The following is a 72,089-nucleotide window of genomic DNA, read 5'->3' on the forward strand; positions in this document are numbered from 1 at the left end:
GGAAAGAGCACCTGAGAGGCCAGTGAGAAGCAGACTGGGACAGGAGAGGAACAAGATCAAATCCTGAGATGTTGCCTGTGCCCCCAAAGGCCTGCCTAGATATACACTTGGAATTTTCCAGTCTTTGTGCTCTTGCTTAGGTCGGTGTGGATTAAGTTTTCTGTTCCTTGTATTTGAGAGAGTTCTGGTCTCTCTCAGGTCCCCAGTCAGAGAAAAGAGGGGCTGTTGGCCAGCAAAGGGCCTGTCACAAGGCCAGATTGGAGATGACTGGTGAGCTCACAGAATCCAGAAGTCCCTTTCCGTTGAGCAGATCACCTGGTCTTCCGGCAGGCTTCCCTCACTTAAGTCCTTAGTCTTCTCTCTGGAAAGTGGACTCCCAGACTGTTTGTACCTGTCCCTCAGAGCCTTCCACCAGCAGAAGCTCTCACCCTACTCCACAGACTTCTGTTCATTAATCCAAGCCCTGCAGGCTTGTGAGTATAGCCCTGACTCGGGGGGACGGCCTAGGTCACACATCTGCCCTGGTTCACCATGCATTTGTGAATAGTGGACAAATGAATGTGCCATTTGTATGCCAATATAGCCAACTTCGCCCAATTCTCAGGTGACCTTCAGTGGGGAGAGGACATTCTGGCAACAGAGCAGTGGCTGGTTCTGTATCCTAGGTGAGGGCCTTAGACCTAAGATTAATTCTAAAACATGGGCATGAATAAAAAAAAACTCAGAATCTTTTTTCCCCCTTTTCTTTTTTTCAGTTAGTGTGATATTACAAAGTTATTCATGATTGAGTTTCAGGCATACAATGTTTCAATACCAGAGCCATCATAGGTGTCCACTTCTCTCCGCCAATGTCCTTCCACCACCATTTGCCTCCTACCCACCCGTCTGCTTCTAAAGAGATGCATTTTTTTAATAAAGTTTGTTGCACTGTGGTTTACAGTACTGTTGTTGATAAGATTTCTTACATAACACTATACCACCTTTCAGCACCACCTCCTCCTTCTGGCCGAACATTTCCCTCCAGCATAGATTTTGCCCCCTCACTGTCCTATCTCCCATACCCCTCATATATATATATATATATATATATATATATGAGCGATAAATACATATGAGAGAGAGAGGGAGAGAGAGAGAAAGAGAGAAATCATTCTGTATGCATGATATGTTCCAGGTCCCTCTAAGTAGCAGCAAGTTGCATGATTTTATCTTTTCTTTACAGTCAAATAATATTCCACTGTGTAATATATGTGACACAGTTTCTTTATCCAGTAATCTATTCTTGCACACTTTGGATTGTTTCTAGATTTTGGCTATTGTGTATAGTGCTGCATGGAACATAGGGATACAACTGTCTTTTTTCTGTTTTGTTTTTGGGCTCTTGGGGTGTATTTCAAGAAGTGAGTTTGCTGGGTCAAATGGAAGCTCAATTCCAGTTTGTTTGTTTGTTTGTTTATTTTTATAGGAATGTCCATATTGTTTTCCAGAAAGCACTGAAATTCCCACCAGCACTGAAATAGAGTCCCCTTTTCCCTGTGTTCACAACAGTACTGGTTGCTTTTGTTCGTTTTGATGTGTGTCAGTCTCTGTGGTGAGAGATATGTTCAGGATCTTTTTTCTGCAATCCTAAGTCGATATACCCAGCCATGCCAGCTCTGGGGCTGGAGAGATAATATAGCAGGTCAGACTAGATCCCCGACAACCCATATGGTCCCCTGAGCCCTGCCAGGAGTGGTTCCTGAGCGTAGAGCCAAAAATAAGCCCTGAGCACTGCCAGGTGTTACCCCCCCCCAAAACAAACAAACAAGGATGGGATGGAGGAGGTTTTGAGAAGCACCAAGCGCCATGTCAGAGCAGGGGTGTGCCGCTTCCTGAGACTGGCTCTAAGACAAAAACGGTGGAGGGAGGCAGCTCAGGCCCATCCGGGCGAGGGGCTCCTCTTGGAGCGAGGCCCACGGCAGAGGAAATGAGCACAGACCACACGAGACATCTGCAGGGATTTCCTGAAGGGGTAATGGCCTGTCCAGGAAATGGCTTCTGGAGCTCAAACAATAGGCCCTCCTCACCCCCACCTCTGCTCTCCCCCTCCGCCACCCGCATGGACTAGAGGCATGGGCGGTCACCCTGTTTGTTGTCCGGGGGTCCCTCCACCCCCAGACTCTGTCCACCCTGATTGTGTTTGGAGACCCTTGGAGCTGCCCCTAAAATTCTGAAGAAGGACCCAGAACATCTTTCTCTCCCTGGCATCAAGCCTGTGATTTCAGACTGCTCCTGAGCACCCCTGCCCCCAAAGCCTTTCTCAGGTGAGCATTCAGCTGCCTTTAAAAGTGGGGTGTGGATGCGGGGGGAGAGATGGGGGAGCTTCCCTACGATCAAAGCAAGCACTGCATTCTCCTGTTCCCCTCCACCTCCCTGGGCCCACAGAGGACAGGTAATCTGGGGGTTCATGTCATACTAGGCACTCAGCAAAAATTTCATGGATCCCCAGGCCTGACTGCAGGACAGGATGGGACATGGAGGGTTCTCCCTCTCTCCTTAGGGGAAGCCACCCCCCCCCCCACTCTGGTCAGCAGCCAGCAGAGATCTGCAAGAATGCTTGCCCTGCATGCATGTAATTCTTCTCCCAAGATTATCAAAGAGGCACGTTTTTATTTGCAACCAGAAAAACAATGAAGACAGAAAATGCACACCCTTCCCCCCATCTTCCCTGTCCCTTCACATCCCCCCAACTCCCACGCTCACACACACATACACACACACACACACATACACACATGCATGCACATATGCACACGCACACTGTCCAGGCCCTCAGAACACACACACTCCTAGATAATTAACAGTACCATCCGTTGCCACCGTCCCCTTTCTGTGAACATAAATAAACTCATTTATACACACACAGATCCTGTCATTTGGTTTTCCCAAACTGGAGTCAATCACTAGCACATTCTACAACTAGCTTGATTCTCACTTATATCACTAGTTTCCTTCCAACCCCCCTCCCCGGATTTAAGACTCACCCATTCTTTTTTCTACCCCCCATCCCATGGTTTTAGATTTGGGACACACCTAACAACACTCAGGATTTACTGCTGGCCCTGTGCTTAGAGATCACTCCTGGCGGTGCTTGGAGGACCATATGTGGGGCCAGGGAGTGAACCAGGGTCAGCCTTAAGCCTTAATCATTGCTCTATCTTTTTGATTCCCCCTCTTCTTTTAATAGTGACACAAGTTATTGGGCCATCCATGTGAATGTCTGTTCAGGTTCACTTGGGTTTTTAAGAGCATCAAATAGACCCCTGCTGTATGTGACCTCAGAGGGGTGAGCAGCTGTACACTGAGCAAATCAACACATGGGCTGAAAACAAACAGGATCCAGCAGAGTTTGCGTGAATTCCTGGCACTGGTATGTCTCAGCCCAGTAGAATCCGCAGCCCAATCCCCTGGTTTATGGGTGAGAAAGAAGGTTTGTTTGAGGTCACGGAGTTTGCTACTGGAAAATTTGGGGCCATAATTAATGTCTTCTGATTCACAGACCAACGTTCTCCCCACCACACAAAAACTGTCATAAATGAAATGAAAAATAGAAAAGGTTCAAGAAAGGTTAAACTCACAGAGGCCCAAATTTAAGGGTTAAATTAGAATATGGTTTATACTCAAATCCTAAAAGCAGTTTATGGCACAGAGAAGGGGCTGCTTACTCTCTCTCTCCCGCCTCTCCCATCATGGTCCCCATGTCTCCAGGCTCATGTCTGCCTGAGGGCCTTTGCACTTGCCCTTTCTCGTGCCCTCAAATTTTTCCATATAGATCTTAATTCTATCAGCCTTTTTTTTAATGTAGGAGTACTGCTATTTATTCAGCCATTGATTAAGCTGATTGAATTGGGCGTGAATTCCACATTACTCTTTTTTTAACATTTTTAATTGAATATCCATGAGATGGACCATTAGAAAGCTGTTCATAATTGGGTTCAGTGATACAATGATCCAGACCCATCCCTCCACCAGTGTACATTTCCCACCACACCAGTGTCCCCCATTTCCCCACCACCATCCCCCAGCCTCCCTCTGTGAGAAGCACTTCTCTCTCTCTCTCTCTCTCTCTCTCTCTCTCTCTCTCTCTCTCTCTCTCTCTCTCTCTCTCTCTCCTCTTCCTTTTATGCATGTGGTTTGTAATACAGGTGCTAAGAGGTCATGGTGTTTGTTTATTATTGTTATTGGGATGGTAAGGCTGGAGTAGCTTTTCAACCAGGTGGCAGCTTTGGGGTGTGGATGTGACTGTTGAGGCTTCCAAAGAACAAGGAAGTGGGTGGAGATAGCCCATCCCGACCCCAAGAAAGCCTGGAGTATGGCGGCGATTTTGGATTGTGGAAGCATCAATTGCCAGGGGCTCTGCTTGGGCAGACCACCAGGCCAACCCACCCCCATTCCGATCTACCCCTGTCCAGCCATGTGTGGGTCTGAGCTTAACTGTGGCTTTTGATCTCTTTCAAAATTTATTTATGGGTCTCTGAAGCAAGGCCGGTAGTGGAGCATTACAGGTTGGCACTGGAGTTGGTTCATGGGGGTGACTGTCAGTGCTTCTTTGAGTGTTGGGAAGTGGGGGGAGATATCCCACCCCACCTCCGAGAAAGCCTGAAGATTTCAGTAACAAAATCTGCATACCAGAATTGTCAACAGATTATATCTTGGTGAGGTCCATCCTGAGAGGGTGGAGCCAGGCCAGAAATATGGCGGCAATTTTGGATTGTGGAAGCAAGTGGCTGTCAGGGGCTCTGCTTGGGCAGGCCACCAGGCCAACCCACCCGCTCTGATTTACCCCATTCTGTTCAGCTATGTGCGGGTCCGAGATTAACTGTGGCTTTTGATCTCTTTCGAGATTTATCTACGGGTCTTTAAAACAAAGTCAATAAATGAGATTGTATAGCTGAGCCGGAGGTGGTTTGTGAATGTGGCTCCCAAATACCTTACTTTTGGCCATTTAATTTCTGGTAAATTTGGTCCCAAGTTGTTGAGGTTCGGCCAAAGGCACAGCAGCCATTTTGGGGTATCAGGAAGTGTGAAGGCACCATCAGGCTGCTGATGCACTCGCCCTGCAGGTACAGGTTGACCTGTTGGCAGCACCATGCCCCCGTCTCAGCCCTTTAGAGAGGCCCTCCTGGTGTCTGCTGGCCTCCCCACAGCTCAAACAAGGCCCACTCTTCCTTTCTTCCATCCATCCTGCTGCTATCTTCCCAGCGCCTGTCCTCATCTGAAAAGTCTTGACCATGGATGTGTTTGCCTGTTTGCAGTTTCTTCTCTTAGGTAAGTGTGTTCCTGAGTCAAGTTCTTGGTGTGCTGAATAGTGGCAAGCTCAGAGTAAGGGTTTCAGACGGACTTGAACTCACGGATCCCGTGTCTGCTGACCATCAGGGTAGGGCTGGATCTCTCACACTGAGTGTGGTCTTGGTTGGGTGGAGACAGCTTGACTGGGTAAGGGCTGCAGAGGTTGCCCCCTGCCCCACCCCGACTCCTGCAGAGAGAGCAGTTCCTGACTTCCTTAAAGGCTGGGGACTGGAGAGGCTCCAATCAAGACTCAGAGGCTTCTGGTGTGACAGGTCTGACTGATGCTTCCTCTAGAACAGCTTCAAATGAATAAATAAATAAAAATAAATAAATAAATAAATAAAGCAAGCTTTCTCAGCCATGGCTTTATTCTTTCTTCATTATCCCCCTAACTCTCATAGTCTCAACGCCCACCCCCACCCCCATCTATCTATATATTCACATACTTGGTCAACAAATGCTTCCCAAACATCTACAACACTCCAGAACCTGGGGACAGACAAAACTAGACCAAAAAAGGAGCTAGAGAGATGGCACAGCAGGTAGGTAGTTTGCCTTGCCTAAGGCTGACCTGGGTTCAATCCCCATCACCCCATATGGTTCCCTGAGCACCACCCGGAGTGATCTCTAAGTGCAGAGCCAGGAGTAAACCCTGAGCATCACTGGATATAAACCAAAAACAAAAAAAAAAATAAATAAACAGTGGATAAAAGTCCTGGACCTCAAAGGGGCTTCCATTCTAGTAGCACAAAAAATAGACAACAAACCAAATAAGAGCAGAGGCCTACTGCATTACTGTTATTAGTATACCCATTTTATAGATGGGCAGACGGAGGAACAGACTGAGGATGCAGAAGCTAGATGACTGGGCTGGTTTTAATTTTTTTCTTTCTTTGGCTGGGGGAGGGATGCCAAGCAGTATTAGGGAAGCCCAGGGACCATGCCAGTGATTCTCAGCCATCCAGGTCACAGTTCAACACAAGGACAGAGGATGTGATGCTGCTTTAGGCTTACAGTGCTGAGGATACTCAGGCCACTGTGCTGGTGCTGGGGGCCTCCAGGGCCACACTAGGCAGTGCCCAGGGAACACTTGGTGCATGTTTCCTGGTCCCCATAAAACACATACATGCCACACACACACACACACACACACACACAAATACACACTCACACAGACACACAAAAACACACACATTAACACACACACACCACATGCACACTCACACAGACAAATATTTTTAAGGATGACCAGGAGCCTGGCAAAGACAAAGCAAGGCATCTTACCGTTTCTCAGCATAGAGACTTATCTTTCTCTGCGAGGCTGTGGAGGGTGGAAGCTGTGGCCGTCCACCTTGTCTTCAGTAGCTGGTTAGCCTGGAGCATGTCCCTTAACCTTCAGAGCCCTCAGTGTCCTCACCAGCAGAGTGTGTCCTTAAGTGTGCCACCCTAGGAGTGATCACTCAGGAATGGTTGTGATGAGTTCTACCTCCCATGCCCATGTCCACCCCCCAAGTGGCCCCCCTCTGACTTTGAGCTTGGGCATGTGACTTGGTAACAGGACCTCAGCAAGACCAGAAAAATGCTGCCCTGTGGGGTTTGCCATCTGGGAACTCTGCCGTCACGTGAAGCTGTAGGTGGGCCAGCTAGTCAGGGCGCCCTGGTCCAGCCTGGGGTAGGGTCACCTCAGACCGCCGGTTGGGGCTTCTGTTCCCCTCCTCCCCTCAGCACTTCAGAAAAGAAGAGATTCCCCTCCGGGCTCACCCCCTGTGTCCCAGGCAGAGCTGGAGGGAGGGCTGGCCTTGCATGGGTGGAGTGTGATGAAAATGGCAGGGCAGCTCAGAGAGCAGGGGGAGAGAGCAGAAGAAAAGGAAAAGGCAGAGGCATTTTTCCTACTGCATAGGGACCTTGGTTTTTAATTTTTTTTTATCTGTAGTTTATCCCTGAATATATTTTTATTGAATCACCATTAGCTACAGCTACAAAATTTTCATGTTTGAGTTTCAGTCACACAAGGATCAAACACCCATCCCTCCACCAGTGCACATTTCCCACCACCAATGTCCCCAGTATCTCTCCCCCTGCCCCGCCCCGTCCCATCCCACCCCTGCCCCTGCCTCTATGGCAGACAGTTTCTCTCTCTCTCTCTCTCCTTTTGGGCATTATGGTTTGCAATGCAGATAGTGAGAGGCCATTATGTTTGGTCCTTTATCTACTTTCAGCACACATCTCCCATCCCGATCAATTCCTCCAACCATCATTGACTTAGTGATCCCTTCTTTATCCCTGCTGCCTTCTCCCCCAGCTCATGCATTTATTTTCCTTTCGATGCCAGAGACCAAACCTGGCGTCTCACACATACGGGGCAAGCTCTCCCCTACTGCGCACACTCCCACCCAAATTCCTTAATCAGCACCTGCTAAACCCCCATCTCCCTCTTCACTCTGCTCCCCCACTTTGGAGGGATTTTCATCTGCAGGTAGCTTCATTTGGGGTAGAGCTTGGACCCTGGAATTCCTGTGTTTGAGTCTTTGTGGACAGGATGGGGCCATCACAACTCTCTCTCCTGTGCCCTGAGCCCCCAGGGATCCCCTCATCATCCCTTTGGGGTCTCCCTGAGCATGGGGGGCAGTTGGGTATAAGGTGATATTCAGGGCATTTCCTGCATGACTGGTTTACAGCCAGTGTAGCCCAGGGGTTCTTGGTACCTTCCTTGCTCGGGGAGGAGGAGCTCTTCTCTCTAAAGATCCAGCATCTGCCACAGGGACACCCCAGGACTTTGGCCAAACTGCCCAGGCCCTGAGGGAAGTGCTGCTGCCTGTGTTCTGTTGACTATACTGTCCTCTCCTTTCTTTTTCTCTTTTTGGGTCACACCCAGTGATGCTCAAGGGTTACTTCTGGCTCTGTACTCAGGAATTACTCCTGGCAGTGCTCAGGGAACCATGTGGGATACCAGGAATCAAACCTGGGTCGGCTGTATGCGAGACAAATACTCGACCTGCTGTACTATCACCGGGGCCCCATGTCCTCTCCTTAATGGCCTTTAGAGTCATCCAAATCTTGGGGTGGGACCAGGCAGGTAGTTCAAGTGCTGGAGCACATGCCTTACATATTCTAGTCTACATATAGACACATATTCTTATATACACATAGACACACTCTCACATACACTCATATACACATAGACACACACACTCATATACATTCATATACACAGAGACGCATACTCATATACTCATGCATACACAGATTCATACGCTCACATATATTCACACACACAAATATACACATACACATTCACACACTTATACACATAGACACACACTCGCACACTCATTCACACACTCACATTCACAAACACACGCACACACACACATACACACACACACACACACACACACACACACCTCTTGGGTGAAATCTTGGTTCCGCCTCTCTCTTGCTTGCCAAGGGTCCCTGGGTTTCACCTATCAGAGCCTCAGTGCCCTGGTTTGGACAACAGGTAGCACAGCTTCCCTGTGGGGCCTATATGAGTAGTGGACACTTCAGGGGCCCATCGCAGGGCCACCTCTGTCACACCCAGGTCATCCCTCATTCACAGATAGGCCTAATCTAGTTCAATCTAGTCTATCACTTGGGGTGTCTTTTCCCTTGGATTGGCCACAGCATGAAACACTCTCCCCAACATCCCCCAGAGCAAGCCAGATACCCTGGGACACTAAAGATGCCCCGTGAATCTCTGCAGGAAAATGGGAAGGCAACATAACGTGGGCGGTAACTCCGAGCCACTGTGCAAACTGGTCCCTCTCCTTAGAACACACTTTCCTGCTCATCCCTCAAGATCCAGCTGCAAGGGAACCTCTCCTCAGGGGAGCTTTCTGTACCCCCTCCCCAGATATAGAATACTAGATCCCCTCTCTGACCCCATGCAGCAAAGGGGGGGGGGGGGGGAATAGCTTGCATCCTTCCTGCCTCAGTCGGTCCCGTGCCCCTGCTGCCTCCCCTACAGGAGCCCAGGAAGGAAAGGGATCTGCAGATCCCCAAAGTGGGACTTCACTGGGCCAGGTTATAAATGAAACTGTGGGAGCGAGCGAGTGAATGAGAAAGAGAAAGAGAGAGAGAAAGAGAGAGAGAGGGAGAGAGAGAGAGAGAGAGAGAGAGAGAGAGAGAGAGAGAGAGAGAGAAGAGGAGACCAGACCGAAGAGATGTTTTCTATGCAGGGGGCCTGGATTTGATCCTGGGTACCTCATGGTCCTCCAGCTCTGCTAGGAGTAATCCCTGAGCACCAAGCTGGGAGGAGTTCGTAAGCATCTCTGGGTGTGCCCCCCGCCAAGCCTAAATAAATGAATATGAAGCCACTGGTGTCTGGTACCACAGGAGAACACTCTGGCAGAGTTCAAGGCGTTACTCCTCCCACTCCCCCAATCCTCCTCTGGCCCTGGACTCTAAGAAGGGGAGAGCAGCCTAAGAGTGTCCAGGAGACATCTGGAGCTCGTGGGCTATTGCCCCTAGGCCCTGAGCAAGGAAAGAGAGTGACTCGGGGTCGAAGAGGCTGGGAGGGAAGAGTGAAGTTCCTCACACAGGTCCTCAGAGTCCCAGACCTATAATTCCAGTCCCTCTGTCCACTGCAATAATGCAATGGCAGCTACGCTTCTGCGTGGTCACCCTGCCTTAGGCCTGCTGCTGAGTATTCATTCTTATAGTCCTCACAATAATCCTGTAGGGGCCTTGCTATTGTCACCATTTTGCAGTTTGTTGCTCATAATAGAGTCCTCCAGCAGGTTTAAGAAAAATAGGTTGCCAGAAGAATCTTGGAACAACATGAATGCCCAAGAACAGAAGACTGGATGAAGAAACTACGCCACATCCACACAGTAGAATAATACTACACAGCTGTTAGGAAAAAAAGAAATCAGGAAATTTGCTTATAAATGGATGGACGTGAAGAGTATCCATCATACTGTGAAATGAGTCAGGAGAGGGACAGACATAGGGACAGAGTGATTGCACTCATTTGTGGGATTGAAACAAAAAACACAGCATGAGACTATTTTTTTCATCATTTTTTCATTTCATCATCCTGTTAATCGTCGATTGCCTCGAGCAGGCCCCAGTAACGTCTCTTTCATCCTAGCCCTGAGATTATATTCAGGACTCTTTAGGAGAATGAGACCCAATGAGACTATTACCTATGTACAATAGAATTGAGGGCCAGGAGGATTGGCCCATGGAAACTTGTCACAAGTGGGAGAAGGGGGAGGGAGCAGATAGGATAGAGAAGGGACCACGATGACAGTGACAGTTGGAAATGATCACTCTGGACAAGAATTGAGTGCTAAAAATAGGCGAAGGAATGTATAGTACCTATACCACAAACCACAATGACCAAAAGGAGAGAGAGAGAAAGAGAGAATGAGAGAGAGAGAGACAAATGTCTGCCACGGAAGCAGACTGGGGGTGGGGAGGGTGGAAGGAGGGAAATTGGGGACATTGGTGGGGGGAAATGTACACTGGTGATGAGAAGGGTGTTGGATTACTGTACAACTGAAACCCAATATCATGGACAACTTTTCTTTTTTCTTTTTTTGGGTTACACCCAGTGATGCACAGGGGTTACTTCTGGCTCTTCACTCAGGAATTACTCCTGGTGGTGCTCGGGGAACCATATGGGATGCTGGGAATTGAACCGGGGTCGGCCGCATGCAAGGCAAATGCCCTATCCGCTGTGCTATTGCTCCAACCCGTCATGGACAACTTTGTAACAGTTTATCTTATGGTGATTTGATTAGAAAATGTTAAAAAGGAAAAGTGGGTTGCCAAAGAGAATACTCATAGGACTGCAGCACAAGGTTCACATGTGGGATTTCCAGATTAGAGCACTGGGACTGTATGGTCACCTGAGCACTGAGCCAGGAGTACCCCTAAGCATGGCAGGAGGTGACCTAGAAACAAAACCAAAATAAAACAGATGACCAAGAAATAGGCTCTAATTTAAGGACAAGCCAAAATATCAGCAAAGCTGGCAGGACAGAGGATCTTCTGCCTCTGCTGCCACCAATGCCGACAGAAGAAACTTGCTCACAAGCTGCAGCCTGGACAGGCTGCCAAGGAAGCAGCTAACATACCCAGTTGGTGCACAGGAGCCAGAAGACATCCTGGCACTGGTCTCCCACCACAGCTGCCTGCAGAGAAGTGGTACCAGGGCCGGGTGTGGGGCATAAATCAGGGGGCTCATATGTAGCATGTGCAGGTCCTGGGCTCCATCCCTCAGCTCAGCATGGCCCCTGAGGACTGCTCAGGTAGTCTGGCTGGTCCCCAGCACCGGGAGTATTGTCCTGGTGGTGGCCCCCAAGCACCACTAGCACCCACAGCCAGTGGTCCAGGGGCTCTAGCCCTCTCATGCAGTCCATATCAAAGGAAAGCCTTGAGGACAATGCCACCCACGGTGCCCAGAAGAGCCACCAGCCTAAGTAAAAGCAAATTTCATAGCTCCCCAGTGAAAAGAAGCTAATGTGACTGGGTGCCACCAGGTGGCGCTCTCTGGTCCGGGTACCATGTTGAAGGTCAGGGCTTTGCCAATTGGGGTTTAGCTAAGATGGAAAGACAAGCAGACTGTGTTTAGTTACTTCAGAATCCCTGTCCTCCTCTGCCTTGGTGAAATAACCCTCGTATTGTTCAGGTTATGCATGTGCCCGGTCAGGGAAAGTTTTCCCCAGCTCCTTTGTTACCAGGTGAGATCGTGCTCCTAATTCTGGTTAGTGCCAAAGTAAGGGCCGTAAGTGGAGATGCTTATCTCTCTCCACCATCCCTCTTTCCAATGACTTGGGAAGCATTTGTAAAGGGAGAGCTTGGGAGCACTGCCAGAGAAGACTAAAAATATTTATTTTTCGAAAAGAGAGATACTTTGAGAAGAAATGTAAGTCAATAATATATCACTTATACTCACAACCAAGGACCAAAAATTAAAAAAAAAAAAAAAGCAAGGACCTCACTATCCAAAGTCATGAGACAGAATTTAGAAGATCAAGAAGTTGGAAGAATATGTCTTTCTTTTTTTTTCTTTTTATTCCCGCATATATATATATATATATATATATTACTGAACTACTTTAAAAGAAGTGATAGACATGAAGCCACTTTATAACCTTCTAAGTATATTCCCACCAAGAGAGCATTCTCTCACCAACAAAACCATTATCCCACATAACCACACACTGATACCATTATTTAATGATGGGACCATGTTCAAATAAAAGCATTCGTTTTCATCAACCCTTGACTAACCTCTACCGCTCCTGTCACAAATGTCGACAACAAATCACAGTGCCTGTAGTCTTGTCAGCAATGTTACTCATAAATATTTGATATGTATTTCATTGCAGTAGCCCCAGATATCTTTTACTCCTAGAATTGCTTCAAAATTACAGTAACTAGAGGGCATACTGTTAGGTACTATTATTCCACACATTAATTTTTAAAACATAATTTTCCATAAATGTTTTAACTATTCTGATAGTTAAACCACACATTGTATTTTAACAATTGGCACCACCAGGGCTGGAGAGATAGTACAGTGGATAGACACTTGTGGCACCATCATTTGTGGCCTCCACACAAACAAACTTCATTAGAAACAAAAAGAAGGCATTATATATTAATTAAATAATAATAACTCAAAAGATTACAAACTTATGTGCACCTAATAATATAGCTTCAATATATATAAATAATAACTTAGGGGAAATGTAAAATAATAGTATGGAAAGTATATAATAAATCATAATGAATAGTTACAGTTGAAGACATCAGCAAACCTCTCTAGAAATTGATAATCAATTGACACAAATGAAAGATTTCTTTATTCAGCAACACAATAAGTTCCAAACATCCTATAGAAATTTGTTTAAAAAAACTATACATGTTCTCCTGTCACTATGGAATATTCACAAAGATCAGCCATGTGAAACAGGAGATGTCAAAGATAACGGTAGGACACCATGTAGAATTTTATTTATTATTTAGGTGTCTGGGGGGTACATCTGGCCGTGCTCAAGGATTTCTCCTGGCTCTGCACTCAGAAATCATTCCTGGGTTCAGGGACCTTATAGAATTTCAGGAATCAAACCCAGGTCAGTGGCATGAAAGGCAAGTGCCCTACCTGCTGTACTTTTGCTCTGGTCCCTCCATGTATAACTTTATAGCATACATTTTTAATTTAATTTAATTTTTATTAATGAATCACCATGAGATAGTTATATACTTACAAACTTTTATGTTTGTGTTTCAGTCATACAATGATCGAGTATCCATCCCTCCACAAGTGCCCATTCTCCACTACAAATGATGCCAGTACTCCTCCCACGACCCCCACCCCAACCCTCCCACCGCCCCTGCCTCTGTGGCAGGGAATTCCCTTTTGTTCTCTCTCTCCTTTTGGGTGTTGTGGTTTGCAATAGAGGCATTGAGTGGCCATTGTGTTCGATCCATAGTCTACCTTCGGCACGCATTTTCCAACCTGAGCGGGTCCTCCCAACACCCTTTACTTGGTGTTCCCTTCTCTATCAAGCATACATTTTTAAAAATTTCACAATACTCAAAAAAATGGGACTGGAGAGATAGGGGTTAATAGGGCTTAACCACTTGCCCAGCATGTGGTTAACTAGTTCAATCCCCAGCACTGCGTATAGTCCTAGGAGTGATTCCTGAGTGTAGAGCTGGGAGTTAGATGGAGCACCGCTGGGTGAGGCACCCCCAAATTAGGGGCTGGATGAAGATTTTATTAAGGAAAATTATTTTTAAGAGGCTGGAGTGATAGCACAGCGGGTAAGGCGTTTGTCTTGCACCCGGCCCACCCGGGTTTGATTCCCAGCATCCCATATGGTCCCCCGGGCACCACCAGGGGTAATTCTTGAGTGCATGAGCCAGGAGTAACCCCTGTGCATTGCCAGGTGTGACCCAAAAAGAAAAAAATTATTTTTTAAACTATGGTACATCTACGCAACGGAATACTATACAGCTGTTAGGAAAAAAATGAAGACATGAAATTTGCTTATAAATGGATGGACATGGAGAGTATCATGCTGAGTGAAGTGAACCAAAGGAGAGGGACAGATATAGAATCACGGCACTCATTTGTGAAATATTACAAAAGTAGTATGAGACTGATACCCAAGGCCAGGAAAAACAGGGGCCAAGGAGGACTGGTCAATGGTTGGAAGCTTGCCACAAGTGTGCGGGGGACAAAGGGAAGTTAGGATAGAGAAAGGACCAGTATGACAATAATAGATAGAAACTATCACTCTAGATAAGAACCGAGTGTTGAAAGTAAGTAAAGGGATATACGTGATAACCGTTCAGTATCTGTATTGCAAACGATAATGCCCCAAAGGAAATAATAAGAGAGGGAGAGAGAGAGAGAGAGAGAGAGAGAGAGAGAGAGAGAGAGAGAGAGAGAGAGAGAGAGAGAGAAGAAAAGTGCCTGCCACCTAGGCAGGTGGTGGGGGTAGGGCGGGAAACTTGGGACATTGGTGAACTGTGAACAAATGGGTGTCAGAACATTATATGACTGAAACCCAATCATGAAAAACCTTGCAATTGTGTTTCTCACTATGATTCAATTAAAATTTTTCAATTTATTTTCTTTCTTTTCTTGTTTTGTTTTTGTTTTGTGGTGCTAGGGGCCTACTTCCAGCTCTCTGCTAACGATCGCTCCCAGATCAAGCCAAAGTTGGATGCATTCAAGGCAAGAGTTCTTAACTCTAGTTCTATCTCTCCTGCTTAAAATTTCTTTTTCTCAATACCTCACACATACTGGGCAAGTGCTCTATCATTCAAGCCATATCCCTGACCCCAAAGGTGACACATTCCTCTGAAAGATACATACACAACGCAAAGGGTTTTTAAAACCCCATTCAAAAAATTACAATATTTTTTTAAAAAGTTACACAGACATGGCTGCTAGTTTCCATACTCACAATGCCACCAACAGGAACTGATATCCTCTTGAGTTCGTCATTTATTTTGACCTTGATTTATTTGGAGTGGAGGATTTGTTTGTTTGTTTTTATATAAATATAAAATTTTATATATTTATATATGTTTTTATAAAAAAAAGTCTTACAGGTTGTCTAAAAATAAAAGTTATTTAAATTTAAAAAATAAACAAAAATAGAAATTACATTGATAGGAGTGAAGAGATCGTATGAGGGTTATGGCACTTGCCTTGTACATGGCCAACCCTGGCTTGATCACCAGCAGCACATATGATCCCCTGAGCACCACCTGGAGTGCTGTCAGAGCACAGAGCTGGAGCAAGTAAGCTCTGCCGGGGCTTATCAATCAATTACATTGATATTTAGCATATTTTAAAAAATAAAAACAAACATCTAACCCAGGATAGTTATATCAGAAAATTCTTCCACATGTTAAGTAATCAATTACCCCAATTTTATACCAATTCCTACAGAAATTAGACAAGAAAGTTTTCAAATAATATTTCAAAACTTACTCTATAAAAAATTTTATAGAACAAAGACCTAACATTTAAAGGGAACAAAAGGGAACAACACTTCTTATAAAGTTATAGTAATAAAGACCTGTGTGGTAGATATGGGCATGGGAATTTTTATTTAAATAAATAAATATTTGCCTTTTTGGGGGGGTCATACCTGGCGATGCTCAGGGGTTACTCCTGGCTCTTCACTCAGGAATTACTCCTGGCATTGCTCGGGGGACTATATGGGATGCTGGGAATCGAACCCAGGTTGGCCGTGTGCAAGGCAAACACCCTACCCACTGTGCTATCGCTCCAGCCTCGGGCATAGAAATTTTTAATTAATTTAATTAATTTGGGGACTTTGTGGGGAAGGGCTATACTCAAAAGTGCTCAGGCCTTATTACTGGCTCTGTGCTTGGGGATCAATCCTGGCGGTGCTCAGGGAACCATATGTGATGCCAGGAATTGAACCCAGATCAGCCACACGAAAGGTAAGCACTCTACCCTCTGTACTATCTCTCTGATCCTTAGGAATTTTTTAAGTCACACACACACACACACACACACACACACATACACACACACACAGACACAGACACATATGCACACACCATGCTAAAGAGTTTAATAACATTCTCATCCAAATGTAGAATTTTGAATTGTTTTGGTTGGGGCGGGGAGGAAGGGAGTGGGATCACACCTGGCATTTCTCAGGGGCTACTCCTAGCTGTGTGCTTGGGCGACACTTCTGGCGACATTGCCAGAAGGCAGTAGACAGTATCAGGGATCCACCGCCTGCAAGGCAAATACCTTAATCCCCCTACTGTCTCTCTTGCCCCTATAAATTTGAAAATCAACACATCTGGCATCCTGATCTGTGAGGGAAGGCAGGTTCATTCAGTGAGAGGTGCTGAAGTCCTAGGACAGCCCCATGGAAAAGAACAAAACAGTCTCACACCAAAATAAGTGAAAGTTGTGTCAGAATCATTAGCAAGTGCAAAGTCTATTCAGAAAACAGCCAGACACAAAGCCTCTTGAAGAAACCTGGGAGTGTGTCTCTCCTTCCAGAATTTCCTTGAGTCCTGTTCTTCAGGAGGCTGCCCTGAAAGAAAGTCCCCCACCACCCCCCCACCCCGTCTCTGCCAGCACATATCATCAACCTACTGCATTCTCTTTGTCCTTCCGACGGGTGAAAAGTGACATTTCCCTGTCATAACTTCAGTCCCGAAACTCTCAGGATATTGAGCAAAGACTTCCTGTCCATGGAGTTTCCCCAGCTGGAAGCTGTCTATTCATCTTCTTTGTTCATCTCTCAATAGAGTTTCCTGTCTCTTGTTGAATTTCCATGAGTTCCCAAAATGGTCACTCTACTTGTTATTGTTCTGGTTATTGACAAATTTTAAAACTTATTCTATAAAAATTTTATAGAAGACAAAAGACCCAACATGTATTTGAAGGGAACAAAAGGGAACAAAACTTGTTGTGCCCGAGTTTCAGATCCCCAATCACAGAGAGACCCAGTTCCACACATGATAATGCCAAAGCAAAGGAACTTTATTACTAGCCTGAGCCCGAGCTAGCCCGAGCTAGGGTCTAGGTTTCATCCAACACAGGAGAGTCTTGACAAGGACCCCGGCTCCAAATCACAAGCAGTTTAGATAGGGTTCAGAGTTAAGAAGCAATTTATATACTGATCTATTTTTAACATTGGCCCTATTACAATGTTGGTCAGCAATTAGGCAATGGTTAGCAACAGTTTTTAAGGAGGGTTCATGACCGCCAGACCCAACTGCCCAATTCCTTATCTTGGCAAATTACTCACCTGGGAGTTTACCAGCAACTTCAAGTCCTGCTTTGGGAAAACAGACATTGAGGCCTACTTGAGACTTAATGTTAGCTGCACCTTGTCATGGAATCAGTTTCGCCCTCACATTCCCCCTTTAAACTGAACTGAGGAATCTTCCTCAGTCAGAGGGTCATTAGTATTATTGTCTGAAAACCATAAGCTGTACTGACTGTATTTATTCTGCTCTTAACAAAGACCACTAGCTTGTTCAGGATGCAGGGGTCCATGGTGAGGAGCAAATGCAAGAGCACTAGGGATCCCAGGTGGGATGGGATCAGGGTAACAAACTGACTGTCCCAGTTCCCTTTCTAATACAAGATACCTGTAGCACAGCCTTTACCATCAAACACAATTCAGGAGTACTGGAATTTTTGGCAAGGTACGAGGGGAAGAAGCAAGTGATTATGTACAAGCAAGCCAAGTATTGTTGGGTCCCCGGTATAGGGGCTCTTCTAACTGACCTGTGGTATAATCGCTGGGAGTTCACTCAATAGTCTTGGTTATGATAGTCTCAGTAGGTCCCTGAACAAACACACATCCCAGCATGGGTCATAACTGGCACAGACCAAGGTTAGTTCTACCTTTCTCAGTATCAGAAAGTACTCAGTGCCAAAACTGGGACAAGTAAGGAGCTCGCTCTACAGCTGTCACTACGAGAATACAAAAACAGAGGATAATCCATGCCCTTCCCCCCATGGTTCCTTAAGTCACCTTCATCAGTCTTATCTTGAGGGGGTCATCTCCCATTGTCCAGACACATCACTGGTTGGTTTTATTCAGTCACCAATGTGGGAGATAGCTTTTTTCATTATGTCCTCCTTCAGAGCAGTTGGTATGGTCAGGATCATTGGGTAAGGACCTCTCCCAAGGTGTACAAATGAGGAGTTCACTCTGGCAATGTGCTCCAAGCCCTGCATGGAGCTAGGTCTTGATACCTGTAAATGCCAGTAATGACTGGAGAAGAGACAGGTTATACATTCTGGCCTACACTTCCTTTTCAAGGCTAAGTTGGAGTAGTGGCAGTCAACCCAAAAGAATTTCAAAGGGAACAGAGTTCCTCCACAAAGGGGGTTCGCACTCACAACAGGGCAAGTGGAAGGGATTTTCAAGGTGTGAGGGGCATACTTAATCTATATATTTACATCATATTCCCCTAGAGATGTCACCATCTTAAATCCTTAAAGGCAAAGTGGCAAAGTTCCCTCTTCTGGAGCTGCTTCCTGCTGATACAGGGACACCGGTCCTGCCTGCACAAGGGGTGAAATCTCAGGCTGCCTTAGTTTTCAATGAGCCCCAGACAAAGATGTTGAAAAATCAGATCAGTTAGACTAAATAATGCTACTTTTAAATGACCAAACCTTGGAGGTGGAAAAACAAATGACAAATGCTCAAATGCTCAGGGTACATGAACCAATTTTCAATGGCATAGGAAGCACGGTTCTGAGTTACTTCCTTCTTACTTCCCTGTTCATCCCTTCACTAATATTTCACTGCATTAGTCCAGATGTCAATAGTTTTCAAGTTCCCTTTAGATACCTTCTTCCAATGCCCCTTCTTCCTCTTCTGTAGAGTATTCTGGCTTAGAGGAAATATTCTCTAATGGAGTATCAATCCCATGATGGAACAAGAATTGAGAGCTGTTAAAAATCTCTCTTCTCTCTATATGTATTAACTAAGGATGAACACTTAGAACCAGTTTAGATGCCCACTCTCAGTACTTTAGCCAATTGACAGGCTGGGGTAAAGCAATTAATCCTGCCCTTTGGACTGAGGTCCCCCTTGGTAAAGCTCTGGCTTCTGATTTTCTGGCCAGACTGGTGACAGCATGTTCAACATTGAGTTTCTCTATAGACTAGACAGCTTACTTACTAAATCACTCAATTATTCAATCACCTTTATAAAACTGGAATCTGATTCCTTATAAAAAGCAAATTACAGAAACATGGTTTTCTCTCCTCCATTTTAAATTTGCCAGACAACTTAACAAATCGAACTTGTCCTTCTGTACAAACACAAGAGGATTGGAGAATTCTCCATTTGGGGTACCCCATTACATACTGAGGAGTCCTGGGGGTTGGTCAAAGACAGAGCAAGAGACACACCAATGATAGCATTTAACGTTTATCTCACGTCAGGGCTACCCCAGGCTCGGCCATAAGACGTGAAGATCAGGTCCCATGATGAACTAAAGGTAGAGCCTTTAGGTTGAACTGGGCCCAGGATTCTACCCTTCGTAGGAGTGTCTTGGTAGTCAGGAGTCTATCCCATCCCTTCTTCAAGGCTGCGAGAGATCTCGACCTCTAGTTTTTAACACTGAGGGTGTGGCCCAGGCTGAGTCAGTTATTACAGATTTCCAGCTTCCTCATTTTCCATGGCACAGACGATGTCCAATCATTCCTTGAGCTGGCCTGCCTTTAGAGTCTCCCTAAGTTTTGTAAGGTACTTGAAACAGTTACTCTTAAATACCTGTTCCTGTCATTTAGACCAATCTCCTGACACTTTCCCTGGAAAAGGGCTTTTGGGGTCCCAAAGCTGGTTTTCCTGTCTGCACAAGGTCTAAGATCAGGTGGTTGCTCTTGGAGGTAATCCAGAGACCAGGTGGTGCTGGAAATCAAACCCTCTCTCTGGTCCCAAGAAATGAATTTATTGCCTCAGTTAAAGGAAAGTCTAGAATCCACCCCTTCAGCATGGGAGATTCCAGACTTTTCTTTCCCATCCTCTCTCAGCTCTCGCTCCGCTTTACGCAGAGTCTCTCAACAATGTCTTGCATCCCCTTAGTTTAACAACCTCGGTGGAAGAAACTAAACTTCTTACAGATTTGAGAGAAAACTGTTGAGGACTAAGTGCTGAATAAATGAGGAAATGGGGCACCAAGTGAGGAATTAACTCACCCAAGAAGAACTGGAAGAAAATTTTAACAAATTGGTTCAATGTGAGGCTTTTACAATATACTGACTGTGAAGAAAGTGTGTGTGTTGAGGGGCCGGAGTGATAGTACAGCAGGTAGGGCATCAGCCGTGCATGAAGGCAACCAATGTTAGATTCCCGGCATCCCATATGGTCCCCTGAGCACTGCCAGGAGTTATTCCTGAGTGCAGAGCCAGGAGTAACCCCTAAGCGTAAGCATCGCTGGCTGTGACTCAAAAAGAAAAAAAGTGTGTGTGTGTGTCCTTGGTAGGATTCATTCAGTGGCTAACAGCTGCCTCTCTGGCCTCCCCAGCAGAGGACCGAAGGGACAAGGACTACAGACTGATTCAGGTCAATGAACAGTGGGTGTTTAATTCAGAACCAAATAGCAAAGTTGTAAAACAGCTGAGGGGGTCCTCTAGGCATAGGATCACACACAGGTGTGATTGATTATTTACAGAGATAAAGCATTTTGACAGAGGCGATTTTTTTTGGGTGGTGTGGAATTAACTCAAGTAGATGCTCAGTCTGAGACTAAACTGAGAAATTCACTCAAGGGTGATGGGCATCTATATTATTTTTCGCTTTCCCATGCTGCTAGTACTAATTAGGCAATTAAGCTTACTTTTTTATTAATATTTGAAGCTATTTGGATAAACAAAGTTAGAAATACATATTTCAAAACTTAGTTCAGTGGGCTCTGGGAGCTGAGGTTAAAAGCTAGGTAGGATTTTACCATAAATCTCAGGCTAAGTCCTCAGGCTGCTTTAGCTTTTCCTACCCCAGGGAGTCCTGTCTTTTAGGTCATTACAGCTTGTATCAAGACCGTGCTTTATGATTTCTAGACTGTCCCATATCAAAGCTAGGGTAGCTTTGCTGCTTGCCCCAGGTCAGTCCAGAGATCCCTCGGTGCGACCAGGCTTTTGGAGGTGTTAGGAACTATGGCAACTGAAGCCTGAGTCAATAAATTATGAGAGATGCCCAGAGTAGATATATTTCATAGTCATTTATCTCCCAAATATTAGGAGCATAATATAAATGGTCTTTTGTATTTAAGCAAAGAATATTGCTCTGTCATAAAATATGAAAAGAGAAATGAGAAAAGAAAATAATTCACTACAGATACAAAGACCAGAGTCATCAGAAGGTTTGACTTTATAAGTAACCGAGCCTGACTTGGGGAATTTAGTAGCTAACAGAAGAAGATGTAGAGCACAAAGGAAAGGTTAAAGATAAACTCAGGGGATTAGGGGTGCCCATAAGAGCATTGTAAGCTTCTCTGGGACTAGGGGTAGGGGAAAGGGGCAATTCACTGATGAAGCCTAAAACACTTGGGGTTAATATCCAACACCGACACCCTATATATAGGTTTCAGGAGGGGCAAGAGAATTCTGGATGCAAATGGAGGCAATCCAGCTTGGGTTGGAGATTCACTTCTAATCTCCATGTTCTCATCAGTAAAAAAAGGGCCCTCGACTTGCCAGTATCAACCTCATAGTGAGTGTTACAAGCAATAGCCTCTCTGGCACTGCCAATCGTGCATTTAACATAGGGCCTCATGCAGAGAATGAGCTAAATAAGAGTGAATGACTGTTGGCTGAACTAGTGTATGCATGTGTAGTACCTGAGCTCTAGCACGCTGGATGATTCTCCTTGCATGCTAAAGGCTGAGGGCAGAGTTGGCACCTTAGCAATCTCCATTGCCTAAACACCTTCTTGGGAGATTCCTATTCTCTGAGGTGGGCAACTGACATTTCTCAGTTAAATGTCAAGTGGAGATTAAATTGTACTTGGAATATTCTGTTCATATTATCCAAGCTATAACTTAGCTCTAAACTAGTCTCCACGCCCTCTCTCACCTTTCATCCAAGATAGCCACCCAGACACTTCCATGTGGGACTCTAGAGCTACTCCCAGCTCCCAGTGGCATATAGCTATACCTGACCTCCCCTCGACACACACACACCTGCCCCTCCCCACCACAGTCGCCCTTTCTGACTCTGTGCACACAAAGAGTCTTGAAGGTCCCAGTGCCCATAATTAGCTGGGAGATCATCCTAGTTCTCTTGGCACTAAGGAACCCACAAGCCCAGCCTTGTGCCTGGGGTCGGGGGGTTGCACTGGGCCAGGGTCACAAGCAAGACCCCTTGTGGAAGTCTCTGATGTGCTTAGCACTGGTATACTTTACTAACTTACCACTGGGTTCCACCAACAGCAGAATTATTTCTCTAACAGTAGGTTGGCACACCTTGAAAAATTCACCATTTTTTTCTCAGATTTGAGGGAGGGGGCTTTGGGGTGTCTGTAAAGAAGAGGTAGGGAGCATTCCCTGCCAACCCAGACCCAGGAAAGTACTTGAGAGGCCAAAGGTGAGGAGCTGGTGGGAGCCTGCAGGAGCCCAACCCCCAAGGGGAAAACCAGCCTCTGGTCTGAGAGTTCAAGTGTGGGAAGCAGGAAGGGAGCCAGAGAGGAAAGCAGGGGAGGGAATGCAGCAAACTCTACAGTGGCCTCCCTGAGGTTCTCTTGGATGAGAGCTTCAGGCTCAGGACAGAGACAGACATGCTACTTTGTACTTGTCACTGAGAAGTACTGATGATTCACTCTGCTTGCTGGGGATTACCATATTTATTTTTGTGGGAGTGGGGGACACATCCACTGGTGCTTAGGACTTACTCCTGATTCTGTGATCATCCCTGGGGGTTCAGAGAACCATACGGGGTGCCGGGGATTGGCTCCAAGTCTGCTGCATTGCACTATCCCTCTGGCCTCTACATACTCTTAACTGGTGTTATGCCCTGAATCATCCTGGCCAATTCATTTACAGACAACAGTCAATGTGTACTGAGTCACAAACAGAGCTCACATATGACATCATCAAAACCTCTAGTTCATTGGGTGCCTATTATTTCCCTCTATCCTCTCAACAACTCTGAGACATAAATCATGCTCATATTTTACAGAGAAAATTGAAGCTTAGAGAGGTTATGTGACCTTACCCAGTTCATCTGGCTAATAAATGGAAGAATTGGCATCTAAAGTAGGGTCTACTAAACTAAAGGGGTCAAATTCATATAGCATCCCACCCCAGGATACAGGTTAGCACTGGCTACCCCCCCCCCCCCCGCAAAGATGACACCTCACTCCGAGGGGTCATCTCAACCTGCCCATAGATGAGTAAGTGGAAAATAGTGAGACCAGGATGCAAACCCCTTTTATCGGTCATTAAGCCAATGTCTGTTTTGCCAACAACAATGAGAAGGCCCAAGAAGATGGTCTCAAAGACTCAGTTCAGGCTGGGATACTTTTTTAAAATTTGTTTTTTGGCTGTTGGTTTTGATTTTGATTTTGAACTACACCTGGCTCTACTCAGGACTTACTTCTGGCTCTGAGCTTGGGGATCACTCCTGGATCACTGTATCATCACCCCAGTCTCCCACTGGGATACTTTTAAATTCTGAGTTAATGGGATTGGAGTGACAGGACAGTGGGTGGGCAAGGCACTACTTGCCTTGCTTGCAGCTGACCATGTTCGACCCCTGGCATCCCACATGGTCTCCTGAACCCCACTAGGAGTGACCTCAGAGCACAGAGTCAGGAGTAAGTCCTGAGTATAGCAGGGTGTAAACCAAACACCCCAACTCCACCCCCCCCCACACACACACCACACACACACACACACACACACACACACACACACACACACACAATTAATTCTGGGTTAAAGCAAGAAATGGGAGGGCCAACCGGTGAACATGAGAAAGTTCAATATTCCCTTTCTCTTCCTTACACCCCTGACTCAGGAAACGAGAGTGGCTGCCAGGGCCCTGAGTTTTCAGCTTCCTTCCTTCCCCCAGATAAGGAGAGGGAAAACTGTCAAGTAACAAAAACTGCGGATTTTCAACCCTTGGAGTTTGGACTTGCTAGACCTCAGGCTGGCCCTAAGGGGTGTGTATTCACAGTCACCACGCCCTCTAGACACCGGCCCCCAGACGACACCCCGCCCCAGGGGCCCCTTTGCCAAATCATTGTCAGAGGGGCCCTAAGGGTGAGAATGAAGCCTAGGTGGACGGGGTCGCATCTTCCCACACCGGGAGACGCACAGCATCCTCTGGCCCCGGGGTAGGAGCGGGGCGCGTGGGGCCCCACCCAGCTTTCCAGGAGCGAAACACCTGCGGCCCGCGACACTCCCCGGGGGAGGAGCCGCCGTGGTGGGGCGCCTGGCTTGGGCTGCAGCCGCGGGTGTTCCGCTGCTCCGCCGCCCAGAGCGCGACATGGCCCAGGAGCGTCCTGCCTGCGCCCTGGAGCCCGAGCAGATCCAGCGGCTGCTGCGGTGCTGCCAGGAGGCCAAGAAGTCCGCCTACTGTCCCTACAGTCACTTCCCCGTGGGGGCCGCCCTTCTCACCCGCGACGGGAGGATCTTCTCGGGTAAGAGCGGGGCCTGGGGGGGCTCTCGCGCGCCCGGGCGGGCGGGTCCCAGCAGGAAGGCGTCGAGGGTCGGGTGGGGGGCGCGCGCGCCCCGGGAGCCCCTACCTTGGCCTCTGTCCCCGACATCGACATCGGGGTGGTGAAGGCGCTGCTCAGACTTGGGCGCTTTCAGTCCCTGGAGGACTGCACGGGTAGAGGGCAGGGATGCGGTGGGATGCACACATGAGGAGCATCAGCAGTCCTGGGGGGCTGGGGAGAGGGGGGAACCTCCTGCTAAAACTTCCACAAGCGCTACCAGCAAGTCCTCATCCCCACGCTCTCTCCTGTTTCCTATGAACAAACGGAGATGCACGGAGGTGACAGGGCTTAAAAGCCGGTGGACCGGGAGTCAGGACCGAGGGCCCCGCAGAGCGTGTTCTTATCGCCCACAGTGTTGGGGGGGAAAGTAAGGCAAACCGGTTGGGTGACTGATTAGAAGGGGAGAATCTTGCAGAGGGTCTTTGGAGGGAAGAAGGGGTGTGTGTGTGTGTGTGTGTGTGTGTGTGTGTGTGTGTGTGTGTGTGTGTGTTGACCAGTAGTGAAAGTCAGGATGGGACTCTAACTACACTCATCTATCTGTTCCTATTTATTTGTTGGGTGTATAAAAGTTACTTAAACAACAGTTCAGCTTTTTCCTTTCCTTGTTCCTGCTGTGAGGGCATCCAACCCAAGGCCTCAACATTCAGGGCAGGTGCTTGACCCCTGAGCCACATCTTCAGCCTCTGGACAAACATTCAAGCATGTTTCTCCCCTTCCCTTTTGTTCATGGGGCAAGCGATTGGAGATTCTTCTCTCTCTCTCTCTCTCTCTCTCTCTCTCTCTCTCTCTCTCTCTCTCACACACACACACACACACACACACATGCACACTCACACACACACACACACACACACACTCCTAATTACTTGTGTGTAATGAGGATCCCACTAGGTGCGGATAGGGAGGGCTGAGGGACCCAACTTAGGGCCTTGGGCACTCTGCCACTGAGCTATGGGGGATAGGAGCTCAAACTATTTTCTGCAAAGTTAGCAAGCATCTCTTCACTACCAGTGATGACTGTTTTATGAGAGAGGCCTGGGAAACTGCACCCCTCCCACAACTGCCAAACCAGATTAAAAAAAAAATGGCCAGAAAGTGACTAGAGCCCCTTCCCTGGATGAAACATCAATTTAAAGGAGGCGAGTGGGTATGAGCCACTCCACCGAAAGTGGGCTAGGCACAGCCTCTTTGTCTCTAGTGCTCCTCCCTGCTCACCTGTGCCCGTTACCTTGTCTTCTGAGGTCTGTCCGGTCACCTGTGTAGAGCAAAGGTAATCTGACTGTCTGCTGGGAAAGGACTGTGATTGCTGTCTCTGTCACCCCTTCCATCCTGCAAGGTAGTGACTATTGCACACTCTGTAGCAAAGTGTACAAAATCACCATCAAAGATCTCAGAACCGGGATTTCAACCCAGACTTCCTCTGATGTCCAAGTCTGCTGCTGTATAGGGAAGAAAGAATCTTGGAGTGTGAGGATACGCAGGGTTGATCCTGTGGCTCAGATGAGAATTAAATATTAACTATTGCCACAAACAGCCCACAACCCACATTGCCCTGGGGCTCCAGGACCTTGAACAAGGAACCATCCATTCTTTCCAATGCTTCTCTATTCTCTCTAGGGGGTATAAGAGAAGGGACCTCATACTTTCATTGAGTCAGTCAACTACTATTTGCTGAGCACTCCTTATGCATGTAATAGGTGCCCTCAGCAAAAATGGTCCCATGGAAGCCTCTTAGTCATGGATCAAAGTCAGTGACTCAGGCTATAACTGTGGAAGAAGTAAAAAAATAAGATGAACCCAGGGTGGTTTATCTAAGTAGCAAAGAAGGGACTTCTGCTAGGGACCAGCCCCAGGTGAACAGGCCTGAAGCATGGGCGCCATGAAAATTAAGGAGAAATAAATAAGAGAGAAAAAGCATGGGATCAGGGGGCTAACAGCCGCCTGGACTAAGAGCCCCAGCTGTCCTCCATGAACAGTGTTTATTGCATAGAACCAATAATTATTAAAAGGAGAAGAACAACATTCTTTGGTCAGCCATCTAACAATCTTGATCTATCTGGGTTAGACTAGTATATATTTGAGGGCATTAGTTTATCGGGATTAATATAAATGTGAAAAAGGGCTTTCTTAAGGGGATATTCTCCCAGGAGAGATAAAGCAGACAGGACCCCCGCGGGGGTCGGCATTGAAGGGCAGCTTTCCACATCTGGATTCTAACATTTTGGATTCTGTTGGTTCCCAACAGACTGGTACAGTGGGAATTTATAGAACCCTCTGAGGTGGGGTGAGGACTGGAGTTCTACACTCCTAAGTATAAATCCTCCTGCTGCTTCTTATCAGCTGTGTGATCATGGGCAATGCACTTCACCCTTTCATACACATTTGTAAATGAAGGATCTTAAGGCCCCGTTGAGGATGGCTGTGATGTGAACAGAGAAGTGTCTGTCCCACAATAAGAATGTCACAGAGGTTTGCTCGTCAAGCCCTTGGACATATATCTTGCCTGCTTGTCCTTGTGCTAACCTATTTCCGCTCTGGAGAAGCCTGTTTTCTCTTAAGCAAACACTTCTCCCTTTCTCTCCCCTCACATCTTCCTAAGTAAGTTTGAATTAAAAAAAAAACTTTCTTGCTTCACACACACAAAAAATGGAATGTCACAGGACCAGGCATGTGGCTCAGGAGTGTGCTTGCCTCTCCTGTGAGGTCCTGCGTTCAATCCCCAGCACCATGGAAAAGACTGTCGCACACAGGGCTGCCTGTACTCTTTCAACTGCTGCTGCTGCTCAGTGTGAGGTGAGGGTGAGGATGGAAAGGCAGACTGCAGGGCACTTTGGAAGGGCAAGAAGAAATATTGAGAGTTGTTGAGGAAGGAGGTGAGCAACCAGGGAGCATTATTAAGAATGAGTTGGAGCAATAGTACAGGGGCTAGACTGCTTGGCTTGCGTGCAGCTGATGTGGGTTTAGGATCTCAGGCACCCTGAGCATCATCAGGAGTGATCCCTGAGCACAGCTCACTCCCCAAAAAACGAAAACGAAAACAAAACAAAAAAGGAGTACTCTGAAAGTAGCATTGGAGACCAGTAAGTCTGCTGTGTCCTCAAGCAGGACTGGGGTAGAGGAGAATGTCTCAGGTGGCGATGACTCCTGTTTCCTTACCTGTCCCAGCACCGACACCTAGAACAGGTCCTCAGTGAAGGTTGAGTGAACACATGAATGAACGACTTGGCCTAGGAAAGAAGCAGGTGGGGTGAAGAGGAAGGAAACTTCAGGGAGATGCAGTATGGGACAAAGTAAGGGACAAATGCAGTATGGGAGAGATCTGGGATGGGCAGTTTAGAAACAAAGGAAAGAAGCCAGATTCTCTGCTCTCAGATCAGTCGACCACAGGGATGCTGAGGCACTAGGTAAGGGAGGAAGCAGAAAACAGGGCTGGATCATTCTGTGGCTTGAAATCAGCTGCGGTGTATATAATGACAATGAATTGAACCTGCACTAGGCACTCTTTGTGACCTCACTGCCACCACATAAGGGGACACAGGAGTGTCACATATATTCACTAGAGTCACCAGAAGCATAATAGTCAAGGGTCGACCTAGCCTAGGAGACAGTAATCCTGGAAGTTAAATGTACTGTGCCCTTCTTTGGCCTTCTGGGACCAAAGATTTCTTTCTATTATCCTGCAAGTGATATGTCTTTAAGGCACCAGAGAACAGAAGCAGGCAGCCTCTGCTTTATGATATGACCATTCGTTCTATTAGCCTCTGGTTATGAAGTTGAAGGTAATTCCAAGGAAGGGCTTTCATTGCTCCATTGCCAACCGTATGCCCATCCTAGGGCCAATGCAGTCATGATGCAACAACTGTGATTGGTCAGCCACCTCGTAGATCCCTCCTCCCGGGAGAGCTGGTGGGGCTGTTCCCACAGAAGCATCTAGGTGCCAAGCTGACCAAATCAATGACCAGCACACCCACATTTTATAAACAAGATAACTGAGGCTCAGTCTGATCTGATTCCAAAGGCCGTCCTCTTTACACTGTTCTTTGCTGTTGAATGGATATGTGGAAGCATACTTCGAGGTGTGAATAGAGAGGACAGCTGGAGGGCATTTCCCAGAATTCCTGCATCTCCTTTAGCTGGAAGGGAGGCATAGAGGGTAAGAAGGTGGAGCGAGGAGAGGATGGAACCTTGACCAACTTGAAGAAACCTGATAGGGCAGCACAGGCAAATTAGCAATGATTAGGAGACAGAAGGGCACTGTTGAACAGACATTTTGACATGGGACAGGTCTGCCCTGTTTTTGTGGTTTTCTACAACTGCATGAAAGTCCTGTCCTTTTTTTTTTAAGCCAATCTAGGAATGGAGAAGGGGGGGGGGCAGGGGAAGAGAGAACTCAAGTAGCAGTGCTTGAGGCCCTGAGATTCATTCCCAGTACCACATAGCCCCTCAGCACTACCGAATGTTGACCCAGTGGTCCCCAAACACTACTGGGCTGAGCACTGCCAGACCAAACACCTGACCTCGATCTGCCTCTTAGGCTGAGAGTGTCCCTGGACAGACCCTTCTTACAGAGAGACAGAGGGCCAGAGGGATAACACAGGGTTGGGGCACTTGCCTTGAACATTATCCCAGTCACTACCAGGAGTAATTCCTGAGCAGAGAGCCAGGAATAAGCTTTGAGCACCACTGGGTGTGGTCCCAAACCCAAAAATAAATAAATGAATAGCGCTGTAGCACTGTCCTCGCATTGTTCGTCGATTTGCTCGAGCAGGCACCAGTAACGTCTCCATTGCGAGACTTGTTAATGTTTTTTGGCATATCGAAGATGGAGGAATCGAACCTGGGTCGGCTGCGTGCAAGGCAAATGCCTTACCCGCTGTGCTAAATGAATGAATAAATAAAATAATAAAAAGAAAGGAAGAAGTCTGGGTACAAAGACTCCCTCCTGTCTCTCTTATAAAAATAATTTTTTCACCAATGTGTTCGGGGCCTTGTATTTCTCTCCCTCCCCCCAGCCCCCCTGGCAAAGGCCTCCAAACTGGGAATCATCCAAACAAATAGTCCCCTTTTTTCATGCCTGGACTGGTGACAGATCTCTGTGTAGAGCCTCTGAGCAAGGTAAAGGTCCCCAGGAAGAAAGCACCGCAAAAGGAAAGGGAGCTGAAGTCAGAAAACTTCAAGGACCTGAGTAATAGTAGAGCAGGTAGGATGTTTGCCTTGCACACAGCCACCTGGGGACCCTGGCACCCTATATAGGCCCATAAGCACTGCCTGGAGTGATCTCTGGGTGCCAAGCCAGGAGTAAGCCCTGAGCACCACCCTGTATGACAGAGAGAAGGAAGGAAGGAAGGAAGGAAGGAAGGAAGGAAGGAAGGAAGGAAGGAAGGGAGGGATAGGAAGAAAGGAAGGAAGAAATGAAGGAAGAAAGGAAGAAAGACAAGCGATAGTATCACGGATAGGGCGCTTGCCTTACATGCAGCTGACCTAGGTTCAATCCCCGGCATCCCATATGGTCCGCTGTGAAGCACCAGGAGTAATTCCTGAGTGCAGAGCCAGGAGTCAGCCCTGAGCATCACTGGGTGTGACCAAGAAAGAAAGGGGGAAAAAAGGAAAGAAAGGGGCCAAAGATACAGTATAGTGGGTAGGGTGTTTAGCCTTGGAGACAGCTGACCAGGTTTGATCCAGACACCCCATATGGTGACCTGACCACAACCAGGAGTCAGGAGTGATCCCTGATGCCGAGCTAGGAATAAGCCTTAGTATCACTGTGGGTTGAGGGATGGGGGTGGGGAGGCAGAGAAGGAAGAGAAGGAGAAGGAGGAAGAGGAGATGAGGAGAAGGAGGAGGATGAAGGGTGGCGAGGAAAGGAGGAAAGAGAGGAAGAAGAAGAAAGAAAACTTCATTTGGGGCAGGAGTGGGGGGGTGTTGAGAGATGGAGTGAACCAGGAATAATCTCTTCATCTCACCAGGTGTCCAGGTGTGACCCTAAACCAAAAATCAAAACAAAATGAACAAAACCAAAGAAACAATATCCTCCTTAAGGACATGCTAGTTAGTTACCAATTCCAGCTAGACCTTGCCTTACTTAAATCTGCTTCTGTGGGGCTGGGAAGAGAGCTCCAAGGGTTGGGCCACTTGCCTTGCATGTCTGAGCCCCAGGCCTGATCCCTGGCAAGGCAGGGACCTTTAAGCACCCTTTAGCAGAGCTCCCAGGAAGAAAGAACCAGGAAGAAAGAGAAAAGGGAGCTAAGGTCAGAAAGTTGACCCCCCCCCCCCCCATCACAACCAATTATGGCAGGCACACACACACACACACACACCCCAAAAAAAAACTAAGCAATTAATTCCTCAGGCCCCGGGCAACTAGCCCCTGGGCTCCTGATTCCCAGAACTCCTGGCAGTGCTCTGGAAACTGAGTATTTCCCAAGAATTCTGGGCCTATAGTGATCAGAGGACTAGGAATTGAACTTAGGACCTCACACATACAACACACATGTTCTACCACTTGAATCACAACCCAGACCTAAAAATGAAAATTTATTTGTAGGGATGGAGCCACTCTCTTCCAGCTCAGTGCTTGGAGTTTGCTCCAGCAGTGCTCAGGGGACCCCGTGGCATCAGGGGATTAGCCTTCTACAATGCCATCACTTTGAACCATCCCCTATCTCTCTGGTCCCTAGAAATGCAAATTCTTGAAATTCCAACTCAGATCTGCTAAAGCAGAAACTCCAGAAGGGACTCAGAAGACACCTTCCAGAAGAAGGCAAAGAGATAGTACAAGGGTAGGGTATTTGCCTTGCATGCTTTCCTTGAATGTAGCCAACCCTGGCTTAGTCCCTGGCATCACATATGATCCCACTTTGCCAAGAGTAATTCCTGAGCACTGAACCAGGAGTAAGTCCTGAGCACTGTAAGGTATGTTTCAAAAAAAGAAAACCTCTAGAAAATACTAATGTCCACTTTTGTGTGTGTTTTCTTTATTAGGGGTTCTTTATTAGGATCACACTTGGCAGACTTGGGAAAGGGGCCATATGGGGTACCGGGGATCAAACTCAGGGGCAGCCACATGCAAGGCAAACACCCTACCCACTGTACTATCATTCCAGCCCCTCTCTGCTATTCTAATCCCATTCAGATCCCACAGAAATAGGGTGGTACAGAGTGAGCACAGTATTTGGGGCATGGCTCTCTTCTCTTGGAGTCTGAGCCAAATCTCCCCTTTGTGAACCTCTTTTCTTGCTGAGGTCCTGATGACATCAACCCTCAATCTTGCCTTCAGCAACAAACTGCCTCAAAACAGGCCTTGCAGAAATGTGACCAAGAAAAAGTACAGGCCTTGGGGTTCAGTGGGCCAGGTTATACATCCCAGCTCCCTGCCAGCAGCCTCAGCTTAACCTTCTATGGGGGGGGGGGGGGGTCATAATAATATCTGCCTTTCAATGTTGATAATATCTGCCTTTCAGTGTTGTTGAAAGGGTCAACAATACAGATAAAAGGTTCCACAGAGGGTCTGCCAGATCCATGAACAGTAATAAGAGAAATAATAATTAGTAATGATGGCACAATTACCAAAGTATTATTTGACTCATTGTTGTATGGATTCCCCAACTTGGCATCTTTTCCGGGTGTTTCCAAGAAAGCCAAGGCAACATTGGGAAGTGGGTAAGTTTGCCTAGATAGAGGCTGGCCTGTTTCCTGGGCTTAAGGAGGCAAAACAAAACTGTCTGGCCTTTCAGGATCAGTTGGTGATTAAGGGCTTCCTTTTCTTTCTTTCCTTTTTTTCCTTTAAAAACAAGAGTGAGAAAATACACTTGAACTTGCTAGAGGCTCCCAATGCGGTTACTGCTTTATATCTCTAAAGCCTAGCACTACAAGAGGAAATGCCACAATAATAAATAGGTCTGTTCCAGGCATCCTGGCTATTCCAGACGCCAGGCACAATGCTATGCACAACGTAGACAAAATATCTACCCTTAGGAAGTGTTATGCTACAGTGGGTAGCTTAGGTCATAAAGATTTTTATTTCAGGAAAGTGTAAATGCTAGAAAGAAGACATAGGCAGGATGAATGGTTGAGAGGATTGGGAGGAAGCATTTTAGGGTGATGTGAGAGGGCTTCTCTGAGGAGGTGACATCTGCGTAATCAGGAGCTAGACCTGGCTCTGTGCACAGGAGTGTCCCCTGGCAGTGATCAGGGATTTGAAACAGGGTCACAGCCAGTGCAACTACATGCAATGTAAGTGCCTGACCTCCTGCACTCTCTGTAGCCTCCTTTCCCAGGACAGGGTGACTCGGGGAAGAATGGAACCCACAGGTTCATTTTCGAAGTTCTGGCTGCATCTACGACCGTTGTGAACTTCAGAGGCAGACCCAGCTGTTGTCAGGAGAAGCTGGACCCACTGCAATCTGTTCATTTGCCTTCACAACATCTGAGGAGTCAGTGAATCAGGAGTCTGAATCAGTGAATCCGTCAGTGAATCAGTGAATCAGGAATCTCATCTAATGGGGAGGGAGCATGTCCCTGATTCTGGGCAGAGGAAGGGCTGGGGGCCTGCTAGGTGAGAAGCTAGAAGTCTGGCAGGGTCTTACATTTATGGGAGACGATGTGATCAGATGAGGTCAAAAGCCAACAAAGGTGGGCAGGGCTGGCATGGAAGGATGGGGAAGAGTATGTTTAAATGAAATCATTGCTATGATTGCATTGCTTCCGGATAATGCCATCCAGAAGCTAGCTGGGAGGACTCAATGGGAACAAGAAACACTTGTCCATGTAGTCACTTAACTTCCTACACAGTCAGAGTGAGCGATCAACCAGTTATCTGGGCTAACTGTGCACAGGTAGGCATGAATGAATAAACCCAAGTAAGACTAACCACTACTTTCAGGATTGTGACCCCTCCCGACCATCCATCCCCACTGCTAGTTTCAGTGTGGCTGCAAGTGGCAGAAACACTTAGGAACTATTTTATACTCCAAGGGAGTCTCTGTTGGCTCCTATCACTAAACTTTTAGTGCTGGAGTGTGGCAAGCCTCAGGTAATTGGCTCCAGAGTCTTCACCAGCTCTTGCCCGTTCTTCACACCCATTTCCTGAGCTTCCACTGGTCTCCTCCATCAAGGCTGCCTGCACTCACAGTCTAAGAGAACTGATGTTCCCACACAGAGAATCTCTGGTCCAGTGTGGGTCACATGCTCATCCTTCAAAGTTTGGTTAGAGCAGAGAGTGACTCCCATTGAATCACATGCAAAGGACTGAGGTGAAGCTCTTGGAAGGAGGAGAAGAGGCACCCAGTGTTGGTATAGGGATGCTCACCAAGGCCGAACTTCTGCTACTCACCCTTCTTTCTCAAAGCCCCAGTCCCCACCTAACCCTGCTGTTTCCTGCAGGACTGGAAGTGAACACACTCCCTCACCCCAGCAGGGGACTGGAAGACAGGCCCCCCAGCGCTTGGGGCAGACTGTCTACAAGCTTTATTCCTCTCCATCAGTTTGGTTCTGACGGTCGGTTATCTGGAGAACCACCATGATGATGGCTAAATGATGGATCTCTCCTAACTTGCCTGAGTAAATAATGGAGGGACAGGAAATGAGGTGCAGAAAGTACATCAGGGCATAATGAGGAAGCAATGTCTTACCAGGACAAATACAGAAACAAAACAATAGTGAATCATCCCAGTGAAGACCTGGTAGTAGAGGGAGATGAGAGGGTGATTAGTAAGGAGCAGACTGTGTTGATGAAACCAGCGTCAGCATAGAGAGTTGAACAAGGTGGCTGCCTACTTCTCTCTAAGTAGGATTTCTTTCTAAATTGAACAATCACAGGCATTTGTAGGCAGGGCTTTTGGCTTCTTTTAAGTGGAGACTTCATTACCCTATGGAATGGGGATCCAGGCAATTTGTTCCTGTCTTGAAGTCCCATCACCCCTAGAGAAGTGTCTTCCCCCAAAGTTCAAAATTGGCACAAATATATCATCAGGAGAGGGATGAAGCATGGAGGGAAAAAGCAGTGTCTCCTTGAAGTGTCATCTAGAAGTTGCACCTATTATTTCTGCTCACATTCAATGGCGTAAAGCTAAAGAGCCATGTGAAGCTTCCAGAGAAACTGGGAATCATCTTCTATAGCCCGGTGGCCCTGTTCCACCAGTGGATTCTCCTGAGAGAGTGAACACAGGGGGGAAATTATTCTTTGCCACAAGATCCGCTATGGCCTAGATGCATCCACACACATCCTTCTGCTCACATAGGACGCACTCACATAAGACCACTTCCAGAGGGAGGCAAAGCAAAGTCCACCAGTTGCTGCTCCATCTCAGAGAACAAGATTTTGAGGAGCACAGTCGTCCTCCTCAAGTCCAGTTCTGACCCTGCTGGTCTAGTGGACCCCCAGCCAAAGAAGAGTAACTATCCGCCTCCCACTTCACACCATTTCTGCAATGTACAACCTGGAGGAGGAAGACCCAGAGAGCACAAGGGGACCACGGTCAGTACAATTCACTGACCTGCAGGGCATGACGATGACCACTCCCCCCCTACTCCAGAGTCAGCCTCTCCTTGTCCACCATCCACAAGTGTCCCTGTACTCTGGGAGCTTATGCAATTACCATCCTTGGCCTCACAGATGAAGGGCATACAGAGACAATGCCTTCTTTGGGGCACACAGCTCTCTCGTCCCCGAGTGCGGACTTGGGAGAGGGGTGAACAGGAGTTTCTTTCGAGATTGCACAATCACAGGCTTTTGTAGGCATGACTTTTGGCTTCTTTGACTATGCGGAGCAGCAGTCAAAGAAATTGGTGAAGCTTAGCCCGTTTCTAAGTGGGCTCCATCACCAACTTAGAAACCCTCCCAAATATGGATTTCTAGTTGCTTTTACACAGAGTACAACAACTGATAACTTTCTTTTTTTTTTTTTTTAATTTATTTACTGAATCACTGTGGGAAAGGTTACAAAGCTTTCAGGTTTATGTCTCAGTCATGCAAATATCAGATACATTTCCCTTTACCAATACTTATTTTTTACCATGAAGAACCCCAATAAAACCCCACCCCCACACCCCTCCCCGTCCCTGTGAGGCAGATGAATTCTAGTTAACACTCTATCTGCTTTGATTAGATTCATTGTTTCAATAAAAGATTCACCACTATTATTTAGAGTTTACCCCCCCCCCCAAATCAGACATGCTGAAAAAGCATTGTGAAGTGATTTGCTTTCTACGGCTGGGTTCAAGAATTAAATGTTGGTTTTGGATTTCTGCTCTTTTACCTATTGACCCTGGAAGTATTTCTACTGAAAGTCAGATAGTTAAGAAATTGGTTTCTGTGTTCTGGAGTCCTGGCCGTGCTGGAGAGCCGCTCGCGGGGGACAACCGGTGGCCTCGGTAGGGCGTGAAGGGCGGAGCGAAACGCCCCCCTTCCCATGAGGTTTTAGTCGCCCCCACACTCCCGGCTCATACCTGCTGTCCACAAGGCTCCCATGTGGCCGCCATCTTTCTTTCCAGAGAGGAGAGGGCGAATGGGGCAACACCCTTTCCCCTCCGGCAGACTTGATGGCCTGGATCAATGCATAGTCCGTTCACTTTTCTGCTCCAAGCTGCTGGGTTCTGCATTAAGTCCTTGTGCTTCTGGGGCCGTGGCCGTGCTGGAGAGCCGCTCGTGAGGGGTGACTGGTGACCTCGGTAAGGCGTGTAGGACGGACCAGAACGCCCCCCTTCCCACGAGGTTCTAGTCGCCCCCACACCCCCGGCTCATACCTGCTGTCCACAAGGCTCCCATGTGGCCGCCATCTTTCTTTCCAGAGGGAGGAGGGCGGAAGGGAGCAACACCCTTTCCCCTCTGGGCAGAAATGATTGCCTGGATTAACGCATAGTCCTTTCACTTTTCTGCTCCAAGCTGCTGGGTTCTGCATTAGGTCATTGTGCTTCTGGGGCTGTGGCTGTGCTGGAGAGCCGCTCGTGGGGGCAACTGGTGGCCTCGGTAGGGCGCGAAGGGCGGACCGAAACGCCCCCCTTCCCATGAGGTTTTAGTCGCCCCCACACTCCCAGCTCATACCTGCTCGACATGGTTTGCCAGCTTTCCTTTCTCACTTGGCTTTCCATGATGCCTCACCTAGAGGCAATAACACTGTGACCGGGACATGCCATGAAGCTGGATCCCGTTTCCGGGGAGAGAAATCTCAGCAGGGTGCTAGTTTTCCCTGTCTGTGCTTCCAGGATCCCTCAGGGTGGGCTGCTCCAACTAATTGCCACAGGGCAAATAGCCAGAGCAGCTGCCTTTACGTTGCCATGTCTCTGTTCCTCCTGCACCCAGCTATGAAGCCTGGGCCACAGTTTGTTGGTTTTTATTGGGTGGGGTGGCATGGAACCACACCCAGTGGTGCTCAGGGATATTCCTGGCTTGATGCTCAGAGGATGATATGTGATGCTGGGGATTTGAACGAGGCTCCAGATTGCTGTTGCCACATGCAAGCAAGTCCCTTTCTTCCCGTGCCCTCTCCAGCCCTCATCTATTTTTAAATTAAGCTGAATCTCTGGCCAGAATGATAATGCAGGAGTTAGGAGGTTTGCCTTGCACACAAACAACCCTGCTTTGGTCCCCAACACCACATGTGGACCCTGGAGCACTTCCAGGAGAGAGTGAACCCTGAGCAGCAGCTCGGTGTGCCCTCCCAACCCTCCACAAAAAAAACTGAAACACTTTCAGTCCACCTTTCTCTACCAGAGGAAATTGCTATTTAAAAAAAAGGCGGGGGCTGGAGAGACAGTACAGTGGGTAGGGCACTTGACCATGACCTTGCACGTGACCTACTCAGGTTCTATTTCCAGCACCCCATATGGACCACTGAGCACTGCCAGGAGTAATTCCTGAGTTAGGAATAAGGAAAAACCCATAACCATCATCATATGGGGCACAAAAAGAGAGCCCAAAATACAATTATCAATGGCCCCTGATTTATTTTGACTTACAAGGTTTTCTGTTTGTTTGTTTATGATGTTTTTAGCTTTGTTTTTTTTTCTTACGGGGTTTTTTTTGGGGGGGGTTGTTTTTGCTGGGGGGAGTTATACAGTTGTTTTTGTTTATTTGTTTATTTGGTTTTGGTTTTGTTTTGGATTTTTTGGTAATATGCCTCCACACAAGTCTTACTTTGGGGTTGATCTCTTTACAGGCTGGCAGAGTGTAGTAAATGACTCTAGCAGGGCTAGAAGTGGTCTGGGACCTCTTTCAGATTATTCATCTAACTGAGCTAGGCAGTTCAAGGCATAAGCCCATGATAGTGCTGGGTTGGGGACCATTCGGTATAGGGAATAAAATTGGGCGCTTTGTGCATGCAAGGTATGTGCTCTGGCCCTTGAGCGATCTCCTGAGCTTAAGGGAGCCCAAGTCTCTTCTTTTCTTTTTCATTCCTGTAACCATAAACCAATGTTCAATACTCTTGTGCCCGATCTAAGCCTGAGGAAAAGAAATGAAGTAATACGTAAAGCATGGGGTGTGGAAGGAGGGAAATTTGGGACATTGGTTGTGGGATATGTACACTGTGAAGGGTTGGTGTTGGAACATTGTGTGACTGAAACTCAATCATGGACAACTTTGTAGCTGTTTATCTCACAGTGATTTAATAAAATAATAATAACAAGCCAAGCGATCTTCTTACCAAACAAAAGCAATAGAATTTTCCCACATCACTTGGGGCCACATTCCACTGGCCAATACATAGTTATAGAGCCACACCTGGCTACAAGAGAGTCTGGGATATACCATCTCTTGCTACATGTGATCAGTCATGTGCTGATCAGTCATATTGTGTTTGGCTTGTAGTTCTTGTATTTATTAAAGGTAAAAGGAGAAATGGCTATAGGGAACAAGGAACAGCTCTGCCTTAGGGAGCAAAGGAAGTCAGGAGAAGTGATACAGGCATTTACACATCTGGTGGTCAGGACAAAGCCCAGTTCTGGCACTCATCTGTTCCCTTCTCTGAAAATATGGCATTTCTTATCCAATCAGCAACGTCAGTGTTTTACCTCCTAGAAGAAGGCCTTACCAGCTTGTTCTCCAGGGACATCCTGAGAGGATTTCTGGCTGGGGACAGGACCATCTTAGCAGCCCACCTCCCATTGGATGCCTGAGGACTGCCTTAAGACTTTGCAATCACTGGCATTTTTATAAAGCTTGAGTGAGTGTGTGTGTGTGTGTGTGTGTGTGTGTGTGTGTGTGTGTTGATTTTGATAGCATATCCTGGGCTGGAGCGATAGCACAGCGGGTAGGGCGTTCGCCTTACAAGCGGCCAACATGGTCGACCCGAGTTCGATTCCTCCGCTCCTCTCGGAGAGCCCAGCAAGCTACTGAGAGTATTCGGTATGCCAAACACAGTAACAACAAAGTCTCCAATGGAGACGTTACTGGGCCCGCTCGAGCAAATCCTACGAAATAAGTCACAAAGGACCCTGACTGAACTAGCTGGTACTCAGCACCTAAAAATCTGCTCAACTCCAAGTTTTGAATCAAGATCCAGCCTCCGCCATCCCTGCCACTTGCCACTCTGCCATGACTTCTGTGTCTTACACCCCAAACTGGAGCTCTGCTCTCTCTCTCTCTCTCTCTCTCTCTCTCTCTCTCGCTCTCGCTCTCGCTCTCGCTCTTGCTCTCTCTTGCTCTCTCTTTATCTCACCTCTGCATTGCTCTTGACCTTGACCTATGTTGGGGAGAAGCTAGATTAGGCCCTTCTGTGCTCATAACCCACAGCTGTGTGTGAGTGAGAACAGGAGGGTCCTGAGATGGGCACCCCAACCGCATGGACCAGAGCCTCTCAAGGTGTCTAGGGAAATTGCATTTTTCTTCTCTTCATTATACTGAGTTTTGGTCCCTTTCTGCATTAGAATGGGGCAAATTCTCTCCCAACACAGCCAACAGGAAATGGCTGTGGAAATGGCTTGAGGTACCATTGAGCTCTCCTCTCTTTACAGGGTGCAATGTGGAAAATGCTTGCTATGCCCTGGGCAACTGTGCTGAGCGCACCGCTATCCAGAAGGCCATTTCAGAAGGATACAAGGATTTCCAGGCAATCGCTATTGCCAGGTGAGTGGGAAGGCCAGGACCCAGCAACTAGGGGGTTCCTCCATTTGGCCCACATCCACTCCACATCCACTCTCATGCAGACACTCTGTATGGAACATGTTTACTCTACGACTTCCATGTGCTGGGCACACCAGGACTCTGGGCTGAGTGCAGAGGATAAGGAGATAAATAAGAAATGGACTCTGCCCTGGGTGCGTCCAAGAGCAGGAAACAAGCAAGACAAGGACAGTTGTACTGTGGTTCTAACAGTACAAATTCCGCAGAATTCCTTGAAGATACGAAAGGAGAGAGAGAGAGAGAGAGAGAGAGAGAGAGAGAGAGAGAGAGAGAGAGAGAGAACCCTTAAGCTGAAGGGACCTAACCATCCCTCAGTGTAGACTCACCAACTACCCCTCCATCTTACAGTTAAAGAAACAGGCTGAGAAGGAGCAACAGGCTAGTGGTAGAGCAGAACAAAATCCCTCTCTAGTGTCTCATCCAGGCTTATTCACTGTGCCTCCCTGTGCCAGGAGATCTGAAACACACTTCCCTACCCCCTTAAAGTCGAGACTGGGATTGTTGCTATGCAAACTGACTTCTCCACATGGCAACTCTCACCTCTAGGTGCCAGGAACAAAGATGCAAAGATAAGCTGGCTGTGGACAGTCGGGTAAACTTGGCTTAGGGTTCAAATGAATCACACTTCAGATCCTTGCTAAACATAGCACCTCTAAATTCTTTCTGTATGTTTTCAATATAAATGCCTAGGGGTCAGGGATGGGGTTCTGCAGTTGAGCCACTTGTCTTGCATATGTGACACCCTGGGTTTGATCCCCAGCACTGCATAGTGCCCTGAACACTAAGCTGCCAGTAGTCCCCCAAATATAGCTGGGTATGCACCCCCAACAACAACAACAACACACACACAAAAAAAAACATGATGCATTTGTACTTACATGCATCCTCACAAATGGAATTTGAATTCTTGTTGGCCCTGCACCCAGGGGACCTCACCATTCCAGCATGAAAATGGGCTCTTGTACAAATGTGGCCCCCATTGTGCCTCAGATTTCACTGTTAATTGCTCTTGTGTGCACACTCATATTGCATATTCTTTGCAAGTTAATGATGCAAGGAGAATGGTGTGACAAATGTTTCACCCCCAGAAAGGAATGGCGTGGATGACTGAGTTTGACATCTTGAGCCCTCAGACAGCTAGGGTCATGTGTGAGTAGTGAATTATGGCTTCATTATGGCAGAGCTGCTGGACCTTCCTCCTATAAAGGCAAGCTGTGGAAACTGGGAATTAGAACAAAGATGGTGGGAACTAAGTGACAGAAAAAAGCCCCGATTTCTCTGACAAGATTGCAAACTTGGCCTCATGCTGAGCCCAGGCTGACCCAGGCTATTGAAGGTTGTTTATTTGTTTTTGTTTTTGTTTTTGTTTTGAGTAGCTGGAGCCAACCATGCCCTTATGGAGAAGGCCCCAGCTTCTGAGAGCCCTTCCAGTGCCCAGAATCTGGCCTGGACTCCCTTTGGCTTTGAGAGGAATAAATGAGACCATGCTGGGAACATTTTGTACAAAAGAGCTGAGATCAGGATGTGAATTACACTTTATTAAAAAAAAAAAAGTGGGGAGATTCACTCAGTTTCAGAACTGATCCAAGAAAATAATGACATTCTGGAGAAAAAGAAAGCAAAGTCAACAAAAGGGTAATAGTGCAGTAGCCTAGCTCTGTTTAGAATGTTCTAAATGAAAAGCTTTTTCTCTTGGTCATTATCTACTTTCAAACATGACTGGGTGTTGCTAATGATGATTAGCAAATGTCCTTATTTACACAAAACCTGCATTTTTCCAGCACCCAACTGCTCTCCTCTGGGTACCCAGCCCGAAGCCGCGTCCCTGAGCCAGAAATGCAGTCATTATTGCACTAATGACTTGTTAAATTGAGAGTGTGGATTTAGAGGACGAATGGAAAATGCCAGCTCCCTTGTTAACAGTGATGGGTGTGAAACAGTCTCAGAGAGCCCCTTCGAAAAGCACAGCCCTGGGGTCCCAGCTGTCCTCATCAAAGGCAATAGGTTTCCAGCCTGTTGAGTCAGAAAAGCATGGCCTCAACACAACCAAGGGCAGTAAAAAACACTGGAAACTTTCACTACCCCGCCCAGACGGAGAGGAAAGGGCAGAGGAGAAAGAGAATGGGGAAATAAGGAGGAAACACCTTATGTACCCAGAACCTTCTGAAATGCAATCTTCTTTCCAGCCATAAAATCTTACTCATGGTGCCTGAGGATGTGACTCAGTGGTAGTGCATGTGGGAGGCTCTGGATTCAATTCCTGGCACCACATGATTCCCTGAGCATGGCTGAGAGTGATGCCTGAGCATTGCTGGTTGTGCATCCCCCCCCCAAAAAAAAAAACCAACAAGATAATAATTAGAACTCATGGCCAATGATTATGAGCCGAGGTGTTTTGGGGGTTTTGAGACCTAGTTTCAAGTCCTGCTTAGCTACTGAGTTCAGGGACATTGTTCTAGCCATCTGAGCCTGGTTTTTCAGTCTATAAAGTAGAAGAGAATAACATCTACCCATGAGCGATTGTGAGGACTTGGGAAGCAATTTCTGTAAAAGAACTTGGCACAGAGTATTCCATGAATATTTTTTGTTTGTTTTTGGGCCACATCTGGTGGTGTTCTGGGCTTATTCCTGACTCTTTGTTCAGGGATTACTCCTGGCTGGACTCAGGGGGACCATACATGGTGCTGGGGATTGAATCCAGGTTGACAGATACAAGGCAGGCAACTTACCCACTGTATTATCTCTCCAACCACCTAAAATTATTTTTTTTGTTTTATGTAGGAGTACTGCTATTTATTCATCCACTGATTGATTAGCTGATTGAATTGGGCATAAATTCCACCTTACTTTTTTATAATTTTATTTATTTTTTCTTCTTATATTTATTTGTGGGTGGTCGTGTGAGAGCGCCAGCTATCCTGAGGGAAACTTCAGAGGAAACCAGCTACTAGATGGTTCGATTAGTCTTTTGCCCCTATACCCAGGTTGGACGATCGATTTGCACGTCAGGACCGCTACGGACCTCCACCAGAGTTTCCTCTGGCTTCGCCCTGCCCAGGCATAGTTCACCATATTTATTTATTGAATCACTGTGGGAAAAGTTACAAAGCTTTCAGGTTTAAGTCTCAGTCATACAATGATCAAACAGTACTCATTTTTCACCACCAAGAACCCCAATATACCCCCCTCCCACCCCTCTCAATGCCTGTGAGGCAGATGATTTCTACTTAACTCTTCTCTACATTGATTACATTCATTATTTCAACAAAAGATGCACCATTATTGTTTAGGATCCGCCCCCCAACAATCAGAATTGCTGAAAAGGCATTGTGAAGTACTTTGTTTTCTATAGCTGGTATGAGAATTATATGTCATATAATGATTTTGGACTTCTGCAAAGAGCCAGATTATTATGAGATTGCTTTTTGTGCGTCTGGTGTTATGGCTATGCTGGAGAGCTACTCATGGGGGGCAACTCGTGACCTTAATAGGGCATGAAGGATGAGCCGGTACCATCCCCCTTCCCATGAGACTGCAGTTGCCCCGTCACCACCGGCTCATACCTGGCTTTCCAATAAGTTCTGAGGAGGCAGCCACTTGTATGTGGTCGAGATGCATGTCTGCCAAAAGCTGCTTGGTTTCGAGATTTGTTTCTGAGTCTCTGGGATCATGGCCTTTAATCTGCTTGATGAGGAGCCAGAGAGGCCGTTTGTAGGTGGCAATTCGGGTTCTCGTTGGGATGGGAAGGAAAGGGCCAGTTCCACCCCCATCTGGTGAGGCCCCGCGTGTCTCGTCACTGCAGGTCCAAACCTGACTGTCCTGTGGCCTCTGGAGGATGGCGGTCACCGGGCCACCAGGGGGAATAGGATAAGGCCCAAAACCTATTCCCACCTGGTACCAGTAACCAGTAACCTACTACAGGAACAGGACCAGTAACCAGTAACCTACTACAGGAACAGGACCAGTAACCAGTAACCTACTACAGGAACAGGACGCATTTCTGCCAAAAGTTTTTGGGTTCCAAGATTCATTTCTGAGTCCCTGGGATCATGGCTGTTAAGCAGTTTGATCAGGAACCAGAGAGGCCTTGCTTCCAATTATATAGCTGAGCCAGAGATGGTTTGTGGGTGTGTCTCCCACATACCTAACTTTTGGCCATTTACTTTCTTGGTAAACTTTGCCCCAAGGTTTTGGGGTCTGGCCAAAGGCACAGCAGCAATTTTGGGGTATCCAAAAGTCTGATGGTACCATCAGGCTGCTGATGCACTTGCCTCACAGGTACAGACTGACCTGCTGATGGCACCATACCCCCCTTAAAATTGTTTTTAAGTTATTATCATTACTTCTACAAGCTGCAAGACTACCCAAGGCAGAGTTCATATGTCCTGTGTTCAATTCTATTTACTAACTCTATAACTAGACCTTGGGAAGGCTACTTTCATGATCATGTGGATAATAGGAAAAACTCGTTAGAAGAGTAAATGAATTAACATATATAAGGTCCTTAGCACAGTGCCTAGCACAGAGAAGGGCATTATAACTGCCAGCTCTTGTTATTGGGCTATCTCCCAGTTCTCCGGCCTCTGGTGCTTACATGTACTTGCTTCTGACTTTTGATGACTAAACCCATGGTTAAATCCAGTTTCAAATGTACACCCTTGAAACCCCAAGTGCAAGTCACAATGTCCAAGGAGATGTTTATTGTCAGATGGCCATACGTGTCACAGAGTGGGAAAGGAAGTGGGGACCTTGACAGGGGCTGGATCCTGGCCATCCATGGAAGGGAGGCTGGAGTTCACTCAGTGCCTTTCCTGTGGTCCTAACCACAGCCAATTTCCCTGAGATTTTATCGCCATTTCAAAAAGATCCCTGATGTCAGAAATTATAGGATGGGTCTTTGTTGCTCTTTTTGCAACCCTCTCATAGAGCAGGCTCCAGGGTAACATAAATTGAAAGCAGTAAAAAGCAGCAGTCCCACCTCCAAAGAACTTCTCAGAGTCTGCCTCCACTAGTCCCCAGTCCTTGTAAGGCTGAATCTGCTCAATAGGCATTCCGGGCAAGGGTCCCTCTCATGTTCCCAAGGGCTTTATTCTGAAGCAGGGAGTGTGCTCAAGGAGGAATCCTTCTTTTCATGAAGCTAAACTCTTTTGGGCCCAATTCCCCATATAAAAAAAGGGAGTTGCCATGAAGATTAAATAGGGCAGCACCCCATTATTCTCTTTCCTCTCATATGATTTATTGAACTCATAGTATCCTTGTATCCCCAAGATACCAGTTAATGGACTGCTTGGTTGTCTGGTTCCCCTCACTACTCAAAAACTCCTGCATGTAATAAACTCTGAGTAATTTTTCCACTTCCATACAGCCAGCACCAACAGTGCCTGCCACATAGTAGGTGCTCAATGTTTATTAAAATTAGACAATGCACATGAAGTACTTTTTAGAATGTCTGATATATTCCATTGTTGGTTATGTTCTGGGGGTTGCAGACAGGAGTAGTTAGAGGCCACAAGAGTCTGTCCCAGCAGTGTTCAGGGGGTTATGTGGTACAGGGGATCAAACCCAGGGCCTCAAACATACAAGATGTGCTCTACCACGTAAGCCACATCCCAGACCCCACCAGACACATATGGAACAATGTGAAATCTCATCTGGGTGGTCCCAGAATTACTGTGTATTAACCCTCCAGGGTAGTGGCTATGCTACAGCTGAGCCTGCCTGTTTGTAGCACCATCTCCTTCCTGCTTGGAGAGGAGAAGCCTGCCTCCTCAGAGGCAATCCCCAGATGTTACCGTCTCTTCTCCACATGCTTGGATTCAGGAGCCTATATTTCTCCTTGAAGCACACACATTTTATTCTTTCATGTCTTGGGGCCTTTGCAATGACTATTTCCATTGCATACCGAAAAATCCAGTCCTTCAAGAGAGCATCTCTGTCGCCTCAGCTCACTGAACCTAGTACACATTGTTTAAAATAAAAACTTGAGGGGCTGGAGTGATAGCACAGTGGGTAGGGCGTTTGTCTTGCACGCGGCCAACCCGGATTCGATTCCCAGCATCCCATATATTCCCCTGCGCACTGCCAGGAGTGATTTCCTGAGTGCAAAGCCAGGAGTAACCCCTGAGCATCGCCAGGTGTGACCCAAAAAGCAAAAAAATAAATAAATAAAATAAAATAAAAACTTGACTGTGAATATTCTCACTGTTCTGATTTTGTAATAATCAGGGCAGACTAAATACTCGCTATAATAAAACCAAGCATGTGTCCCCACACCTAGTTCTTTACCTACTCAAGTCTGGTCTTAGAAATGATAAAGATTTTTTAAATTTAAAAATAAAACAAGAACGTGGGCTGGACGGAGAGTTCAGTACCTGAGTACTTGCTTGGCATGCAAGAGGCAGGAATTCACCTTTGGCACTACTGGGTCCCCCAAGTTCTGCCAAGAGCAACCCTGAAGAATAGAGCCAGGGATGTGGTGCCACCAGCAGATCAACCTGTACCTGTGGGGTGAGTACATCAGTAGCCTAATTGTGCCTTCAGACTTCCTGATGCCCCCAAATTGCTGCTGGGCTTTTGGTCGGACCCCAACAACTTGGGACCAAGTTTACCGAGAAATTAAATGACCGAAAGTTAGGTATGTGGGAGCCATGCCCACAAACCACCTCTGTCTCAGCTATATAAGCTCATTTATTGGCCTTATTTTAGAGACCTGTAAATAAATCTCAAAAGAGATCAAAAGCCACAATTAATCTCAGACCCATGCATGGTTGAACAGACCAGGGTAAACTGGAGGGGGCAGGTTGGCCTAGTGCCCACCCCTGGCAGCTGCTTGCTTCCACAATTAAAAATCGCTGCCATGCCTCTGGCCTTACCCAACTGTCTCAGGACTGATTCCACCAAGACACAAATCTGTTGAAAATTCAGGTATGCGGGTTTTGTGACTAAAACCTCCAGGCTTTCTCAGGGTCAGGATGGGCTACCTCCCCCCCACCTCCCTGTACTTCCAGAAGCCTCAATAGTCATATCCACATGCCAAAACAGCCACCCAATTCAAAATCTACTCCAGCCTTACGGTCCCAATAAAAATACTGAATGCCCTGAACAAACACCATGACCTATTAGCACCTGTATTGCAAACCATAATGCACAAAAGGAAAAGGAGAAAGAGAGCAAGAAGGAAAGTGCCTCCCTTAGAGGGAGGCTGGGGGTGGGGGATGGAGTTTTGGGGGATGGTGGGAGGGAAACAGGGGACATTGGTGGTGGGAAATGTACCCTGGTGGAGGGATGGGTGCTGGATCATTGTATGACTGAAACCCAATTATGAACAGCTTTGTAATGGTCTATCTCACAGATATTTAGTAAAAAAAAAAATTTTTTTTATGTAGTAGTGGAATTCATGCCCATTTGAATCATCTTAATCAATGGCTGAATAAGTAGCAGTACTCCTACATTAAAGGCTGGAGCGATAGCACAGCGGGTTGGGCATTGGCCTTGAGTGTGGCCAACCCGCTTTTGATTCCTCCGTCCCTCTCAGAGAGCCCAGCAAGCTACCGAGAGTATCCTGCCACATGGCAGAGCCTGGCAAGCTCCCCGTGCCGTATTCAATATGCCAAAAACAGTAACAACAAATCTCACAATGAAGATGTTACTGCTGCCCACTCGAGCAAATCGATGAACAATGGGAAGACAGTGCTACAGTGCTACTCCTACTTTAAAAAAAAAAAGAATAGAGCCAGAAGTATCCCCTAAGCACCATATGATGTGGCCCCCAAACAAAAATAATAATAAAAATGAAATTAGAACTCATTTAGTTTTCTGTCACCCCAGAGATACCTTTTTCCAAACCTTGGTGTCGATGGATTCTGAGTGATGGTCAGCACTTACCAAACATCTGTTGAATGCTCTAAAACAACCATTGGTGACTAGGTCTCTGGGAAGTGTGGAAAGCTCACGTGCCCCTTGTTGGCCTCTCCACCATGGTTCGTCTGTGAATCAGAAACTACCTGGCCAGTGTGGCTCCATTTGGAGCAAGGTGGGGACTTGGGGACTAAGTCTAGCCATTGTCTTTACGCCTCCAGCAGGACTAACCCATGTTTCATTCTCTGACTCCCTAGCGACTTGAAAGATGACTTTATCTCACCATGCGGAGCCTGCAGGCAAGTCATGAGAGAGGTAAGCAGCATCTCTTTCTGGGGCTGCCTCCCTGCTTTCCCAAGCTTAACTCTCTGCCAGGAGATAAAGCAACTGTTCTGCGTTGATTGGCCGACTCTAAGGATCTACCTAAGCTCACACAAATCACTGGAAATTACTCCTTGATGCAAATGCTACTTGCTGAGTGAGCACATCCTCTGGGCTGGGCCATAAACTAGCTCTGGGGAGACAACTATGAAAAGGCACCCTCAGGGCCAGAGATAAAGTATATCTGTACTTACACCCAGTAAGCAGGTGACCTGGTTCAATCCCCGCATTCCAGATGGTTCCCTGAGCACTGGTAGTATTGATTCCTGAGCGAAGAGCCAGGAGCAACCCCTGAGCATTGCCAGGTGTAGCCCAAAATCTAAAATAAAATTAGAAAAAAAAAAAAAAGAAAAGACGCCCCTCCAACAAATGTACACAAACTCCACCCCACTCCTTGGAGATTATAGTCTAATGCCGACATCAATAATCAACACGGAGCAACCAAAAAAATTGTTTCAAAAGAACCGTGGATAAAAGGATGTAGGAAAAGGAGTAGAGAGTTGGGGGTGAGTGCAGGCAGGTGATATTGTAGGTCAGGGCCAGAGGTCAGCAAACAGGGTCTAGAGGCCTATAGGCAAATTCAGCCTGCTCTTTGTTCTGCTGAATCAAGGTGTGTGGACACCCAGCCATGCCCCCACTCATGGATTGTCCTCAGCTGCTTTGACCTTTAACAGCCGAGTCAAGCAATTTAGACAGAGACCACATGACCTGCAGATCTGGAAATAGTCACACCATGAGCCCTTACAGAAAACAGGCTGCCAGTCCCTGCTTCAGATGACCAAAAAAGGCCTCCCTATGAAGATGCCATTTGAGCAGAGATTAAAAATAATGAGAAAAGATGGGGCAGAAAGAGGCTATGTCTTTCAAAGGAAAAGCCAGCAAACTTAAGGTCCTTCCATTTAGTGAGTTGCTAAGTAGCAAGGGGAAAGACTAGAATATGGTGAATGAGGGGCATTCGGGGAGGGCTGGGGAGACCACAGGGTCCTGCAAGGGCATGAAACAGAGGGGGTGTTTTTTATTTAGACTTTTTAAGTTTTTGTTTTGGGGGCTGCACCTGGTAGCGCTCAGAAGTCACTCTCGGCCCAGTTCTTGGGGGCCAGTCCCAGTGGTGCTTGGGGAACCATGCAAACCCCCATGCAAAGCATGAATAGTAGCCCTAGTGCTGTCTTCCTGTCTCCCTGGCTCAGAGGAAATGTTTAGATCAAGAATAAAGACAAATGAATAGCATACTTAAAAATGGTTTTAAAAAGGGGTCAGGCAGATGACTCCAGAGTGTATGTCTGGCATGTCCCTGAGTTTGATCCCCAGCACTGCATAGCCCCTTGAGCACCACTGGGATGACCTGGCGACCCCTGCACCACTAGACTCTAGCAGCACTGTATCACTGGGCCTGAGCCCTGAACACTGTGGCCCAATTGGCTAAATATCACTGGAGTGGCTCTCAGACCCCCTGAGCACAGCCTGGGTGGGGTCTCTAAAAATGGTTCAAATTGAAAATCTTGTAAGATGAGATTTTCTACAAGGGTATGACACCAAAACAACAACAAGAAAAAAAAAAACAAAAGAAGCACATTAGGTCCCTTTAGTTCTTTCTTGCAACATCTGATAGTTTCCCTTTTTGTTTGTGTTTTCATTTTGGCTACAAGGGCAGGTATCATGCACACAGCCAACCTTAGGTTTGATCCCAGCACCCATGAGTGATTCTCAGCACAGAGACAGGTGTAAATCCTGAGTCACAAACAACAACATCACTTGATCACTTGACTTCCTGTTAATCATTGATTTGCTCAAGCGGGCGCCAGTAACGTCTCCATTTGTCCCTGTCGCGTGCTAGTGTAGCCCAATGGCGTCTGTTCGTTCTAGGAACACGAAGAGCCTCAAACCGATCATTCATATGATTTTTTAAAATTTTTTTTAAAAATGGAGCCGGAGAGATAGCACAGCGGGTAGAGCGTTTGCCTTGCACGTGGTCAACCCGGGTTCGATTCCCAGCATCCCTTATGGTCCCCTGAGCACCACCAGGAGTAACTCCTGAGTGCAGCGCCAGGAGAAACCCCTGTGCATCGCCAGGTGTGACCCAAAATGCAAAAAAAAAAAATTTTTTTTTAAATTTTTAAAAATTTTAAGATTTTTAAAAAATCCTCAGTTTAAAAAAAAACTTAAGTTTTGCCACATTAAAACAAAAGTTGGATTAAAAAGAAGGGAAGGGGGCTGGAGCAATAGCACAGCAGGTAGGGCATTTGCCTTGCACGCGGTCAACCCGGGTTCGATTCCCAGCATCCCTTATGGTCCCCTGCGCACCACCAGGGATAATTCCTGAGTGCAGAGCCAGGAGTAACCCCTGCACATCGCCGGGTGTGACCCTCTCCCTCCAGAAAAGAAGGGAAGGGGCCAGACCATTGTCGAGTGGGTAGGATGCTTGCCTTGCCTGCAGCTGACCTGAATTCTATCCCTAGAACCCCATGTAGTCCCCTGAGCCTGCCAGGAATGGTCCTTGAGTGCAGAACCAGGAGTGAGCCTTTAAAACTGATGGATATAGCCCCTGAAAAAGCCAAAATGAAAACACAAACAAAAAGGAAAACTATCAGATGTTTGTAAGAAAGGACTAAAGGAACCTAATGTGCTTCTATTGTTTTTTTTTTCTTGTTGTTGTTTTGGGGTCACACCTGGCAATGCTTAGGAATTACACCTGGTGGTACTCGGGGGACTATATGGGATGCTGGAGGTTGAACCTGGATTGGCTGTGTGCAAGACAAGCACCCTACCCGCTATGCTATTTCTCCAGCCCTTCTAATAGGCTTTTAAACTAAGATGATCTTGATAGAAAAATCACAGTTTCTCCAGCTCTGACAAAAAAAAAGTACATTTGGTTATAGATTCCTAACCTGGCATTGTTTGGAGTTTGTCAAGTGTCTGTATGTCTCAGGGAGGATAGCTGTCTGTGTCCTCCAAAGACCCAAAAGCTTGAAGCCACCATCTTGGGGATCCTATAGAGACTGAGCTCTGATGTGCCATATCATCCACTTCAAACCCAGCATCTCATTGGACCCCCTCCCTCAGCTTGTAAGGAAAGTAGCCATCTTGTCCCCTCTCCCTAGAGCACAGTGTGTCTGCAAAGGACACCTAAGCCCTCCAGGACTCCCACAGAAGGGCACACACAATCCCAGCAGATCCCCTAATTTCTGCTCTCTATCTAAGTGGAACAAAGGTTTTCCAACTGTGGAGGGGATGTGGTAGTTCTTTGTCCCATGTGGACTACCTATACCATGGTAGCTTCTGCTCGGGGAGAGTTGTTGAAATTTGGGTTGAGATGGGGCTATTTCCATTGGCCATCGAACCTTGGAGTTTTGAAGCATGTGTGGAACAAGCCAGCCTTCCCTGGCTTCTTCCTGCTTCCTGCCATCTCGCAGAGCAAAGCCAGTCTGCAGAACCCCAATCTTAAATCTGGTGGAAACTACCACCATGGAGACTCAGCTTACCATGACAACTGCATCTCTTTTAGGGGACCCTGATGTCCAGCACATTGGCCTGGGAAACCATATCAGAACACCAGCCCCCTGTCTCCCCAGACCCTGACTTGGTTTAATTTCTCACTGCCTTTTCTCCAACTGATACTGACAAAGTTATTGGCAAAGGAACGTAGGTAGATGAAAAAAGTAAAGACAGGGAGAAGCAAAACTGAAACCAAAATGCAAAGACTAAGAGATGATGCATTGGGCCCTTAATCTCGCCTGTGCACAGTTTCTTCTGAGCCCTCTGGCAGAGCCTGCCAAGCAAAGAAATATTTTTCCCTAAAATATTCATTTTTTAAAAAGCCAGAAGATTGATTGTGCCTGGCAATCACTTGGCATTTCAGATAGAAACTTGGAAGAGCAGGCTGCAAACCTGAGCAGTGACTAGCAGTCAAAGAGTAAGAATGGCTTCTAGACATGTAGGCTGGCAGCAGGCACGTGAAGCAGCATTCATTGTCACTTATCAGGGAAGTGTAAATCATAAAGACAGTGAAGCTTCATCTCATCCCCATGAGAATGGCATATATCAAAAAGACTGGAAACCATCAGTGCTGGAAGGGATGTGGTGAAAAATCTCATTCACAATTCGTGGGAATATCCTTGGTTCTGCCTCTAAGGAAAACAGTACGGAGACTGAAAAAAGTAAGAATTGAGCTTCCCTTTGACCCAACAATTCCACTTCTTGGCATCTCCCCCAAGAACAGAAAAACATTAACTCCAAATGATGTGTGCACAGCTATGTTCATTGCAGGGCTAATAGCCAGGTTATGGAAGCAACCCAAATATCCAATGACAGATGAAAGGATCGAGAAGTTGTAGTTTATGTACACGATGGAATATTATGCGGCTATAAGATTAAATCCTGCAATTTGCTGCAACTTGGATGGAACTGGAGGGTATTGTGTTAAAGGGCAAGGACAAATACTGGATTCCACCCCCACTCTTCTGTGATATATTTTCATTTCATTTCATTTCATTTCATCATCTTGTTATTCGTCGATTGCCTCGAGCAGGCCCCAGTAATGTCTCCTTCATCCTGGCCCTGAGGTTATATTCAAGGCTCTTTAGGAGAATGAGACCCATCATTGTTACTGGTATTTGGCATATTTGGTACGCCACGGGGAGTTTGCCAGACTCTGCCCTGGGGGCAGGCTACATTCGAGAGCCTGCAAGTTTGTCCAAAGTAGGAATGAGATGATAAGATATCATAAAAGATGTCCTGAGAAGAGGTCGCGCGGCCGTACCGGGAGCTGGATTTTATAGTCTCTGAGTCTTGGCCGTTGATGGGATTACATGGCGCCAGGGGGCCAGGTGGTGGGTGTGACCCCCGCCTACTGGAATTTGGAGGATCTGGGTGGAGGATGCTCGACTCCAATCCGAGTAGACTGGGACATCTCGGCCCCGGAACCCGCGTGGATTTGTCCCTCTGCCAGTACCTTCAGGTGTGCGGAGAGTGGTCTCAGCATGTCTTTGATATATAGAGAAAAAAAAGGAAATAGTGTCAAACAATGACAGAAACTTTACCTTGAATTATAAAACTGAGATTACCAAGCAGGGAAAATGTAAGGGAATGCAGAGGCAAACTAGATGTGACACAGGGCAGTGGTGGGGAAGTACAGAAACTTTGCACACTAAAACCATAAACATGAACACTATTGCAACGATGGTACCTAAATTATAGTAAAAGTAAATGTAGGGGAGAGGCTGGAGCGATAGCACAGCGGATAGGGAGTTTGCCTTGCACGCAGCCAACCCGGGTTCAACTCCCAGTATCCCATCTAGTCACCTGAGCAATTACAGGAGTAATTCCTGAGTGCAGAGCCAGGAGTAACCTCTGTGCATAGCCGGGTATGACCCCCCCAAAAAAAGTAAATGTGGAGAGAGAGAAAATACAGCAGGTGAGGAACTTGTCTTATACATGGCTCACCCTGGTTCAATCCCTAACATCCCATTCATTCTCTGAGACTTTCAGGAGTGATCCCTGAGCACAGAGCCATAAATAAGCCCCAAGCACAGCCAGATCTGGCCCCCCAACCAAAAAATAAATAATAAGATCAGTACTGCCGTATAAGTACCGCGCGCTAACCGATTGCGCCACTGGTACTGGGCTGGAGCGATAGCACAGCGGGTAGGGCATCTGCCTTACACGCAGCCAACATGGCCGACCCGAGTTCGATTCCTCCGCCCCTCTCGGAGAGCCCGGCAAGCTACCGAGAGTGTTCAATATGCCAGACACAGTAACAACAAAGTCTCCAATGGAGACGTTACTGGGCCCGCTCGAGCAAATCGACGATCAACGGGAGGGCCTTTACCTTTACCTTACCTAAGATCAGTACATTAAAAAAATAATAGTTACTTCTAGGGATTGGGGCAGGATTTTCATGCAGGAGGTCCAGCTTGCCAGCTCCATGTACCAAGTACCAAGCTGGGAGTGGCCCCTTAGTACCTATGGTTGTGACACCAAAACAAACAAGCCAAAAAATGCTTTTTAGGAAGCATGAAGATGACTCAAAGTGCAAGAGCACATGCTCAGCATGTGGGCACCCAGAGTTCAGTCATACTGCGTGCCCCTCCCAGCACACCCAGGTGTGCCCCACCACATGAAAGAATGAGGTTCAGTACTGATTATGTGCCAGGCACATGGACAGGGATCTACGCCTGCCCTCTCTGGCTCTCACAGCAGCTGTCCAGCGAGAGCTGAGCAACCGACTTAATTTCTCACCTGCTCCCTGTCCAGTATGTTCATCTGTCTCTCTTGTCCTTTCACACTGGGATCCCCAAGACTCAGTCCTTCACCCAAGGCTGCACATCAAAAGGGGTGGTTCCTAAGCATGTTAGAGAAAGGTGGGGAGGGCTGGAGCTATAGCACAGCGGGTCAGCCTTACATGCCGCTGACCCAGGTTCGATCCCCAGCATCCCATATGGCCCCCCTCAAGCACCGTCAGAAGTAATTCCTGAGTGCATAGCCAGGAGTAACCCCTTGTGCATAGCTGGGTGTGACCCAAAAAAACAGAGAGAGAGAGAGAGAGAGAGAGAGAGGGAGGGAGATGGGGAGATTGGGAGTAAAGTTCTGCTTTGCTGGTCTGCCCTAAGTGCATGTGATGGGCTTGCTGATAGTACCCACCTCAAACAACTGATGGATAAGTCAGACAGGTGAGGGAGGCGAAGAGCATCTGGACTGTGAGGAGTAGAGGAGAGGCTAAGGGAAGCAAGTATGAGCTCTTCTCTAACAGCAGATCTGCCCCTGGGGCTGGGACAGGTTACTTCTGTTCTTAGAAACCCTTGAGTGAGTCCCTGGTAAGAGCAGTGTGTTTATTACCAATTGACAATGCGGTAAGCCTAAAACTGACTGCCTACACACATCTTTTACTGTTTTCCTATCAAGCTCTGTGATCCAGGGAGGGTTATCACCATCCTCAATTTACAGATGAGAAGACTGAGGCATGCAGAGTAGTAAGAGGTAGAACAGACCCAAACCTGGGTCCTTAAACCCTCCTTAATCATACCGCCTCTCTTATGTTGTTCTTACTTCTCTTCCAGTTTGGCACCAACTGGGCTGTCTTCATGACGAAGCCGGATGGCACATATATAACCAAGACCGTTCAGGAACTGCTGCCAGCCTCCTTTGGTCCCCAGGACCTGCATAACATCTAGTGAAGGCCAGAGTATGCCCACCAACTCGAAGATCTGAGTTCTTAGACATGCTTAAGAGGACCCCCAAGAACTTCATAAGGACATCCTCACAATCCAGGGACTTTCCGACTACCATGCCGGAGCAGAAAAATCTTCCAAATGAAATGAAGGATATTCTGCCTGGGTCCCAGACCCTCCTACATCCCATTGTCTTCCCTGGACCAAAGCATGACCATTTCTTTCCTCTCTGCTACATTTTACAATCCCCCTGAGTCTGGGCCACTTCCCTCTGCCTGCCCAGCATGCTGCCCTTTTCCAGAACGGGGAGCCCATCTCTTGTCGTGAACATAAAGGAAGGACGCCCTGATCAGAGGAGTGCATATTGCCCAAGTCTATGATTTTTGTGCCTGTTGCACACAGCTTTTCTGAGGGTGATTTGTCTCCTAGGATTGATCTAGATTCTTTCTGCCAGAGAGGAATGAGACCCAGGGCCCCAGCCCCCTCAATGCAGAGAGCTGCCTTTCTAGGCTACTTTCCCCTGCTTCTTCAGATGGAAGACACTGCTGCATGTGTGTGTGTGTGTGTGTGTGTGTGTGTGTGTGTGTGTGTGTGTATCTGTATTAGTGGAGACTAGAAATGCCAATGGTCATTTCTAGTCTCTTAGGCCTCAACACTGGCTGCTGCTGACCTCATGGTGTGTCCAAGCAATTCCAAAGGAGCAAGGGGATGCACAGGTTTGTCTGGGCCAGCAGAAGGGACGTTCCTCCAAGGGGCAACCAGTGTCACAAACTTCCCCATGATTCTTTTTTATTTCAAGCACTCGACCACTGTGGGAAATCTATGTCTCCTCCAGATGATGGTGCCAGGCTTCATTGAACTTGCTCTGGACTTGCTCTGAAATTATGTCAAGACTCAGGCCAGATTGTAGCCTGAAAACGGTGCATGCTCTCTCTCATACTCTGTGTTCAGGTGTTTAATGTGCCCAAGCATTTAATCCTTTCAGTTCATGCTTACTGTGCTCCAGGTGCAATGCCTTCACTTTACCAGTGAGCATACGCAAGCTCAGAGAGTCACTTATCCATAGTCACTTGTCCATAGTCAAAGATCTGTGACAGTATGTGACAGACCTGAAATGTAAGCCAGCCTGCCTGATTCCAGGCGGTTCCTTTACTCTCCACAGTTCATGTCTGTCTTGATCTTCCAAATATCTCTCCTATGTCATGGATTGCCAAGAAAAGGATGCATAAGAAACAGTCCTGATGCTTGGGCACTTTTTCGGCCACATGACATCCTAAACTATTCATAAAAAGCAATACAAAATAAATTATTTAGCATCTGTCTGTGGGGCAGGCTTTAGTGGTGGTGAGAAAATTCAAAATAATCGTGGAGGGAAGGTGCAGTGGTGGTGGGATTGGTGTTAAAATATTGAATGTAATTAATTAGTGTGAGCAACTTTATGAAAATAAAATTGAAAAAATAAAAATACATTTTTAAAAAAGAAACAGTATTGAGCCAGAGAAATAGTATGGCAGGTAGGACTTGATACTCAGCACTGTTTTGGTACTCTGAGCCTATTCCTGAGCACAGAGCCAGGATTAAGTCCTGAGAACTGCTGATGTGGCCCCAAAACATACAGACAAGCAGACAGTAAGGAAGAAAGAAAGACATAAAGAAAGCTAGAAAGAAAGACAGAAGAAAGAAAGGAAAGAAAGAAAGAATGAAAGAAAGAGAGAGAGAAAGAAAGAAAGAAAGAAAGAAAGAAAGAAAGAAAGAAAGAAAGAGATAGGAGTGGAAGGAAGGAAGGAAGGGAGGGAGGAAGGGAGGGAGGGAGAGGGAGGGAGGGGGAGAGAGAGAGAAAAAGAAAGGACAGAAGAAAGAAAATGCCTCTACCATTGGGGAACTCACCATATGATGGAGAGAGGGGTATAAGTTACAGAATGCACAGGTCTAATGCACAGAAACATTGTGGTCCAGGCAGGTACCAAATGGAAAGTAGGCATGGTGGGTGACCAAGCTGCCTTCTGGGTATGAGAACTGTCTGTTTCATTGGTGCATTTATAATTAATCTATCTTTCAAGCCAACGAGATGCCTCTGGCCGAACTGCTCAATTAGATACTCTGGATTTACTGGAGCAACATCTCCAAACTCTACAACACTCACATCCCAGTAGTAGCACACCAGATTGGATGGGATGGAATGCAGAAGCCAACCAGTCTCAACTAACAAAAACATTATCACAAAAGGATTAACTTGCACCGATAGCTTAATAAGCCCTCAGACAAGGACTTAATGGTGAGATACAACAATTTTCACAAATTTTATTCTGTGAAAATATAGAAATATTTTTGATCATTCTGTTAGCCATTTAGTAATAATGAACAATTAAAATAAATTATTGTGGACCTCTACAGGGGCAGGCTTGAGGGGTGGTTGGGAAAGTGGACACAATGGTGTACAGAAGATGGCAGCAATGGTAGGAGTGGTATTGGAATACTGAGTGCCTGCAACAAATCATCGCGAACAACTTTGTAAACCATGGTGTTTAAATAAAATGGGAAAAAAATAAACAAAATATCTCTATCTTTGTCTCTTACTCTTTTACACACACACACACAAACACCTCAGAGGAAGGTGAGAACTGATCATTAAGGGAAGGACTCAAGCTGATCTTGGATGAGAGCCTGATATCTCAGGGTGTTCTCCTGGGGACCAACATCAGTGGTAGGGTGAAAACGGAATTTCAGGGTTGGGGATATAACTGTGGGATGAGGGGTGCATGCTATGCATGTGCAAGGACCCAATCCCCTGCCACCCCATGGCCCTCTGAGCACTTCTAGGTGCAGCCCTGATGGTTTGCAGCAGCCCTGGGCCCAAGCGGCAGCTCCTCCTGGGTCCAAGCCCTGCTACCCAGTTGGGTTGGCCAAGAGTCCCCCAGGGTGAAAATGTCCCCAGGGCCCTCTGAGCATTGCTTAGAAGGAGCCCTCAGCCCCCACCAGAAAAAGACTAAAGCTTTGGCTTTTTCTTTCTAAGTAGCTAAGGGGCACAGAAAGTGTGCAGATAAGTACCCACTCTCTGGGACCCTTCTTCACGTGGAACACTTGAAGTGACTGGTCAGCCAGGCCTTCGGTCCCCTCACCCAGTCCCACCGGCTGCCCTGTGTGGAGACTGGATTCCGACAGTGCTGCCTGATGCAGCGCTGCTCTGCCTCGCCCACAGGGGCTGCTGGGCCCTTCATGCTCTTGGAGTGTTCTCAGCCCAGAGGGTAGGAAAAGATGAAAGAAAACACGAGATGTTCAGATCCATGAAAATTTTTCCTCACGGGAATAGATATGTGATTTTTTTTCTTCGTAGAAATCTGCATTTTGATGTGTTTTGGTTCTGGGACCCGAACTCAGGGTCTCCCACTTGAGAAGCACATGGACAAGGTCTCCCCCTTGTCCCACTAAGCTACGCTCCCATAGCTAGCTATTTTTTTCCCAAATTTGGCTTGTTGTTGTTGTATTTTGTCTATTTGTTTTAGTGTAGCAAGACAGTTTTTACTGAAACTTATTTAGAAAAATGTGAGGGGAGAGAAAGGGAGAAGTTTGAGAGAGAACATGGGCTTCTCCAGGGTGGGAAAATAGCAAGCAAAGAAACAGCGACAAGCAAATGAGATATGTGTTCAAGAGAGAACACAGGCTTGAAGAGCAAGCCTTTTTTTTTTTTAAGGAAAAAAAATAAACCAAGAACAATATAGCAGAGCTTAATAATGAAGGGTTTGAACTTTGGTGCTGGACAGCCTCCAAACTGTGGCTTTGGGCGAGTTATTTCATTACGCTGAGATTCAATTTCCTCATCTGTAAAATGAAGACACTCTCTTTCACCACACCGACTGCTATGCAGACTAAGTGAAATCACGCTCGCCTGGAGCCCAGTCTCGGCCCCTCAGAAAGCTCTTATATGTCAACTGCTACTTTTATTGAGGGTGACACATTTTGGTCCTTGGAGGATGGATTTAATATTTGCAAACAGGCAGTAGTCTCTTATAGCCCATCTCTTCATTCATGTACGCTTGACGGTGGAACCCCCCTTGTGCTCAGCCAGATTCTGGAGACACAGCAGTAGGTAAACAGACAAAACCCCTGCATGCCCAGGACTCTCAGTCTGCCAGTAGGAAAATGAGATCTAAATGACTATAGTACTCCATGACAAATGTCATCCAAGGGGACAGAAATGTCAGGAGCTAGCAGTGGGCAGGATGGCAAGGGGAGGACAACCCTGCCGAGCCTGGTTTAGTCAGGGCAGGAGAAGGGGGAGGTGGGTTAGCCACACTGCAGTTAGGTTACGGGCCTGGGAGAAACAGAGAATGAGGACTGATGGGAGGGAAAAGGCAATGTTCTTGTCCTTCCTACAAATAGACTGCAGGAAGGCAGTTTTCAAAGAAGGAATCCAGAATTATTTGGACAATGAAAAATCAAATTCATTGGGCTGGAGAGAGGCTGGGGTGTTTGTTTCAAATAGAAACACTTTCATTTTGCAATCCCTCTGTTATGAGAACCTTTGATTTCAGAGCAGCTTTGGAGCTATTGTTCAGAATTGTCTGCTTTCAGGACCCTTGAGCAGAGCCACCGACTCCCATGGAAATAACAAAAGCTTGTTGTGTTTCAGCTCCTACTAATTGCTTATGGAGTTGCAAAGTTCTGCAGACGTTTCTTCTGACAGGGAGAAGACAGGGCTATAAAGGATAGGCAGTAGAAGTACTTTGGGTATTTGTCAGAAATGAAGCCAGGGACTGGAGCAAGAGCAGAGCAGGGAGGCCACTTGCCTTGCATGCAACTGACCTGAGCTCAATCCCTGGCATCCCATATGGTCCCCTGAACACCACCAGGAGTGATTCCTGAGCACAGAGCCAGGAGTAACCCCTGAGCATTGCCGGATGTGCCACCCAAAAAAAATAAGGAAAGAAAAGCATGAAATAAAGAAGCCAGAAAATGCCATCTGGCTTCCAGCTCCACCGAGACCACAAGTTGCCCCCCACAAGTGGCTTTCCGGCACAGCCATAGCCCCAGAGGCACACGGACCTAATTCGGAACCCAGCAGCTTTTGGCAGAAATGTGAATGGACTGTGCATTAAGCTATGGTGCCGTGTCCCCAGTCCCCCCGGGAGGGTAAGGGTGTCTGTCTCTTCTGACTTCCCCCCGCCCCAGCGGCATGGTGGCCGCTGCCTCAGAACTTATTGGACAGCCACGTATGAGCTGGTGGTGACAGGGCAACTGCAGCTTCATGGGATGGGGGGCGGTGGAACCAGCACGTCCTTCCTGCCCCACCGAGACCACGAGTTGCCCCCCCACACACACACACACATGAGCAGCTCTCTAGCATGGCCATAGACCCAAAGGCACACAAAACAATCTCAGAACTATGCGGCTTTTGGCAGAAATTCCTCCAGACATAATTAAAATATCAGAAATCCAAAATCACAGCCGCACAATATCATGTGGTCTTCATAACCAGCAGTTCATTTTCATTTCATTTCATCATCCTGTTATTCGTCGATTGCCTCGAGCAGGCCCCAGTAACGTCTCTTTCATCCTAGCCCTGAGACTATATTCAAAGCTATTTAGGAGAATGAGACCCATCATTGTTACTGGTATTTGGCATATTTGGTGCGCCACGGGGAGTTTGCCAGACTCTGCCCTGTGGGCAGGCTACATTCGATAGCCTGCAAGTTTGTCCAAAGTAGGAATATGACAATAAGATGTCATAAAAAAAAAAAAAAAGTTCTGTTAAGATGTCGCGAGGCCGCGAATGCGGCCGCGCGGTTCCGGGATCTGGATTTTATAGTCTCTGAGTCTTGGCTGCTGATGGGATTACACGGCGCCAGGGGGCCAGGTGGTGGGTGTGACCCCCACCTACTGGAACTTGGAGGATCTGGGTGGAAGATGCTCGACTCCAATTCGAGTAGGCTTGGAGGTCTCGGCCCCGGAACCCGCGTGGCTTTGTCCCTCTGCCAGTACCTTCATGTGTGCGGAGAGTGGTCTCAGCATGGTGGTGGCTGGTCCTGGAGGTCTTTGGCTGCCGGAGCCCTGGTCGGGGCGGGGAGGAAAGCTCAACCCGCTCCCCTCCAAGGGGCTCCGGGAAGGAACACCCAGCGCGGGGGCAGCGACTGCACTGTTCTCGTCCGGGATCTGGATTTTATAGTCTCTGAGTCTTGGCCGCTGATGGGATTACACGGCGCCAGGGGGCCAGGTGGTGGGTGTGACCCCCGACTACTGGAACTTGGAGGATCTGGGTGGAAGATGCTCGACTCCAATTCGAGTAGGCTTGGAAGTCTCGGCCCCGGAACCCGCGTGGCTTTGTCCCTCTGCCAGTACCTTCATGTGTGCGGAGAGTGGTCTCAGCATGGTGGTGGCTGGTCCTGGAGGTCTTCGGCTGCCGGAGCCCTGGTCGGGGCGGGGAGGAAAGCTCAACCCGCTCCCCTCCAAGGGGCTCCGGGAAGGAACACCCAGCGCGGGGGCAGAGACTGCCAAACCAGCAGTAGAAGACAAATTATTTCACGATGCCTTTTCAGCAGGTCTGATTGTTGGGGTAAAATTCCAAATAATAACGGTGCATCTTTTGTCAAAATAATGAATGTAATCAAAGTAGAGAGAGAGTTAAGTGGAATTCATCTGCCTCACAGGCATGGGGAGGGGCAGGATGGGGGGTATATTGGGGTTCTTGGTGGTGGCAAATATGCATTGGTGAAGGGATGGGTGTTTGATCACTGTATGATTGAGACTTAAACCCGAAATCTTTGTAACTGTCCTCACAGTGATTCAATAAATACATTTAAAAAAGAAAAGAAAAGAAAATGCTATCTGAGATAATGGAATGGTTTAATTTCGCACAGTCGATGTTTTGTGTGATTATGTCATATTAAAACACTTCCACACACTGGAAGGAAGGAACAACAGTCTCTTAACATAGCTCTTTGGGTTGTGGAATGGGAAGTTGGAGGAAGGGGAAGAGATTAAAAATTCTCTGCCAAATTATGGGGTTGGAGCGATAGCACAGCGGGTAGGGCGTTTGCCTTGCACACTGCCAACCCGGATTCGATTCCCAGCATCCCATATGGTCCCCCAAGCACCGCCAGGAGTAATTTCTGAGTGCATGATCCAGGAGTAACCCCTGTGCATCGCCAGGTGTGACCCAAAAAGAAAAAAAATTCTCTGCCAAATTAAAAAACTATGGCAAATTATGCCAAAGTTGAGCAGCTTAGGACAACAAAAATTAATTATCCTGCAGTTTCTTCAGGTAAGGAATCTGGGCAGAGCTGGGTCATCTGGCTCCAGGTCTCATAAAAAGGCTGCAGTGAGGTATCAGAGGTGTGTGATTTCATCTGATGGCTCAACAGGGAAGACCTTTACATTAAAGTCGTGGTTGCTGGCAGGACCAGTTCCTTGTAGGCTGATACTCCTCAGTTCCTGCTTAGTGGACCTCTTCCCGGGAACTTTCCAACACAGAGCTGGCTTCCCTTAGCAGGCGCAAATGAGAACAAGGGAGAGCAAGACAGAGGGTCTTGACTGATGACCATGAAAGTGACTTCCCATTACCTCAGCCAAATCCTGGTCCATGGACATAAGCCACTCAGGTCTAGACTGGATACCAAGGGTGGGTACTTGAAAGATGCAAAAATTGAAAATGCGAGGGGCTAAGAGGTGGCTCAGTGGCTCAATAATAGCCTGAACTGCAGGAGTGAGGGCCTCCCCCATGTGTCAAATGTGACCCTGACAGTGCCTGGCAGTTCTGCTATTGGTTATTCCTGCCACCACGAGCCATTTCCAGATTCTCTGCATCTCGGTGGGGTGAAAGCCACAGCTAACAAGTGTGACACCCCCACCCCACACCCCATCTGGTAAGTACTGCAGCTAAGAAGCTGTGGGAGCACCAGGGCTGTGCCACAAGTACCAGGAGTACGACCTGCAGGGAGCACCATGGCCAGGTATGTGTGAGAGCCCCCTTTACTGCAACATCGACACATCACAGAGGAATGGAAAGGAGTGGGGGATTTGAAAATGCACATGGAAAAGGGAAGCAAAACAAACAACAACAACAACAACAAAAAAAAAAAAACAGCAGTAGGTAAGTGAGGCAGGAGGGCCGGAGGAGGCTGGTCTGGTTAGCTCTGTTAGGGAGTCTGACCTTATTCCAAGGTAAATCATCAGTTTCAGGCAGCAGGATGACATGGTCAGCTCTGTACCTTAAATAGCTCAGTCTATTAGTTGCTAATAAATCAAGAGGTTTTAGAGGTCTGGAGGAAACTCGAGAGGAAGTCACTAAAAATACGGTGACCTCTCTGCTAGAAAGAAGAACAGGAAATTGTTGCTTTACTTAATGAGCCCAGCTCTTTCTACATACAGTTATTATTTTTAAAATCATTTCTACATCTTACTCTTATTTAAAAGTTATTCTCATTATGGGGGCCAGAGAGATAGCATAGCAGGTAAGGCACTTGCCTTGCACATGTCCAACCTGGGTTTGGTCCCTAGCATCCCACACGATTCTCTGAGTACCACTAGAAGTGATCTCTGAGCACAGAGCCAGGAGTAAACCCTTGAGCACCCCTGGATGTGGTCCAAAAATCAAAATCAAGCAATTAAACAAACAAAAATTGGAGAAAGCTTTGATTAAGATCAATTTTTTAGAAAGAAAATAGAAAAGAAATTTATTACTTGTAATGCAGACTCTAAAGAGCAAAGGCGGTAGTTGGTTTTGTTGAGGTAAGAAATGGAAGGTTCGGGTTCCTTTTGCTTTCTTCTGGTTCTTCCTCATTTCCTCCCTCACTCCTCCCTGGAAAGAAGTAAGTCCCATTATGGGGAGTTGGAAAAAGTAACATAACCCCCTTTTCTCTCCTCCCCCCAGAAATGAGCCTGTCACTAAAAGCTTGGGTTACTAAACAGATAACAAAAGTTCAGTACAGATGCTAGAGACATAGTGCAGTAGGTAGTGTACATGCCTAGGACACAGTAGATCCTAGTTTGATCCCTGACACCACATATGGTTCCCTGAGCCCCATCAGAAATGATCTCTTAGCATAGAACCAGGAGTAAGAACTGAGCACAGGCGACTGTGACCCACCCAAATTTTTTTTAAAAAAGCAAAATAATCAAGTACAAATCAATTACTATTTAAAAAAAGTACAAATCAAGTACTATTAAAAATGTATATTAAAATCAATACACTGGCTCGGCTCTTCACACACTACCTGTCTGAATGCAAGGTTCCATCCCAGTGGAAAACCAGCAGGACCGTACTACTGTTCAAGAAGGGAGACATCCATGACATTGGCAACTCTCGCCCATCTGCCTATTGTCTGTCATCTACAAGTTGTTCACTCGAGTCATCCTAAATAGGATTGGCAGAACACTAGATGAAGGACAACCATGCAAGCAAGCCGGGTTCCGCAAAGGATTCAGCACCATCGACAATATCCACACGATAACCAAGCTCATTGAGGTTTCTCGGGAGTTCAAGATGCCGCTCTGTTTAACGTTCATTGATTTAAAGAAGGCCTTTGATTCTGTTGAGACGGAAGCGGTCATCGAAGCCCTAGCCAATCAGGGCATTCAAGCCCAATACATCAAGATGAGCTGTATTGCGGATTCACTACCAGGATCTCACCATTCTACAAAGAAGTGATCGTTGATGTCAAGAGAGGGGTGCGGCAGGGTGATACCATTTCACCGAAACTCTTCAGTGCCACCCTCGAGAACATCATGCGACGACTGGAATGGGAAGGAATGGGAGTGAAGATAGATGGTCGGCAACTACACCACCTCCGCTTTGCTGATGACATTGTTTTAATAACACCATCAGCCAAGCGGCACAAATGCTGGCCGACTTTGACCGTGAGTGTGGAAAGGTAGGACTACAGCTGAATCTTACGAAGACAATGTTTATGAGAAACAGCCTCGTTCCTGATGCCCCATTCGCTCTCAACGGAACAACCATCTCGGAACGCAACAGCTATGTGTACCTAGGTCAAGAAGTCAACATGACAAATGACCTGGCACCCGAGCTGCGCAGGAGGAAGAGAGCGACTTGGAACGCCTTCAAGAACGTCGAAGAAATAGCTAAGAGGACGAAGAACCTCCGGCTCCGGGCACATCTCTTTGATTCCACTATTCTTCCTGCATTAACATATGCCTCAGAGACCTGGGCCCACGTAAACAGGATGAGAATGCTATTCGGGTCTCCCAAAGAGGAACTGAAAGAGCTATGCTTGGAATATCACGTTTCACTCAAATGAGAGAAAGAATCCAGAGTTCCAACATCCATCGACGATCAAGAATTACAGACGCTGTCTCATTTGCCAAGGTGTCAAAAATCAGATGGGCTGGTCACGTAATGAGATTTAAAGACGACCGCTAGACTAGAGCTGTTACCGACTGGATCCCACGGGATGTCAAAAGACCGCGTGGCCGCCCACCTACCAGATGGTCAGACTTCTTCATCAAGATCATGAACGATCGGTTTGAGGCTCTTCATGTTCCCAGAGCGAACAGATGCCATTGGGCTACACTAGCACGTGACAAGGACAAATGGAGATGTTACTGGTGCCTGCTCGAGCAAATCGACGACTAACGGGAAGTTAAGTGATAAGTGATTAAAAAAAACTGATCTTAATAGCAAGTATGCCCCCCAAACAAAACAAAAGCAAATAATCAAGTACAAATCAATTACCTACTAATGAACATCTGGAATGGATCTTGAACTATATAACCAGTCATTCAAATAAACTGACTACAGGGCTAGGGGCATGCCTCAGTGTTAGTAAACAGGCCTGGTGTGTCTGAGGCTCTGGGTTTGATGCCAGGCACACACCACACACACATGAGCTCACACGCGCGTGCGCGCGCGCGCGCACACACACACACACACACACACACACATTGAATACAATATGACTATGAGCCAAGAGTCAGGGAGTCTCTGGTCTGATCCTGTGAAGAGGCCACACATTTGGAGTTTTCCTGTTCATTGTGAAAAGGAAGAGAACTGTGGTGACCGGTCATACAGTAATCATTAACCTTCCAAGCCTGGTCAAGGAGCAAAACTGTACCTTGGCACCCTGATACCTCGGCCAAGAAAGGAGTTTGTGGGATAGATAAGGAAGATGGCGCTACCTGTAGACCTCAACGTAAGATAACAGCATTCAGGAGACTCCCTGTCTAGCCCCGCTTTCTTTATGAACTGCTAAGCTGCGGCAACTTCCCTCAAAAACACATAAAATATGAAATCTCTGTACTTTTGCGCAGTCCTGGGAGCTACTATAGTCAACTCCTGGGCTCATGGGCCCAGACTGAGTCTTTAATAAGTCACCTAAGGTTGTCTGTTTGCCGTTAACATGTGTCTCTCACACAGGGACTGGGGACCCAGAGGCCACATGCTGGGTGCTGGGGATCTAAGACTTAAAAATAACCAGCTCAAGCCAAGAATATCTCTGAGAGTGGAGCACATGCTCAGCATGTGTGAGGTCCTGACTTTGATCCCTGGCACCACCTTCTCTGACCCCAGCACAGCTGGGTGCAGTCATGAGCACTGTGTGGAGCAGCCCTTGTGTCCACCCTCCCAGGACTGCTAAAGGGACCCTACTAAAAAATGTTTTCAAAGGCTGGAGCAATAGCACAGCGGGTAGGTCACTTGTCTTGCACACAGCTGACCGGGTTTCAATCTCTGGCACCACATATGGTCACCCGAGCACAGCCAGCCATGATCCCTGAGTGCTGGGCCAGTATTAAGCCCTGAGCACTGCCAAGCATGGCCCCCCAATATTTTTTAAAATAATAATAGCACAGCGGTAGGGTGTTTGCTGTATGCACGGCTGGCCCTGCCGAGCCAGGTTCGATTCCTCCACCCCTCTCAGAGAGCCCAACAAGCTACTGAGAGTATCTCACCTGCATGGCAGAGTCTGGCAAGCTACCCATGACGTATTCGATATGCCAAACACAGTAACAACAAGTCTCACAATAGAGACGTTACTGGGCCCGCTCAAGCAAATCGATGAACAATGGGAGGACAGTGCTACAATAAATAATAATAATTAGAAATAAATCATGGGGCTGGAGTGATAGCACAGCAGGTAGGGCGTTTGCCTTCCACGTGGCCGACCTGGGTTCGATTCTCAGCATCCAATATGGTCCCCTGGGCACTGCCAGAAGTAGTTTTTGAGTGCAGAGCCTGGAGTAACCCCTGTACATCGCTGGGTGTCACCCAAAAAGCTAAAAAAAAATCACAATTGGGGCTAGAGTGATAGCATAGTGGGTAAGGCACTTGTGTTCCATGCAGCCAACTCAGGTTCAATCCCCTCCCTGCATTCCATGTGGTCCCCCGAACACCACCAGGAGTGATTCCTGAGTGTAGAGCCAGAAGTAATGCCTGAGCACTGCCTGGTATGGCCCCCAAAAGCCAGAATCAATAAATAAATAAACAAACAAACAAATAAATAAAATCACAATCTCTGTCCTTACAGAATTCTTATAGATTGGAGGGGTTAGAGAAAAAGGGCTGTGGCTCTATCCAGATTAAGGTCAGAGACGACATATAGGGAGAGACAGCCTCAAGTGAGAATGGGAAAAAGGGACCAGAGTTCATCAGAGTCAGCAGCAAGTAATTCAGCATTGCTGGACCCGAAAGGAAGAGCCCGAGAGGGTAAACCTCCTGGGCTGCCTGCAGATCCTGAGGGCAGGGAGCAAAGCTCTGGAATGAAGGGCTTTCCCTGCACTGCACAGGGACAGGGAGACGCTGTGTGCTGAGCTGCAGGGAACTCTGCAGGGAGCACGGCATTCCACATGGCCTCAGCCCGGCCTTCACCCAGGGGACAAAGAGACAGTGACATGAAACGTCCCGCCCTTGTCTGAGTCTAACCTCCCTCAGTGGCCCAGGAAGGTCCAGGCGCCAGATTCTCATCTGGCTGCAGCTTTGCTTGGTCAACAGTTTTAGCAAAAACTCCTTCCACCTCTGCTGGCAATTTAGAGAGCGAGTTTCCTAAATGGGCCATGGATAAAGGCTGCGCCGCCCAGCTGCTGCGGGGAGAATGTGCTGTCTCCTGCCAGGAGCAAACAAAGAGCCCTGAGAAGGTGCCAGCACAGACATGCCCAGGGGGAGGGCAAACAGCCCTCAAAGGAGAGCGCTCTGCTTTTTTTTTTTTAATCTATCTTTTCTCCACTTTTTTGCATCAGTATCAGCTACCCCCCACCTCCCAGCTCTCCCTGGCAATATCCTTTGGGGGAAGGTTAAATGATTCTTCTCAGGAAGACTACTTTAGGAGCTGGAGAAATAAATAGTACAGCAGGGAGGGCCTTGCGTGTTGCCGCCCAGGTTCAATCCCCTGCGCCATGCGTGGTCTGCTGAGCCCTGCCAGGAGTGATTCTTGAGTGCAGAGCCAGGAGGAAGCCCTCAGCATCCCTTCAGTGTGGTCCTAGAACAAACAACAAATAAAGGAATATTATTTACTTTACTACAGTTGGGCAACCTTACCATCTGGAGATGGGGGTGGGGGGCATGATGAAAGAGGGTATCCCCAGGGCAGAGTCCCCTAGAGACTAAGCCTGAGGCCTCTCTGCTCTCTGCAGTGGGGGCTGAGCATAGCCTCATTTGCCCAGTGCCTCTGAGCTCCATAAAAACCCCAAGGTTGTTGGAGTTGCAGCAGGACAGCGTCTGCCATACCCTTGATTTCATCTCATCAGAGACCACAGAAAAGACCCAGGACGACACTCAGAGACCCCAGCCTTGTGCCCCCGTGCAGAGGCTTTCTTCTTGGGAGAAAAGCCAGGAGCAAACAGAACCAGACCATCATCCCTGTGTCCTTGTCACACTATGCGCCTCTGCAGAAATCTGGAGAACCCCAGCCTTATGCAGGCCTCCCACTAGCTCGTTCGTGCCCTACAGACCCAGGAGAATGCAGCCTCGCATCTGTGCTTGTGCTTGCTTTGAAATGTGGCTCAATCAGAAACAACTTGGGGAAAAAACAAAAGTTCGATTATTTCCACTGCTGGAGATGGGAGGCAGCCAGCCCTTACTGTAGTCAGCCATGGAGGGTGTCCCACTGCATTTCTGGCAAGGAGGCTTGGAGGTATTCAGCATCTCAGGTGTACCATGTTTATTTGCAGCCTGAAAGCTGATTTTAAAAAATGACTCTCACACAAAATAAGGCTCCAGGTAAAAGATCACATTCCTATAACAATGAGGGAAATCCTTGTAATTAAAATGCTGAATACCTCTGAGGAGCTGGGGAAATAGTACAGCAGCGAAGGCGCTTGTGTTGCACACAGCCAACCCAGGTTCAATCCCCAGCATCCCATATGGTCATCTAAGCCCATCAGGAGTAATTCCTGAATACAGAGCCAGGAATAAACTCTGAGCACAGCTGGGTGTGGCCCCAAACCCAAATATAATAATGAAACATTAAATACCTCTTAGAACCTTCTTAGTAAACATAATAGAGAACCTTGTGATAACCATGACATTCAGGCAGGTTACAGCTTTAAACCTTTGGACCTGCTGACTAAGTCTCCACAAGGGAACCTTTGGTCACAGGATTATGAAGTTCTTCCCAAGTTTCTCCAAAGATAAATAAAACTATATATGTATATGACTATATAATCTTATGTATATATGACTATATATATATATATATATAGTCTTATCTATCTATCTGACTGGAGTGATAGCACAGCGATAGGGCATTTGCCTTGCATGTGGCCAACATGGCCGACCTGAGTTCGATTCCTCCGCCCCTCTCAGAGAACCCAGCAAGCTACCGAGAGTATCTCGCCCGCACGGCAGAGCCTGGCAAGCTCCCCGTGACATATTCGATATGCCAGACACAGTAACAACAAAGTCTCCAATGGAGACGTTACTGGGCCCGCTCGAGCAAATCGATGATCAACGGGAGGAGCCTTTACCTTTACCTTTTATTTTTATGTTTTTATTTGGGGCTTTTTTTAAAAAAAAAAAAAAGAAATTATCACAACACATTGTCACCAAACATTACAAAGAATTAAAGCGAGACTAGAATAATGAATGGATTATTTCTGCCAGGAAAGCAGATTCTCTCAATGATATTGCTATCCATGTGCTCATTCAAGTCACTGACTCTTTTCCTGAAGGGAAAATGACTTCTATGAGCATTTTTTTTAACTTCAATTTAAAATTCTCTGAAATAGGGCTACTCTCTGGTAAAAGTAACTGCCTGGGGGCTGGAGCAATAGCACAGCGGGTATGGCGTTTGCCTTGCACGCAGTTGACCCATGTTCGATTCCTAGCATCCCATATGGTTCCCTAGCACCGCCAGGAGTAATTCCTGAGTGCAGAGCCAGGAGTAACCTCTGAGCATCGGCAGGTGTGACCCAAAAAGAAAAAAAAAAAAGAACTGCCTGGCAACATGAGGCTTCAGGTTTAATCCCCGCCACACCCAAATGTGGCAGTGGGAGTCAGGACACAATGCTGCTTGAGATCCCTGGTGCCACAACAAAGTGTGTGATGTTCAGTCCACTGCAGCCAGAGATGTGCAAGCAGCCAGAAAGTACAACCACCAGCAATCACTCCAACCAGAACACGCACTACTGAAGGAAGGGCTCCCAGTGAGTCCGGGGGCAGAGGGCACAGGGACCCCAATCCCTGTGACTCAAGTACCACAACTGAATGTACAGGCACCCCAACTGTAAGCATGATGCTGTCCCTGGTCACTGCAACAACACAAATAATAGAGGGGAGGGGAAATAGTTTCACTGAGAAGAATGAGAAAAAATAAAGACCTCCATATGCCTATAAAAACCAGAAAGAAGCTCATCTATTCATCTATCCATATCTCCCCTGTGTGAATATGCTTAGATGTCACATAATAATCCTAGGGTTCTGACCTCACAGTAAAAGAGATTAGAATGCACATAGCACACAGACTGCCTACAAGTGGGCCCCCTGTCCTGTTCCTAGCCAGGGATTTAGGAGCGATTTACAGGAGAAATAAACAATAGATGTATCTCTGCTCTATACCTCACCCAGTCATTCTCAGGGGTGCATAGTCACACCTGCAAACAGTTTCCAGAGCCTCATACCCACAACTAGCCTGTGTGGGCAAGGAATTGTGGTATCAATGATTACAGAGAAAGCTTTTTTTTTTTTTAATGGAAGTACCACTAAATGAAACTTCTTTACAAGAGATCATTTAGTACTTTGTTAAAGAATAACCTTTGGGGTCGAAACAATAGTACAGGGGACTGAGAATCTTGCTTTGCATGTGGTGGACCTGGGTTATATCATTGGCACCTAAATTGTCTGCCATAGAGGCAAAGGGAGGTGAGGTGTGGGCTGGGGTGGGGGTAGGAGGGGGGGAGGGATACTGGGAACATTGATGGTGGAAAATGTGTACTGGTGGAGGTATGGGTGTTCAATCATTGTATGACTGAAACGCAAACATGAAAACTTTGTGAGTTTAGCACACAGTGATTCAATACAATAAAATTAAATTTAAAAATAATTTAATTTTT

General features: G+C 47.1%; 1 protein-coding gene and 1 non-coding gene across 2 annotated transcripts; both read left to right on the plus strand.

Moving 5' to 3' along the window:
- The first annotated feature begins 24,844 nt into the window (after positions 1 to 24,844).
- CDA (cytidine deaminase) lies at positions 24,845 to 55,616 on the plus strand. Its single transcript, XM_056123643.1, has 4 exons — positions 24,845 to 24,998; positions 40,026 to 40,137; positions 48,309 to 48,366; positions 55,485 to 55,616. Exons 1-4 carry the CDS (start codon positions 24,845 to 24,847, stop codon positions 55,596 to 55,598), a joined length of 438 nt encoding a protein of 145 aa, XP_055979618.1. The 3' UTR covers positions 55,599 to 55,616.
- LOC130032208 (small nucleolar RNA SNORA72) lies at positions 46,381 to 46,516 on the plus strand. The gene has a single exon (XR_008793763.1). It is a non-coding gene; the product is annotated as a small nucleolar RNA SNORA72 (small nucleolar RNA).
- Positions 55,617 to 72,089: the final 16,473 nt, after the last annotated feature.

Source organism: Sorex fumeus, unplaced genomic scaffold (assembly GCF_029834395.1).
Source record: "Sorex fumeus unplaced genomic scaffold, SorFum_2.1 ptg000047l, whole genome shotgun sequence".
Lineage (NCBI taxonomy): Eukaryota > Metazoa > Chordata > Mammalia > Eulipotyphla > Soricidae > Sorex > Sorex fumeus.

Bases quoted from the DNA above. Each gene is read 5' to 3' on its own strand.
- CDA (XM_056123643.1), top strand. From the start codon at position 24,845: ATGGCCCAGGAGCGTCCTGCCTGCGCCCTGGAGCCCGAGCAGATCCAG. The intron at 40,138-48,308 runs GTGAGTGGGAAG...CTGACTCCCTAG, and splicing joins CAGGCAATCGCTATTGCCAG to CGACTTGAAAGATGACTTTA. The intron at 48,367-55,484 runs GTAAGCAGCATC...CTTCTCTTCCAG, and splicing joins GCAGGCAAGTCATGAGAGAG to TTTGGCACCAACTGGGCTGT.